The sequence below is a fragment of the Rattus rattus genome, chromosome 6 (assembly GCF_011064425.1).
Source record: "Rattus rattus isolate New Zealand chromosome 6, Rrattus_CSIRO_v1, whole genome shotgun sequence".
Classification (NCBI taxonomy): Eukaryota; Metazoa; Chordata; class Mammalia; order Rodentia; family Muridae; genus Rattus; species Rattus rattus.
This window is the reverse complement of record NC_046159.1, coordinates 131,465,494-131,537,582: the sequence shown is the minus strand read 5'-3', so window position 1 is coordinate 131,537,582 and position 72,089 is coordinate 131,465,494. Positions and strand designations below refer to the sequence as shown.

Here is a 72,089-nt window from a genome sequence, read left to right as displayed (position 1 = left end):
TGCCTGTCATGAACCAGAGAAAACCAGTAAAGCAATAACTAGGATTTCTTATTGCGCAGATGTCTCCATATGGTTTCCAAATTTAAACACTCAAATTATGTGGCTACAGATATATGACCATAGCTTAGGAAGTTTCAACTGAAAAGTGTTACAACTGACTCCTTCTAACATTGTGTCCATGAAAATTCATGGGACTGTATGCCCACCTATTAATTTACTTACATACTCACTTATACACTTTTTAGTTACAATTTACCCCTAATTTCTGCCTAAATGAATAATACATTGTGGTGGTTTGAATATGCTTGGTCCGTAGGAAGCACTATTGTGAGGTGTGGCCTTGTTGGAATAGGTGTAATGAAAATGTGTTAGAGGAAGTGTGTCACTGTGTAGATGGGCTTTGCAGTCTCCTAGTGCTCAAGTTTTGCCCAGTGCAGTGCTCGAGTTCTGCCCGGTGCAGAAGAGAGCTTCCTCCTAGCTATTTGTAGAACAGAGTCTCCTCCTGGCTACCTTCAGATCAAGATGTAGAACTCTCAACTCCTCCAGCAGCACCATGTCTGCCTGCACTCTTCCGTGCTTTCCACCCTGATAATAATTGACTGAACCTTTGAACATGTAAACCAGCCCCAATTTAATGTTGTCCTTATAAGAGCTGCCTTGGTCATGGTGTGTCTTCACAGCAATGAAACCATAATTAAGACATACATTTTTAAGACATGCATAGGACAAATAACTGTTCCCTTCTTAGAATTAAGGTTAATAGAAGTCCATTTTTTTGTGGTTCCAGGAATGCATCCAGAGCCTTGTGCATGTTAAGGAAGTACTCTACCACTGAAGTACATGCCTAGTTCATAACATTGCTTTTGATCACATACATACATACATACATACATACATACATACATACAACTATGATTTGCAAATTTACTATTTAAAATGTAGTAAGAAGCTGTGCATAGGCTCTGTTACAGGCACCCCCTCATTGTGGCCAACCTAGATACCTTTTTGTTGAGTGCCTAATCTATCAATATCAGAGATCACTGATGAGTCTCTGGTATGCCAAAATTCCGTAGGGGAGCAGAGAATACATGATTGAGGTGAGGCAGATCGAGTACATAATTGTTGTCTCTAATTGAATGTAGCAGTCTGATCTCATTGGAATAGACATGTATTTGGGATGTGAACTGACTTTCCCTGCTTATAGTGCTTTGTCAGAAGCACAATCATTGCTTGTTGGGTCAGTGGTTGGATCCATCTCTCTGCTAAGTCAATGGCTATGTATTGCTTCATTCACCACTCTGCTTTTATTAATCAGAGACTCCATTTCAGAAAACACACGCATTGAGCTCATTAGGCTTCTAATTCAAATCACCAAGAAGCCATTAACCTAACAGAAGGGGTGATTGTGCCACTAATCAAACAAATGAAAAAGATGCTAATCAACTGACCTGGGCAATTGATTCTGGTGCCAAGAGGAAAGGGTGTGTGTAGGGGTGTGGGGGTGCTGCCTTAATTTGATGTAGCAAGAACTATGCTTGGAATCTAATGAATACTTGATACCCAGGGATTTGTGCACAAATAAAGCTTCAGAATGTCTCACTGAATACAAACAGTTGTTTACCTGCTGAGAGTACAGCTGACAACAGAGGAAACAGGATCAATAGGAGAGGAAGAAGATTAAAAACTGTTGCCTTGTGAGCACTGTAGCAGTAGTTACAGACATAAGGATGTAAAACAGATATTTTATTCTCTGCCTATTATTTGAATGAGTACACATCTCTGTGTTTGTGTCTGTTTTCCTCATATCATTCTCATTTTATGCAAGTTTTGTTGTCGGTGGCATTTGTAATTTGGCCTTTAGATGACTAAATATTGAGGTGGAACGATGACTAATTTTGATGAATAATTATTATTGCCCAGAAACACTGTGCTTACTTATAAATGTTGGTGTCTTTGTGACTGGGACTTTGGGCATTTCATTTTGAAAGAAAAATGAACATATCTTTATGCATACAGTTTGGAGTTGTACTTCTGGGTGAGGACATGAAGTTGTATGTGCTGTGTTTAGAAGCCATGTGTATAGAAACATGATCACGTAGAGAGCGAGCAAAGGAGAGGGCCTCATCAATGGCTCCATCTCCCTTCTCCACCCTGCTTTTTCATTCTGAGGTATTGCCAAATGGTTTTTGGTGGTTTTATTTTGTTTGATTTGGTTGTTGTACTATTCACCCATGGGAGTGAACCTGGAGCCTCATACATACTTGGCAAGTACTCTAGTCCTGGATATATCAACCCTCACCCTCCCAGTCCTGCCAAATGCTTTTGCTAGGCTATGCCAACAAAGAATGCTGAGGGGAAACTACTGGCTGGAGGGGGAAGAGGCTTGCATTTCCTGATATTCCTGTTCCTTATTCTCAATCAGCACCACCTAGACTCACTTTCTTGTTCTAGAAGAACTAGTGGAAAATTTGAAGTTAACTTTCTATTTCTAGAACTCACAAAAGTGATATTATCAAAGTCTATGGAAGAGATGGTTGGTGAGCTGTGCCTTGCCCTTCTCAGAATCACATGTTTCTGCTATGTTAGGCTTGGCCACTAAAGCTTTGAAACCTTGGTCATTTTAACCTCTTCAGTTTAGCTTTTCTGCCCTTGAACTGATGGCTGCTTCCTATATAGGCTGTCCCTGTACTGTCTCAAGGAACTCTTCTTGTTCTATCAGATCATCAATAGTCAACAATTTTTCATGTTAAACTCTCTTAGTTTTTGTCCCTTGACTGGACTCTACATGATACTAAGCACAGGCTGGATCACGGAGCATTTGCAGTACCAATTAAGGGTTTGTATTTATCCCAAATAAGATAGCATTGAAGGATTTTTTAAAAGAGGAAAGTGACTGTATACAAGTGTAAATTTGAGAAAAATTATTACCATTGCCCCTTAGAGAATAGACTAGAGATTACAGTGGCAATCAGGAGAGTATTGCAAAAATAGGAATGAAATTGTGGCTGGTCTGATGGCTGCTTTTCTTTCAGAGGACCTGGGTTTTGCTTCCAACAGAAAGTAACAGCTACCAACTGTCTTTAACTTCAGTTCCTGGATGTCCAACTTCCTCTTCCAGCAATCCCAGGCATCATATGCACATGATACATATGCATCAATGCAGGAAAAACACTCATATGCATAAATGAAAACATTTAAAAATCTGTATAAAGGGAAATACAAATGAGATAGTGACCTGAACTAAGTAAGTGAAACCGTAGACAGAAATCATGTGAATAATAGTTATTAGAATCCACAGGACTTGAGGCAAGGACTGCATAAAGGTAGAAAGGGAAAAAAACTTGACTAATGTGGAAATGAGAAAACAGTGCTTATCTAAGATGACACTTAGCCTCTGATAATGGCAGAGGCTAAGTCATCCAATGCAGAAACAAAAGGCAAACATGGAAGGAAAATCAGGGTTAGAGCCCTCGGATGAACTGATTATCAAACTGAACTTTGGCGCTTGGGATAGCTTAAGGTAGATGTTCAATGGACAGAAGGATTCATAGATGTGTAGCTTATGGCAAAGACTTTGGACCTAGAGACCGAGATTTGGGGACAGTGAAGACATATCAATCAAAGGAACTTGAGGAGTATCCAAAGGCAATTAAGAAGAGATCTGTGGGCAGAATCTTAAGAACAAAATAGGAGAGAATGGGCATAATTATTTAGAATATGGGTAGATTTCTCTTTTTTGGTCCAGATTTAGGGTCTATTTCTATGATCCTGAGTCCTTAGGGCGTTAGATGTTCTAATATTCTCCTTCTTTGGAAAGGGTTGTTACCATCTCTCATTTGCTTCCTAGCCTGCCATGTCCCAGCACAGCAGACTATGGTAAAGTTTTTTTCTCTCTATGGATATGACTATTTAGATGAACAGGAAGGGGTACTTCATGTAGAACTGAGGCAGAAGTACTTAAGGGAATACCAAGACATCTGTGACCCATGCGAAAACCTCTAAGTGCTATGTGTCTTTGATGCAAATGTCTCAAGAGTCACTTGCTAGATCACAAGCAGTAGGTACCAACCAAGTGGTCATCTTTACCAATCCAGTTGCATTTTCTATTGGGAAAAATATAATAGTGTAATGAGTGTACAGTTGCTGCCCAACATGGAAGAGTGACCGTCTCACATGACCCAGCTGACATGGACAGTGAATACCTAGGGTTTTGTTACCTCCTGCTCATGTCCTGATGTCCTTACCCATCAGCCTTTATTCATGCACCTCATAATAGACTCTGTAAAACTTATTAATGTAGGTGGGGGGAGCATTGATGAATGCTCCATTTGTGGAACAGTCAAAGAACTTGAGAGAGTCAATTCTTTCTCTCTCTCTCCTATGTGGATTCCAGCTACTACACTCAAGTTGTCTGACTTGGCAGTGGGTGCCTTTACCTGCTGAGCCATCTCACCAACTCCATGCTTACTTCTTGTGCCCTCTGAATACAGACAACTTCCACTCCAAACTGCCCATTTTCTGAGGCCCAGTTCTCTTTGGGTCTCCCACCAGCCATAGCCCTGAAGACAGACATTCATACTACATACTGCAGTCTGAGAACTGTCTACCAGAAAGCAGATCTCCAAAGCCCAACTTGCTCTATAACTACACCTGTCAATGCTATTGCACCTGTCAGAGGCCAAGCTCCTGCTTGCTCAGTATCCAGAGAAGGTACACCTGGGACAACATAGCAAACTGTGTGCCAATACTCTCTCCACTAAGATCTTTTCAAGTCTGTTCTTCCTTGGCAACTGTCCTAATTTGCTTTCCATTACTGTGATAAACACCATGACCAAAAGCAACTTTAAGATGAGAGGTTTGTTTGACATATGTATTCCAGTCACAGTTGATCACTGAGAGAAGTCAAGCAGCAGTAGAGGCAGAAACTATTGAGGAAAACTGCCTACTGGCTTGCTCTCTTATATAACTCAGGGCCCCCTGCCCACAAATGGTATCACTCATGGTGAGCTGAGGTTTCCCACATCCGTTGTGAAACAAGAAAATGCCCTATAGGCTTACCTTCAGACAATCCGATCGAGGCAATACCCCAACTAAGGTTCTTTCTTCCCAGATATATTAAGGTTTATGACAGGTTGACAAAATTATCAGGAACAGAACCATTAGCATTAGGATGATATTCTGTATAGTTCTTTTGATATCTCTAGCCACTCCTCTATTCAGGATTCTACATTAAGTTTTTTTTGAATCCTTACCAATATATTATTTTTAGACATTATTTTATTAAACATGTGTCTATTGAGAACCTACAATGTGGTCAGTCAACAAAGCAAACGTCAAAGCCTTAAGGAACATGCTGAGTTCTCTATAAGAAAGATGAGATTGGGCAAAACGTTACGTGACATGGAGTATATCTTTGACTCTACAAGACCCAATGCTAAACTTGGAGATCAAATTCCGAGTTTTTCTGCTTTAAAGAAGTTGGTTTTTGTTTGCTTCAACTTGTTGTGTTGTGTTATTGTTGTTGTTTTATGTGTTTATATATGTGTGCTGAGAGAGAGAGAGAGAGAGAGAGAGAGAGAGAGAGAGAGACCGAGAGAGACAGAGACAGACAGAGACAAAGACACACAGAGAAAGAGAGCACATGAAGTTGAAGTTGAGTGTGTAGGGAGATGGGAAGGATCTGAGGGAAAAACATGATCAAAATATATTGTATGAAAAATTAAATAAAAATAAATGAATAAGGAATTGATGTAAAATATCGATTAATCTAAATCCAACATGAATATTTTTAGTCTGCTGTTTAAATCAAATGGCTTTTGAGTGAGTTTGTCTTACATGTTCATTGTGACATACATTTTACATGTAAAATTATACTGTTCTTACAGCTCTGTCTTGGGTTTTCCAACGTGAGTGGCAGCCTTCACTGGTTATGTGTTACTATTCACTTTAGTATTTTTTCAAGTTGCTTGGAAATCATTATTCAATATTCACCTTCTTTCAGCTTTTGTACTAAGATAATTTGAAACCCTCAAAGGGTATGCAATTTGTGGTATCTGACATTGAACCCTATTTTATTCTTACTAAACTAATACAAGTTAATCTTATAATTTGCTCAACAATAACCCATTTTTTTACAGGCCATAATTATTCCTAGCAGATCTCACAGATTTTTAAATAAGAAATGAAGCAGGATAAGTCATTTTTTTAATTCACTGATGCTGAGAGTCAGGATACATTATTTGAACTGATGCATTCTGAAAAATGAAGGAATGGAGAGTGCGGTGAGAGACCCCACTTCAGCTTCTTCATACAGACAACTCTGTTACAGTATATGAAGCTAATTCAACTATAAAGTCTTCTAGATGTTTTTCTACCAAGTGTCCTACCAAGAGAATAGAGACTAGAAGGAAAGTTCGAAGAAGCAACCACCCAACATTCACTAGAAAAAGCAACTTTTTTCCTTGTATTGAAATTAGATTTTTTTTCTAAAATAATTTCCTGATATCCTCTCCCTCTACTACTTCAAGTTCCTCTCCACCTACCTGTCCACCTCAATCCACCCACATTCTGTCTCTCATTAGAAAGCAAACAAACTTCTAAGGTGTCTTAGTCAGGGTTTGTATTCCTGAACAAAACATCATGACCAAGAAGCAAGTTGGGGAGGAAAGGGTTTATTCAGCTTACACTTCCATGTTGCTATTTTATCACCAGAGGAAGTCAGGACTGGAACTCAAGCAGGTCAGGAAGCAGGAGCTGATGGAAGGATGTTACTGACTGGCTTGCTTCCCCTGGCTTGCTCAGCTTGCTTTCTTATAGAACCCAGGACTACCAGTCCAGGGATGGCACCATTCACAATGGACCTTCCTTCCTTAATCACTAGTTGAGAAAATGCCTTACAGCTGGAAGCATTTCCACAACTGAGGCTCCTTTCTCTGTGATAATGCCAGTTTGTGTCAAGTTGACACACAAAACCAGCCAGTACATTAGGGATAATAATAAATTTAATATACATAATATGATAAAGTAAAACAAAAACTAACACATCAGGATTGGACAAAACAAACAAATAGAAAGAAAATAGCCCAAGAGAAGGCACAAGAAAGAGACCCACAGATTCACATAGTAAGAAATTGCATAAAAACACTAAACTGGAAGACATAGTGTATATGCAAAGGGACTGATGCAGACCTGTGCATACTGTCACAGTCTCGGTGAGTTCATATGTGTTTGGTTATATTGACTTAGAGGGCCTTATTTTCTTGGTGGCCTGTATCCTCTGTCACTCTTATATTATTCCTGCCTCTTCTGCAAGGTTCCCTGAGGCCTGGGGAGAAGGATTTGATAGAAACATCCCTTTAAGGCTGAGTTTTCTTAAGTTTCTTACTTTCTGTATTCATGGCTGTCTATGATTCTCTCTATTTGCTGGTTCAGAAGGAAGCTTCTCACATGATGGCTGAGTAAGGCACTAATCTATGAGTACAGCAGAATGTCATTAAAAGTCATTTTACTGCTGTGTTTGTTTGTTGTGGGGTTGTTTGTTTATTTAGAACAGAGTTAATTTACTTTTACCCAAGATCTCTGAGCTATCTAGTCTCAGGTTTCTAGTCATTGAAACAGTGTTAGGTATGGGTTTTATTTCCTAGAGTGGACCTTAAGTCAAATTAGATATGGATTGGTTACTCCCACAAGATTATGCCACCATTGCCCTAGCATATCTCATGGGCAGGACCCCAGATAGATCAAAGACTTGATGACAGTGTGGGTGTTTACATTTCTCTTTTGGTAGCATACAGAGTACCTTCCTGTACCAAAGAGACTAGCATATAGGGATGAAATCTCTATGTAGGTACCAGGTTGACTTCTCCATGTTCAGTGAGTGGTGTAGCTGTTGTCTTCAACAATAGGACCTTGCCTTCAGTTTGTGGAGAGCAACCTATACTCTAGGTAACAGAATGGGTAGTTTGGGGATTCCTATGGGACTCCTTTGGCCAACAACTCAAGACAACTGATATAACAGCCTTCATCCTATGTGAGTAGCACGGATTACAGATAGATATCAGCAGTAACAAAAATCTTACAGATTCATGAAAACCAAACAACTCACTACTGAACAAGAAAAAAAAATGGGTCAAGGAATAAATTAAAAATAAATAAAAATTTATTTTAGAATTGGATGAAACTGAAAACACAGCATAAGCAAACTTATGAGGTACGATGAAGATGGTACTAAGAGGCCAGATCATGCTTAAAATTATTGCCATTTGATAAAACCCGAGAGGGTCTGTAGTTCGCTAAACCTCTTTTGATGGTGCTCTTTAAGTTAGGGCAAATTTAAGGGAATTTTAAAGGAAAATGTGTGTTCAAGGTATGTTCATATAAATTATTATGCAGTCTAATAATCATAAAACGAGCTATCCAAATGATTCCTACTAAATACTTTTGCTCATCTAAAATATCTAAACTGATAGAAGGTTGAACACCAACACCTTATGGTAAGTAATACAGTCCTTACTTCCCACTGTCTGTACTACTCCCAGAACATGTGCTTTTTCTTTCTTGAAGTCTCCTCTTCTCAGTAAAATTTTTATTTATTGGGGGAAAAAGAGAAGCCAGATCATAGCACTAAGTGGCTACATAAAAAAAAAAAAAAAAAAGGAGAGATCTCATAATAATAACTTAATAGCATACCTGAAAGCTCTGGATGAAGAAGAAGAAATCAGACCCAAAAAGGAATAGATGGAAAGAAAAAAAATAATCAAACTGAAGGCTAATGTAAATAAAATAAAAACAAATAAGAAAAACAACATGAAGAATCAATGAAACAAAAAAATTGGTTCTTTAGGAAAATCAGAAAGATTAATAAACCTTTACAGAAATAATTTTACAAAAATAAGGACCTAAAATGAAGACATAACAAATACTGAGGAAATCATAGAATCAGGATGTGCTTAAAAAACCTTTATTCCACCAAATTGGAAAAGCTAAAAGAAATGTATAATTCTCTCAATAGGTAACACTTACCAAAATTAAAACAAGAACAGGTAAGCAATTGAAATAAATCTATAAGTCATAGTTAAATAGAAGTTATTAATAGTCTCTCCTTGAAATAAAAAAGGCCAGGACCAGATGGTTTCATCTCAGAATTGCACCAGACTTCCAAAGAAGAGTTAACACCAATATTCATCAAATTATTCCACAAAAAAGAAATAGAAGGAACTTTGGCCAATTCATTTTTTGAGGTCATAATTGCCCTGATACCCAAACCATATAAAAAGAAAGAAAAATAATTACAGACAGACCAATTCTCCTTATGAATAGATGCAAAAATTCCCTGTAAATAATTTGCAAAACAAATCCAAGAATACATCAAAAAGATCTTCCCTGATGACCAATTTGACTTCATTCCAGGGATGCAGGGATGGCTGAATATGTGTAAATCAATAGATGTAATCCACCATATAGACTGATTGGAAGACAAAACCGTATGATCATCTCATTAGATGCAGAAAAGTTCTTTGATAAAATTCCAACATCCTTTCTTGATAAAAGTTCTGGAGAGTTTAGGGATACAAGGGAAATACCTAAACATAATGAAGGCAATTTATCTCAAGCCTATAACCAACATCATCAAATTGAGTGGAGAGAAATTTCACTAAAATCAGGAAGCAATTTCACTAAAATCAGGAACAAGACAAGGTTGTCCACTCTCTCCATATATATTCAATAGAGTACTTGAAGTCTAGGCAATAAGACAACTGAGAGAGATAAATGGGATACAAATAGGAAGGGACAAAATAAAATATATTTATTTGCAGATGATACAATAGGATATATAAGTGACTGTAAAACTTTCACTAGGAAATTCCTACTGCCAATAAACACTTTCAGCAAAATGGCAGGATACAGAATTAACACAAAAATATATACAAATGTATATAAAATGGCAAATGGACGTAGAAAAAAATGTTAGAGAAATGACACCTTTCAAAATAACCTAGAAAATTTTAAAATTATTTTGAAGTAACTCTAACCAAGGAGGTGAAAGACTTGTATGACAAACACTTCAAGAAAGGAACTGAAGATATCAGGAAACAGATCTTCCATGCTTGTGGATCAGTAGGATATAGTGATAATAGCCAGACTACTAAAGGCAATGTATAGATTCAATCCAATCCCCATCAAAATTGCAACACAATTCCTCATAGAACTTAATAGGACAATTTTCAGCTTCATATGGGAACACACACACACACACACACACACACACACACACACACACACACTACCAAAAGCAATCCTGAATAATAAAAGAACAGTTGGAGGTATCACCATCCTCAGTTTCAAGTTGTAATACAAAGTATGTAAAAAATGAAAGAAAGGAAAAGGCATAGTATTGGCAAAGAAATAGACATATTGATCAAAGGAATAGAAATGAAGACCCAGAAATAAGTTTCCACACCTATATACAACAAATAGCACACACACACACACACACACACACACACACACACACACACACACACACACACACACACACACACACACACACACACACACACACACACACACACACTGTTTAATAGTGACTTAACAGTTATGGAGAAAAAATCTTCATGTGGGTGTCCCTCTATTGTGGTAATGGGAGATCCCAGCGTGCTAGACTTCTGCAGAATAAACACTCTTTGCATTTACATATATTCAAATCCGGGTTATCATTCTTCGAATCATGGTCCCTTCCACCCTTCCAATACTGTTCTGCTAAAGGGATGTAGCTATAAAATGATGACTACAGACATTTTGCTATATTCATAAGTCAGTGACTTCCTCATCCGTCATCAGAAGAGCTTCCTCTTGCAGTAGATGGGGACAAATACAGAGAGACCTACAGCCAGACAATGTACAGAGAGTAAAAGACCTTGGAACACTCAGCTCTAGGTGGGATGTCTCCATTAACTACCTCCCCTCAGAGCTCAGGGAACCATGCTGAAGAGGATGCAGAAATGTGTAAAAGCTGGAGATGGACAGCCTTGCCTTTCCCTAACATTAAAGAGATGGTTACCAATGATTCATGTTTGCTGCAGACATCTGTAGAAATCCTCTAATTTGACTGAAGTGCCCTTCACACCTAATTTAAAAGGATTTTCATCATGAATAAAAGCGGAATGTTTAACAAATACTTCTGTACCTTTCATCTGATCATGACTAACTCCTTTAGTTTGGTTATGAGGAATATGATCACAATTGATTTTCTCATTTAGGAATGGATTCCTGGCATAAACCTGACCAGGTCATGAACTTATTTGTTAGATTTGTCTCGATAATTCTTCTCCATACACGTTCATAGGTGAAATTGGCCACTAGTTTTTCCCTTCTCATACTTCACGTGGTGCATGATAAAGCTAATGGGGGGAGTCCTCCTCTCTTTCTGCTCAGTTCTGCTCTCTTTCTCCTTTCTTTCAGCTTGAGTTTAGAATTGTTTCTTTCTTGATACTTGGCAGTGCTTAGCCAAAGATTATTTAGGCTTGACCTTTTCTTTCTGGAATCACTATAAACTTTTGACAATATGTCTTTCGTTGCTGTAGCAACATCTTTTTAGTGTATTTTGGTAACCTTAAGTTTTGAAAAGTTTGTCAATTTCTTCTGGATGTTATAAATGTGTTTTTAAGTTGTTTATAATATCCTATCTATTGAATGTTACAACAGAAATAGCTGCATCCTCCTTTGTTCCTGTATGAGTTACTTTTTCTTTCTGTTAATCAACATTCCTACGGATCTACCAATGATACAATCAATGATTGATTGTTTTTTAAAAAAATCATCTTTTAAAATTTATCCTTTTTGGCTTAATCATTATTTCCTTCTTTGGTTTATTTTTCAAAATTACTAATGTAGATATATCCTTTTAGGTTTTGAGACAGGATCTCTCATGTAGCCAAGGCTGACTTCAAACTTACCACATAGTGGAAGATGACCTTGAACTGATGATCTTCTTGTTTCCAACTCTTCCCAGGTGCTGGAATTTTGAGTGTCTGCTACCCTGCCTGGCTAAGATATGTACTTCTCATATAAAACCTCTCTTTGTAGACACATTGGAGTGGATCAATTTACTCCAAGTGTTATATTTTTTGTGTTAGCCCATATATCTTATTGGTCATTTTCATGGCTGATGAGTTTGTTACATTCCTGGTTTCTTTATTGACATGTGAATTACTGGGAATTGTGTTAGCCTTCTAAAGTATGAGGCTGCTTGATCACTTTCTTGCCATGTAAATAAAACTTTGAATTGTCTTCCTAGTAAAGTTATAGCAATGATTTTGCCACTTTTATCATACACATAAGATTTCATCTGGTTTGTATGAAATTCAATATATCATGCTTCAGATGAAATTTTTCCTAACAGCATAAGTCATTTTCTTCTTCAACTACTTAAAATTGCCTTTAACTGGATCACTTTGTCCTTTTTCTTTAATGAAAACAATTAATAACATTTTGGGTTATATCCATCATTATATCCCTTTGTTGTTGTTGTTGTTGTTGTTGTTGTTGACACCACAGTATCAATGCCATTACCTTTAGAAATCTACTTCAGAGTCATGGTCGGAGGTGGAGGGACTGGATCTGGTAATGGTTGGTCTTCTTACTGACAGAATCCAAAGGCTATAGAAGTACCACATGGAGATTAAGGATGCCTTTTGTTTTGTCTCTTTGTCTTCTCTTATAAAGTCACCAGTACTCAGTCACGGGAGGGGGAGGGGGCTCTACCTTGCTGATTCTGTATAGTCCTGAAGCTCTCCCAAAGGCAGATTCTGTCTACCCTTCTAGTGCCTCACAGTGAATATTACCCCAGACATGAGTTTCCAAGAAGATGGTCATTGTCAAACCAAAGCATCTATTTACTTTTATTTTTCAATTAAAATCTTGTTCCTTTATTTTTCTGTTTTCCTCATTTCATAATGTTTTTACCATTTCATTTATTTTTCTCCTACCTTCAAATCTGTATACTAAGTTCTGTGTGGCTACTTAAAATTGCAATGCTATAAATCACTCATACTTAAAATTAACCAATACCAATACTCTTCTTTCAAAGTATCCAAATTTACACCAGCTGTGATTGTTACCCAATGTATTACTCTCCATGTTTATTTTAAATCTCTCATCTTTAACTACATGAAACATCAATATTCCTTCATACAGTAAATATATGCCTTAGACTCACCCATATTGCGATAGACTGAGGGAAGGTGAGGTGTTTTATTTTACTAAGAATTTTCAGGTGACACACTTACCTAATGTCTATATATAGTCTATCATCACTCTTGAAATATATTTGATTGGTACAAAATTTTAAGTTGAAGCCATTTTTCTTCCCACAAATTAACAACAGCCATTCAGGTGGTTTCTGATGTCCATTACTGCTCTTGAGAAGTCAGGGAAATGTTTGACTGCAAACTTTACTGCACAGTGGTCACTATATCTGCCCACTGGATCTTCAATCACAATTTGTACTACCAAGAGTCTGGGCAGACATATTTATAAAGTCTACTATATATGAAATCCATTTACTACTGGTAGTATCAAGGGTCATGAATAGTCTTAAGATTCATAACCACCTAGTCCAAAGCTCAGAAGAGCAGATGAGGGTGCACTTTCTCATTTACACATACCTGGCTTACACTGTATTTAAGGGTCCTCCAGAGGCAGTTCACTGTGAGATTCATATCCTAAGGGTGACCTGATATGTGTTAAGTCACTGTGTTGAAAGAGAGCCTGTTTCACCAGGTATAGAAAGAAGAGGCATGCTGCTCTAAATGGTTGCCTTTTGTTTCAGGATTTGCATGACTAATGGTTTCCAAGTACCTTCTGAGAACTATAAAGGAGGAGGAAAGAGGGCTATGATTGGGCCACCAGGACTGTTCAAGGACTTGGCTTGCACTCCCCGATACTCTTTTGAAGGTTATCTGGACTTTGGCCTGCATTTAAGTCCGTGCTCCACGCATCACTAGAAACCATGTAGAAATCTGTGATCTGTGCTTCTGTCAGCTGTAAAGGGCAAAGAAGCAACCTTTGCTATGGTATCAATGACTGTAGACTCACACACAGTGGAGACACAAGCTTCTGTCACAACTCTTCCCTGTAAACCCCTGAAACAGTAAGAGCCTGGACAGGAAACTATCAAAGAGAACTCTTGTAAATGTGATAAGGACAATGACATATAACTCTCCACAATGGATGACTTCTGGCAGCAGAGCAGGTCGGGAAGAACTGTTTTCCTTAAGGGGCTGGCCACTGGGAGTTTGACCATGGTCCAGTGAATAATATGGGCAAAATGAATTGGACTTCTTTCTTCTTTTCTGGGGCATCTCAAAGGTGGGGATGGACCAAGGAAGACTAGGGGGTGTGATTGGGGTGCATGATATGAAATTCACAAATAATATGCTGGGGGAAAATTATTTTGGGGTTATTTCCTATAGGTATGAATAAGTGAGGCTTTCACATGCTAGACATTGTTTCATGAACTCTGATACTTTCATGCACAACAGTCTCGACATCTGTTGTCCTGAATTTTAATAATTTTTATTTAAGGCCCTCCTAATCTATAAAGCCTATTGAAGGTTTTGTTGTGGTTGTTTTTGTTTTAAATTCCATCTCTATTTCTCTAAGTTCTATTTTGGTCTTTCAAACATGAGTTTTTTTATTTCCTACAGCCATTTTAACTACCTTTTACTTGCAAATGTTTCATTCTATATTGTGCATATGCTAATCCCAACACCGGAGACTCCAGGAGGTCTGTCTCTATTGTCTTATTTATGAGGCTAATTTACCGTGTGGGTTGATTTAAACTTGGACAATTATTTGTGGCTCTGGTATCTTCCCAAATGGTTTACATTTTTCAGGTACTTACTGGACACCACTTTATACAAACTTTATAGAATAAAAGTATTGTTTTAGCCACAGATTGAATTTGTAATGACCAGCAACTCTGCCCAAGTATTCAGAAGGTTTTCTTCTCCCTTACTCTGCTGGTGTACAGTCATAATGGGACTGGCTTCAGGGAAAAACCATCTTCTTGAGCTTTTCCACATCAGACGGGCTCTGGGCTGTGTGTTTGGCACACACTGTGTTCAGGGACAATCAAATCAAACCTGAAACACCCTCAGGCAGAGGCTTCTGCATTTCTACTGGTAGAAGTTGGCTTTCAAGTTCCTTTGTCCCCTTAGGATACCAATAACTTGAGTGTTCCTTTCTATCCCACCTAAAAGTTTGAGCTCCAGTAATAAAGGTGATCAGTTGCATAAAGTCTACCATGTTACTGAAAAGACAATCTATTGCTTTATGAAAAGTCTATTTCAAAGCATCTCTTCTTGGTTACTAATAACACCAGTGATTTTTCCATGTCTCAAAATGCCTTTGTAAACCAACATTGTTGGCAGAGCTGGGTGATTAATCTGCCTCACAGGCTTAGGTCCCCTGGTGAAGCAGCCCATGTGGCAACCAGGAGAGCAAGTTTCTAATGACACTAGTGGAAGTGTGCCAGGCTCTCAAGTCTGGACCATACGTTTGTTCTTTTGAGCAAATCAAGTTCCAAGGCCAGCTAGATGGATGAGGAAGGAGCTACACACTTACAGACAGAAATGGCTGTCAAGAGCGGCAGAGAGCTAGGGCTACTGTGCACTCTACCACGTGGCGTTATCAGAACTCCTGAGGAGGGGGCCTCTAGGGAAATGTAACATCTAAGCTGAACTGCAGACTAACTCATGAATCGGGTATATGTTAATATCATTCGGTTATTGAGAAGGGAGGAAAACTAAGTTTAATTTTTAATATTAGAAAGATCACATATAATATAAAAAGCAAATAAATTTTAGAAATAAGGGTTAGTTCAGTGTAGGAGGTATGAAGATCCTTGTGCTCACAGATAATAGGCAAACATGGAATGTTAAACACACAGGGGTGGTCCTTTAAAGGGCTGCACTGGCTGTTATCTGCCCAGCAGGTTAATAGCCTGTTGACCTAGACCACACAGGATTCTCCCCAAGACCCTTATCCCCAAGACCCTTATCATGAGCTTGTTTTTCTCAATCTAAAGAACCTATCTTTATACAAGTGTCACAGGTAGTCGATCTAAAGAACCCATCTTCCCTCTACTAATCCACTCCTTTTAAGACTAGGTCTCCTACTGAGTCTGACACTTGCTGCTTCAGCTACACTGGCTGGTGGGCTGCAGGGATGTTCCTGTCCCCCTTTCTCATCACTAGGATTAAAGACCTGCATCTCCACACCTGCTTTTCACATGGGTACTAGAATCTGAACTCAGGACTCGTGCTCTTGCAGCAAACACTTTACGAGTTGAGCTTTTTGCCTGGCCCAAATTGTGTCACCTCAGTATCCAATAGGTCGCCCAGCATAATGCAGGTTTTGATAAATTAATTTAAAATGTATGCGTCAACTTAGTATTTTTCATCTCCCCAACCTTTAGACAATAGCTGATATTCTTAATGATTGAATCTTAAAGCTTTTCACTGTGACTCAAAGAGGAAATTCTGAGTGATAGCTAGGTATGGACAATTAAAGGAAAATAGTGGGACTTTCAGAATGAATCACAATGTCTAATAATAAACTTATTGGAATTCCACATCTTCTGTTATTATATGTTTATTTCACTGATGAAGCAAGAGACAAGTCAGGAGGCTAAGGTTTGATGGGAATAGAATTTAAAACAAATTCATATACAAAAAATTTTCAGCATAATTCCAAAATGTACTTTTGAACACCTTTCTTTAGTCTAGAAGCTAAATTCCATAAAACTACATTCCATACAGTAAATAAATGTGTCATTGCACTGATGGCATAGTGCGCCATTTGTGATCTTGATCATGCATTGTTCATACTGTGCAAAAATAAGACAATTCCATGAAGCAGAAAGAGTATACTTTTGGAGTCGATGAATAGAGGAGATGCGTTGTTAAGAATACTGTATCACAAGTGTGGTTTTGTAGACTCGGTGAAACTGAACTGCCGATTCGGTTTAGTAGCTTCCTGCATTAGCTCCTGCAACTGTCCGATTTGCTCATCACGAAAGTCATTGAGTTTTTCTTCTGGGAGAGAAGTGCCAAAGCATGCTTTTCCGCTTGAACTTTGTCTGCTGTCCTTAGCTTGTTGCCACAACACTGCTGCATATGTCTAGTGAAGACACACAGAGAAAGAATGGTTAGAGATGCACACTTCCTGAGCCAGAGTATGGCAATTTCTCATTCCCAAGTCACCAGCTGGGCTCCATCACTAAATTTTCTGCAGTTGATTAAACAGATACAAATAGTCACGGTTTTAGTCTGCAGACATGATTTCAAGTAGATCTTATTTTAGGATTCTAAACCATTTTTTGCAGACATTAGGAAAGTCCTTAATCTGCAAACGATTGGTAGAGGTCTGCCTTAGAAGTCAGATGGTGTACAAAACCACAGACACCTAAGTATATACATGCTTAGAAAGCTTAGAAATGGACCTCAGAACCCAGGAAGAGGGCTATTCCTCTCTCTGCTTTACCTAACATGTTAATCACTACACAAACAAAGTCTTTAAACCTCTTAATATTTAACATTCATCACTGTGAAGATCTCTATGTTTAATAGTGTAATTTAGCTTTTAGTGGTTGGCCTAGTATTCTATTATTCTCTGCAGTCCTCCAAAGGAAAACAAATGCACCAGCAATTTCCAGTTCACAAAGTTAATGATTTGGTATTCATAGTGAGTAAGTAGCTAAAACGGGGGCTACTCAACCTGGACTGGACATTTGATTTGTTCATAACTACTAGACTTGCCAACTGTTGGGGTCTGGGATTAGCCATGCACTGACCACTTAGACCCCAGTCTCAGATATGTTGAAAATGTATTGAATGCTTGATTCAGAGTGATCAATCAGGACCACAGAAAAGCACTTGGGAGCCTAAGTGTGGTACCAATCTTATAGGAATTTTATAGGAAAAAACAGGTGCCAAAGTTTAAAAGGCAGGCAGGGAAGTGGTACAACACGTTTGGGTAACTAGACCTTTAAGCTGATTGGTCTTAGTAAAGTAAGAGGGGTGGTACATGAGCAACATGGAGGTTACATACAAAATGGCTGCAGTTATGTCAGACCATATCATCAACATCACTGAAGGAACTTTGGTTTTAGTTCCATACATCTCCCTACATTAGAAATATTTTCTCAATACTTTACCAAAATTCACCTCATAAAATAGCACATATCATAAGCTTCATCAACTCTGCTTCTAAGTTTAGGCCACTAAACAGGGTTTCTCAATTTGGGCACAAGTGGGGTTTTGGATAATTTGGTTAATGCTTTTGCTATGGGTAAAACCTTTTTTAATGTTGTTGGATATTTAGAACATCTCTGACCTCGAACCACTAAATGCTAGTAGCACCCATCCTCCAGTCAAAGATGTCTCTAAATATTGCCTGTGTCTTCTGGCAGACAGAAAAATTTCATGGTTGAAAACTATTCCCAAGGAAGCTTCTGAACGCGTAAATACATAGCACGCACACACATTTCCACAGAGATATCACTGTTTAAAGGAACAGTCTATTTCTACTTCAAGAAAAGAAAATTTATCCAAACTATGGATGATAAAGAAGTAACAGCAATAAGGTAAGCAAAGAAGTATAGCTATTACAAATACGGCCTGTGTACCAACATGGACTCATCTCTTTATGAAAGGGGGGGTACTCTAAAAAAGCATGCCTAAGGAACTTAATTAAGAAATGGCAAAGTCAAATTAAACTCACATGAATATAAAGGGGCTTTGAACAGGCAAAAGAGCCTAAGCAAAATTTGGAATCCATCAATTTTCAAACTCTTTATGAAACTACAGTAAACAAAATAGTATGGTATTGGCTCTGTGGAAAACTGGGAGGCAAAGGCTGCAAGTTACAGTCCTTGGTTCAGTACTGCTGAGTGGAATCCTAGAATGACTGAGTACACTTTAGGGAGAGGCATTTTATCTAGGTCCAATACTTTTCTTTCTGGTTGAGAATGATAGGAGTACAAATTACCTATCAAAACTATTAAGAAAGTGCTGGTATATTAGCCTTCCAGCAACCCCTGAGAGTGGTAGTACAATCTACACTTGCTTTTTGCCTTTTAAGGAAATGTGAGTACAGAACTCAAAAAAAAAAAAAAAAAATCAGAGCTGACCAACAGCCAAAACCAACACAAACGAAAACTGTGGAGCGGGCTGTGGAGGCGCACACCTTTAACCCAGCACTTGGAAGGCAGAGACAGGCAGATCTCTGTAAACTGGGCTGGCCTGAGACTCACAGAGTAAGTTCCAGGGCAACCAAGGCTACACAGAGAAACCCACGGAGAAGTGATTTAAAGTATCACACCTCCTTGAGAAGCAAAATCAACAGAAACACCTCTCCCCACAAGAACCTGGAAGCTACCAGAATAGTCGAACACCAGGATTTAGAGCTCCTCAGCCAAGCCATTTAGACAGACTAGGTCAGAAGTACTCAGCGGGTCACTGGGACTATGAAAATAAATTTAAGTTTTGGTTCTTTCTGAACAGATTTTCAAGTCACTGACAGAATATCCTTTCTGTTTACAGTGTGTGCTAGCACCAGAAAATAACATATGATATTTCTTCGCTCCTAAATTGCATTGATTACAGAAAACAAGGCCGAGAAACAACACCACTATCATTTTTTTCACATAGCTGTGAAATTGGGGCCCAGGCCCCTCTGTCCTGGTCAGTAACCCTAGTTCCAGACTCATAGCTGAGGAACACAGTGTGCAAGTGTGCAAAGGTCTTTGTTAGGACACGGTAAGGGAATGTTCAAGAAAAAATGGTTCACAAATGCTCTTTCCATTGTCTAATAGGAGTTCTCTATCCTTGGTACTGGACATGTACAGATGAAGACAGCCACAGCATCAGGAATGGTGAGTCAGCACATCGAGGAAGCACACTCTGTGGAGAGCTCAATGACAACACTGCTCTGACAGTAAACCATGTAATACGTGCAAAAGATGCCATGCAACACATACAGTCATAAGACTCATTTTTTTTTCCATCTTTAGGTATTTCTTATTTACATTTCAAATGTTAGGAAACCCTTTCCTGGTTTCCATGCCAACATCTCCCTAACCCCTCTCCCTCCCAATCTATATGGGTGTTCCCCTCCCCACCCTTCCCCCTTTACCGCCCTCCCCCCAACAATCCCATTCACTGGGGTCATTTTAAAACACATTTTCCTGGTTATCTGAAAGAGCCATGGTGCTAAATGTATTATTTGTATACTTGTTTTTATATAGCTACTTTTGCTTTTAGAAAAAAAAATATTGTTACTCATGTTACATCATGGCACTTATTCTTGTAAATCTTATAAAATATCATCTTTAATTTTGTTGATTCTCTATATATGATTATGATATAGTCATGCCTTAACTTATTCTATTGTTTTATGTGTATGGTTTCTTTGCTGCATATATGTGCCTAGCGCATGTGGAGACCAGAGGAAGGCAACAGATCCCCCAAAACTATGGTTACCAACAGTTGTTAACAGCAGAGCCACCTCCCCAGCCCTACAACCTTTGCTCTAATGGTACAATTTCATCAATGAATTTTGTAATACTTTATTATGTTATTATTAAGTCTCTTTACTGTGTGAGTGTATGTGCAAACCAAACAAAACACCAATTATCAAATTATTAATTATCAGCACTAATTATCAAATTATTAGGACATCTTTAATCAGAATTCCCAAACATGTCTATATATGTCTATATATAATGATGACATCTGGACCACCTACCTCATGTGACTGTGGTGAGAATGAAAATGGTAAATAGTTAATACTTTTAACAGACATTTATATCCAGGCTATAAAACTCTGTCTTTGCAGGTAACTCCACTCCCAGCTTCCAGGCTCCTCTTATGGCTGGTGGCTGGGTAAACTGGGTAAACTGGGTAAAACATAAACATCTTCCCCTCTTTAAAAGACTTAGTTATTTATGTGTTTTATGTATGTGGCTGTTTTGTCTAATGCATATTTGCACATTCAAAGAGGGCATCAAATTCCATTATAGATGGTTGTAAGCTACTGTGTAAGTGCTGGGAATGGAACTCAAGACCTCTGTAAAAGCATCCATCTGGCCAACTCCCATAAGTGTCTTCCTTATGTTAATCCTGTTACTCTTCCTCATACTCTATCCACCCTGCTCAGCACTTATCCAGACATAAAACATTCCGTGTCTCCCACTGACAGATTATATGAAAAACAGTAATTGCAGCAGAGACAGGGCTCGGGGTGACCTTTTAATCATAATGAAGCACATATCAAGTCTAGATTTTAACAAGAATCAACAAACTAAAGATGTGGGTCCAGGTGCATTTACAGTGGAGTTGTATCTGAGATTTATAGTCAATACTTCTTTTTTTAAAAATTTTTATTAGATATATTTCTTTATTTACACTTCAAATGGTATTCCCTTTCCCAGTTTCCTGTCCATAAGCCTACATCCCCATTCCCTCCCCCATACTGGTGTTCCCCCCATCCACCTCCCTTACTGTCCCCCCACTCCAACATTCCCCTGCACTGGGGCACCAACCTTGGCAGGACCAAGGGTTTCCCCTTCCCCTGGTGCCCCAACAAGGCTATTCTCTGCTACACATGCAGCTGGAGCCCCGGGTCAGTCCATGTATAGTCTTTCGGTAGTGGTTTAGTCCCTGGAAGCTCTGGTTGGTTGGGATTGTTGTTCTTATGGGGTTGTAAGCCCCTTCAGCTCTTTCAATCCTTCCTCTAATTCCCCCCAGGGGGGTCCTGTTCTCAGTTCAGTGGTTTGCTGCTAACATTGACCTCTGTGTTGGACATGCTCTGGATGTGTCTCTCAGGAGAGATCTATATCCAGTCCCTTTCAGCATGCACTTTTTAGCTTCATCAATCTTAACTAGTTTGGTGGCTGTATATATAAATGGGCCACATGTGGGACAGGCTCTGAATGGCCGTTCCTTCAGTTGCTTCTCTAAACTTTGCTTCCATATCCCCTCCTATGGATACTTTCCCCCTTTTAAGAAGAAGTAGGAGCATCCGCATTTTGGTCATCCTTCTTCTTGAGCTAGTCAATACTTCTTAAGTTACTTTAGAATAGAACACTCCCAAACCCCTTCTATGATTCCAGTACTACTTGTATATCAAAGGCAGATAAACAAACATATACACAAACAAACACAGATCTCCACAAAATACTTGCAAGCCAAATATAAGCACATGCCCGTAATCCCTGCGCTTGAGAGTTGGAGGCAAAACGAGTGAGTCCAACCTGTACTACACCATACTGACTCTCAAAAAACAAAACAGAAACCAAAACACAAAATATCAAAAACCAAAACAAGAGGATAGAGAGATGGTTCTGTGAATAATAGCACTATCTGCTCTTCCAGAGGACTTGGGTTTGATTCCCAGGACCCACATGGTAGCTCACGACTGTCTGTAACACCAGTTCCAAGAGATCCAACATTCTCTTCTGGCTTCTACAGAAACCAGGCACACACATGGTTCACAGACAAACATGCAGGCAAACACTCATACACCTAAAACAATAATTTTGAAAGTTAAAAAACATTGTTGAGTATATTAAAATGGAAATTCAATGTATGTGGTATCTCAGGATGAAAAAATAAACCACTATTTATTATTAGCTTAAGAAAACATTCTGTATGCAATTATGCATTTGCTTATATTTTTATATAACTTTATATTTAGCATAGGAAAGTTTCTAGGAAAGTTATGTGGAATTATATATTTGGTTGTGAATAATTTAACTATAAACAAAAAGCCTAAACTTTATACACATTAAAAAAAAGGCATATTTCCATGATGGTCAATTCCTGACCATTAATAATGCGTGTGCCAACAGAACCCATCAAGCCCACCTGAAAGGCACTGTCGTGTCTCCTGTAAATGTGGTTCCATGCTTAAATACAATCCACTACGGAATACCACACTTGTTATAAAACTGCCATTTCCACTGAGCTCTTACTCTTTTAAAACAGAACAACTTCGTAGAATTAGGAGCATATCAAATGCTCTTTAGTACAATTTAAAACTCCATAAATAGGATGCAAACATTATTAATTTCTACAGATGTCCAGTTATCACAATAAGCATAAATACAGAGTTTATAACCTACTTCACTCAGCTGAACTGAACGTTTGGATCTAGCTGCAAAAGTGCTCTTACCTGCTAGACCCAGGACTTGGGTGGTTTCTGGTTTTTCCTTATTGTTTGTGTATGCATGCAGCACATGAGACCTAAGCACTTCTCTAATAGTGTTATATACTATGGACACAATGAGCTGTAGCTCTCCAGCATGTACCCATGTTGTAAAACGCTTAGCCCTCTAGTTCTCCTTAACCCCCATCCAGACAAGCACCACTCTACACTCCAGTTTTATTAGTTCAATAGTTTTAGATACCTTATGTAAGCAGGCCCAGGCAGTGTGTCCCCTGACTGGTCCTTTTCAGTTAGCACAGTTCCTGCAGAGTCATCTATGTTGCTGTTCATAGCAGGTCCTTCCCTGGAATGCTCAACACTGTGCAATTCTAAGGTTGTCCTTACCTGTTCTTCTGATGTTACTACAATAGGCTATTCTGAATATTGCTGAGGTGCAGAAAACAGAGTGGTAACATCTCATCAAAATCTTGCTATCAGTCATTCTGGATAAATGTTGTATCCAGGTTGCTTGATAGCAAAATATTTTGCTTTTACTATGGAGACACTACCATACTGCGTCCACAGTGGCTACACCTTTTTGCCTTTGAAACCATGTGCAAATGCTCTAACTGCTTCACATGCTCACTGTTATTTGTTACATCTCGCTAGCAATGCCTGTCCGCCCAGGTCTGCAACGAGACCTCACAGTGGCTCAGCTCACATTTCCTAATGGCCCTGACACTGAGCCTCTTCCCTCCTTCCATTTGGTGTTTGTGTATTTTATTTAGAGAAATGTCTATTTAAGTCTTTACCCTGTTTTTTAAATTGAGTTATTTGGCTGTTTGTGTTGTAGGTGTTCTATATATATTTTGAATATAAATCCTTTATGAGAAGCTCAGTTTCCATGTTTTTTTCAATTCCTTGGGTAGTCTAAGAATTTTTGACTATCTTCTTTGGTCTTCAGAAAGAATCTTTGGTCTTATATCACCCCACTTGCTCAACTTCAGATTCATTGTTGTACTTTTGGTGTTCCAGCCAAACACTCTCACTACCTCTGCTTCTAGAAGTTCTACTGTGATGCCCAGGCATGGCAGCACTCAGACTACTGCAGTCTCCTGTCCATGGCAGTGCCTTGCCTATTACAGCGCCTTGTCTTTTACGGTGCCTAGTCTACTGCAATGTCCAGTCAACTGTGGTGCCCAATCTATTACAGTGCCCAGTCCAACTCAAGTCTTTAATCCATTTTGAGTTGATAATTTTTAGATATCCAGTTTCATTCTTTCCTGTGTAGAATCCAGTTTACCCCAACAACTTTCTTCACTCTGTATTCTTAGTGCTTTTAAAAGATAAACTAACTTTATGAACTTACTTTTAGATTCTGTTCTGTTCCACTAGCCTGTCTTTTTGCAGTACCACACTATTTTAATTACTATGTCTTTGTAATGTATTTTAAAATCTGGAACATGTGATATGCCTTGGTCGTTCTCGACTGCTTTTGGCTATTCAGACCATTTGTGATTTATATTGTTCAATATAAAAAATCATTAATGTTTAATTTTTTATTTATGTATATGAACAATTTAGCTGTATGTATACCACATGTGAGCCTAGTACCTACCCTCAGAGGTCAGAAGTCATCAGACTCCTTGGAACTAGACTTACAAATGGTTGTGAACTGTGAAGTCAGTGCTTGGAAGTGAACTTCTACAAGAGCAACTAGTGTTCCTAATCAATAAGCCATGTCTCTAGCCCCATAACTGGTATTTTGATATGGTCAGTATGTAGTTTTGAGTGATAAGAAAGTTTTTAACTATATCAATTATTCTATTTTGTGAGCATAGACTCTTATTGTTTATTTTTGTTTTTGGTTTCTTTCATCACGCTTTTGTTTTCAACACATAACTAGTTCATCTTCTTAGTTTATCTTCAAGTATTTTTCTTCTTAGTTGCTATATAACTGGCTCCATTTCAAACAATTATCATGGAAAGAAACATGTCTGGTTTTTGTATGTCATTTGTATCCTATAACTTTACTAAATTTGTTGATTGGTTCTCATGGCTTTTTGTTACTTACAGGCACAGGACTTCAGTTCCGACCACACAGTACATACTCTCTTTTGTATGGCTTATTTCACTCAGCAAAATAATCTTGTTTTATTCATGCTGTTGTATGCAGCAATAGTTATTATTACCAAACAGGGTGCCAAGATATGTTAATATACTCCTAATGGCAGCTAAATGTTTAAGCTGTTTCAAATTCAAGTTATTACCAACAAAGCCACTGTGACTTTTAAATCATGTCATCCAGAAATCAAAAGAGCCTTCCTTCTTTTGTTCTGACTTTTTTTCCCTTTCTTTCTTCATTGTTCTATCTAGGGTTTCACTCTTTAAAGAGAGTGGTGAGAATGGCATTCTGTTCTCAGAGGAAGCACTGAGTTCTGGCGTTGAGAAGCATTCCCATTTGCAAACATGACCTAATTTATTACAGCAAACTGAAATGAGAAGCATGGCACACACTAAGCCTCAGATTCCTCCATCACCAACCCGATGATGGCACAGGCTGGACTGCACATGCTGCCCCCAGGCCCCCAAGTGCACCCCTTCCTATCTCCTCATTTCACGTCCTGTAAGACAAGAACATTCAGAAAATAGAGCGCTAGAGTAGATAGGGTTCATGCTGATATATCCCTTAGGAAGTTTCTGTTTCATGCAGTTTAATCTACAGTGTGTACAGGTACTGTTTTGTACTATCAGTCCAATGGCATAAGACTATTTTAAATATTATTAAATATCAAATAGTCATAAGTAGAATTCTCTTAAAACCACTATTCTTCATTAGTAGTCAAATTATTAATGTTCTCTAAACCAATGTGCTGGGAAGCATCTTTCCATCTCTTTGCAGTGAATAGTCCACACAGTCCTCCTTTTATTACCATACATACATATATATGTTACTTGGTAAAATACTCTCAGGGATCAATTAAACTACTTTGATCACATGCTTCTTTTTCATATTCAATCGTGGACAGATATTTAAAAGGATAATAATTTACAGATCACTAGATAAACTATTTTCAAATTGCCAAGAGGTCTACATTTTAAAATATAGTTTTGAAATTTTATTTTAAAATACAGTAGGATTTTTTTCAGACTTTCAAATAATGAAAACCTCTAATATGGAAATTAGTGACACACATGAAGTTTAAATACTGCTGTTCTTAGAATGTCTGCAAACTTGGACATACAGTGTTACATATGAGAGGTTGAAGACCAAAGGGAAAGAGGATGAGAAGAGAAAGAGTGACAGAGGGGGTAAGATCAGCTTATTTTAAGGACTAGACAGCAGGAATTTAATATGTATTATAGTTGTTGTTCGTGCTGACTCAGCAAAGATGGAAAACCCTGGTCCTGTGGTGACTGGAGAGTTAAGATAAGGACAAAATAATGGCCATTGAATGGCTCTGAATACAGCCCCTACCTGTAGCTGGTCTTAGCTGTTTGGTGGGCTCTTCTTTTTCCTACCTTTTATCCTTCCCCATTCCACCCACTCCTGGTTTACCAGCTATCACCAGATAGGACAGAAAGGAACATAGAAGAAAAGGAAGAAATTCCACTGCTTTGCTGCAACTCCTTTATCTGGTCTGTCAAGCAATGTATGCAAAGTGTCTTGATTTCTGACTTTCCCTGTTCTGTATTCTAGGCTGCTTTCTGAGGTGATGATAAAACACTGACCAGACTGCAGAATGTCAGATTTAATGGAGCACAAATAACATACCCTTCTTCTAAAGCAGTGCTTCTTAACCTTAACACTGAGACCCTTTAATACAGTTCTTCATGTTGTTGGGACCCCCAACCATAAAATTGTTTGTGCTGCTACTTCATAACTGCAATTTCACTATTATGAATCATAATGTAAATATCTGTGTTTTCCAATGGGCAAGGTGACCTCTATGGAAGAGTCATTCAACATCCCCCCGAAAAAGGGTCACAACCCACAGGTTGAGAGGTTCTGCTCTAAAGGCTCAGAGACCACTGCAGAGGAGGAGGCAGAAAGAGTATCAGAGGCAGTGGTAACTACAAGGAAACAGTGTCTTCAGGGCACAGTTGGACAGCTGCACATATGAAATCACACCAGCTATGACATTGGCACAAGACCTGTACAAGCACAAACCACATTAAATCCCACCATGGAGAGGGGACTGGGACACCAAAGTTCTACTCCTAGCTGAGGACCGACTGACAATTCTTCACTCCTGGGAGAAAAGAGGTCAGCTTTCTCTGAAAGTGTACCCAATAAGTTAACCATGCCCAATTGGAAAGCCACACATCCAATCATATGTGGCAGCATAAAATGGTACTGACTGGGGGAGAGAGGACACAAAGTTGGGTGGAAAGGGAAGTGGGGGTGAATCTAGGAAGATTCTGTGGAGGGAGAATAAATATGATCAAAACACACTGTACAAAAAAGTTAAAGAAACACACACACACACACACACACACACACACACACACACACACACCAGTCTAACCAAAAGCAACTTAGGGGAGGAAAGGGCTTCGTTCATCTTCCCACCCGCAAACATAATTCATCATCAATGGAAGTCTGAAGGCATACTGCTTTGGGCTCGCTCCTTGGCTCATGCTCCGCCATCTTTCTTAAAGCCTAACCCACCTGGATGGTGCTGTAGGAGAGGGGCCAGGTCTCCTCACACATCATCAAGACAACCAGTTCACAGACAGGGCCACACGACAAGCTCATCTGGGCAATACCTCAGATGAGCTTGTCTCTTCCCAGGTGACTCTAACTTGTATAAAGCTGACAAAAATAGGACATTCTTCTACTATGAAAACTTCATGAAGTTAATATCATGTTAGAACATGAAATTTGGGGTAACCCAAGTATTCTCAGGCCATGGTCAACTCATTTTGGCTCGAGAATAAGCTATTAATACACTCTAATAAACTCTATTGGTATTTTGGAGGCGAGAGCTGGGGAGTTTGTTTTGTTCAGTCATTTGTTTAGGGATTGCTTATGGTTTTTGGAGAGTATTTTGTTTCGTTTTGCTTGTTTGAGACAGGGTCTCTCTATGTAGACCAGGATGGCCCTTAACTCACAGAGATCTGCCTGAGTCCGTCTCCCGAGTGCTGGGATTAAAAGCATGTGCCACCAGACCCAGCTTTTATTTTACTTTTTTGTTTGTTTTTACATCATCAGAAGAGAAGGGAGGAAGGAAAGAAAGGATGTGAGGGAAGAAGAGAAGAAAAGAGGGAGGGAGGGCAGGAGGTAAGGAGATGAAAGGAAAGGAAGGCTTAAGGCAAGAAGAAATTAATCTGTAAATCTGCAGTAAGTTACAAACGATTTTATGCTTTTAAAAATAATAAGAAAGGTCCTATTGAGGCAGGAGAATGGAGCAGAAGGTGAGACGCAGAGGACCTGGTGTAAACCCTTACAAAATTAGTACTTAAAACAAAAAAACTCTACTTAAAACAAAACAACAACATAAAACAAACATAGTTGGTTAAAAACTGAAACCAACCCCTCCTCTCTTATTGGTAGCTAGGACAGGTTAAGAGCACTATGCAGACACCCAAAGTCTAAAGATGCCCACTGTCACCTACATAACAACACAAAATACACATCCCTGGGGGAGGGCTTAAGATGCCAATTAATCATATGAAACATGAAGCTGAATGCTGAACTACATGTAACAAATAGACAGACAGACAGACACAGAAAGAGAGAGAGAGAGAGAGAGAGAGAGAACCAAAAGTCCCTCAAGCTCTGTGACGTATAAGCCCAATTTCCCCAATTCAGTGTACAGTACTGAGCTACTAACTCTTTGCTTTGCCTGTTGACTCCTTTGGAAATGTCCCTCCTATCAGTAAACTGTCTCTGCTTGGTCTGAGACACAGGAACCAGACAGTCCTCTGGAAGTGTCCTGTTTGACACTAGCAGATGTCACTGTTTCACAAATGTCTTCGCACACCTTGACTATAATTGTTCTCCTAAGCTCAGTCCCTCCCCACCCCACCCCTTTGCCATCTGCTCTAGGCCAACTACAAATTCAATAGTCTAATTTCAGAGCAGAAGCATCCCCTTTCACTGAAATACCATAGCTACAGTTACCTATAATGACTGTCTGCTGGCTGGTTTCCCATTAGCCAATGTTCAGCCCATCAAGACAGAATAATGCCCTTACAAACCCTTGGCACTAGATACCAGCAAAAATGGCAGAATAGAGGATTTCAATGGACTCTCTCCAAAGGGGAATATAACAAAACACACTTTCTCTGAATTTTAGGAATTAATAGAATGTTTACCAAGTCACATATCTAGTCAAGAGGAAATAGCAGACTCTTGATTCTGGCTTTGTGATGCTCTAAGTTTGACTTTTTCTCGTGATCTGCAGAGATGCAGAGAGCTTCAAAGACATCAGCCCACACTCCAGACACAGTCACCCACTACAGGGGAAATACAACAGACCTTATTCTCAAAGAACTGAAGTTGTGGACTCTGACCAGTTTGGTGGCTACATGGGGGCAGCATAAAAGGACTGCCTTTCTCTTCCTTTCTTGGAACTTCCCCAATGCTGAGGCGAACCACGGGGAAATTCTGTGAAAAACATGTCAGGCATATAAATGTCACTGGTGCCTGGAGCAAGGGATAACTGCTAGGAGCCAACAGCAGCCTGACCATAAATAATAGCACGAAGGGCAGCAGACCAGGAGGCTTACAGCCTGTGGGCTCTGAAGTGAACCTGCGTGTTTCTGAGAATCTAGTGTCATGCCCACATGTCTAAAAGGAGTTAAGTCCAGTGCTGCCGCCTAGAAGAGATTCACAGGAAGACCACCTAAGCAAGAACAACTACACTGCAGTTTATGAGAGGACATTAAGCTTTTTATCACTGTAATCCCAGACACTGGGATTGTTAAAGAAACTGGAATTACGTAAGTAGTGTACAAGAAACTACAGAACTTGAAAGACAGGTGTGTGCTTTTGCTAGGAAGAGAACCTATTTAATGGAAAATAGATGACTTAATCATACTATGTTCTGTTAGTATTTCAGCAAGTAGATTTCATTTCTACTGTTTAAAGACATTAAAACAAAACCATATATATGGACTTCATTTTCAATAAATTATTTTTTAATATGTTGGCCACACCTCACAAATCTTAAATTTCATAATATAAATTAATAGAAAATGGAAGTATACATTCACTTTTAAGTTTCCTAGAATGTTTATTTCACTAAGTCAAAAAGGGTAGTATCGTGTGGGGATTTTCTGGAAAAAATTAACTATGGATAGATTTTTAAGCTAAAAAATAAACATACAAACCAGCCAATAGAAATCTAGGAAAACTATATTCAAGTCTATGCAGTTATTCTTTTGAGTGAAATGCTTCCCCTGGGGACTGTAAGATAAGTGAAGAGCCCGGAACGAGAAAGTGTTAGAGTCTAAAGTACAATGGTGAAAGCCACACCTGCACAGCACTCTCAGTCCATATGCTTCAACAGCGAGACAGCCTCGCACGCAGACACAACAGAGAATTCAGAAGGCAGACCTATCAACAGCTGTCAGACACAGAATACCAACCTCTGTGAACTACTGCCGCCACACCATGCCATACCATATTCCTTCAAGTCCAAGTTGCATACAAATGTCAGTGACTACATTTTGTAATATATTAGCATTAAAGACTTGCCATTTAATAGGATTTACGGTGTTTTCAATTTTCAAAATGTCAAAATATGCAGGGTAAGCCTACAAAGCACCAAAATTAGTAAGCAGACAATGCTAAAATGAAGGCTCAATGCATACAGTGCATATCTTCATTGAAAGATTATACATCTCTACCCTAACGACCACAACAAAATTGGAGCTGAATCCCTATCAGTAGTTACCATACACTTAAGTGTAGTACCACATGAAAGTGTAGACTACCAAATACTGCTTTATAGAAAATCCACTCAGTAGCATAGGAATTGGTCAAAATGCCTAGCAATATGCCTCATTTATAACTATTTTCAGAAAATTCTATGAATCAAATTTCTACAAGTTAAAATAAAACTACAGAAGAAAATGATTTATCCTAAAACTTTGCCAAATTAAAAAACTCTTTGGGAACAGGCAGGGGAAAACCTTTTTGGAAACAAAAATTTAGCCTTAAAGGAGTCCAAATAGTCCAGGATTTAAGCTACAGTCTACACACTTATTTTCCTTACAGAAACAGCCTCATATTGGTAGCTGAACAAGTATCTGTCTTCTGTTATCTTTTATTGATGCACATATTAATTATACCCATAGACATGGCTATGTCACTTCAATAAATTACAACTCATACTTCCTAAGTTAAATGAACTAACAACAAAATGAATAAGATACATTAAAAGATGATTATCATGAACAATCTGCAGCACTGAGGAAGCAAAGGCAGAAGGATTGAAAGTTTGAAAGACAGAGAGAAGAGTTGGGGGGCAGGGAGAAAGAAACCTAAATTTGGAGTCTGGAAAAGTACAGGAACATCTCTGAAGACCACCTCCAGATGGACTCGGCCCAGCCATAGGCATCTGGAAAGTAATCGGGGTAATGGGGTGGGACAGATCAAGGGACAAGTCCACAAGCACCTGAGTTCAGCAGCATCCCCATTCTTCCCGCTGCGCCCTACCCCTCCCAGTCATGTGTTTATTTTCCAACTCAAGGTAACTTTAGATCCTGACACAGTTAAAAGAAATTTTTTTTTTTTACAAATTATAACGTTGAGACGTAAACGTTTGATGTTTAAAATATTTTGTGATGAACAGTTTAATGTGCAGTTTTGCTGTGGTGATGTTGAGAGTGTTCACCATTCATTTTCTTTTATTTTATTTGCTTGGCCTTTTCCCCCCATACCAGGAATGGAACACAAGACTTTGATCAAGTACGCTGAGCAGGTGCTTGACCATGGAGTCACGTATATCCCAACCCTACTTTTTTTTTTTTTTTTATTAACTTGAATATTTCTTATATACATTTTAAAGTGTTATTCCCTTTCCGGTTTCGGACAAACATCCCCTTCCCCCTCCCCTTCCTTATGGTGTTCCCCTCCACCCCCTCCCCCATTGCCGCCCTCCCCACAACAGTCTAGTTCACTGGGGGTTCAGTCTTAGCAGGACCCAGGGCTTCCCCTTCCACTGGTGCTCTTACTAGGATATTCATTGCTACCTATGAGGTCAGAGTCCAGGGTCAGTCCATGTATAGTCTTTAGCTAGTGGCTTAGTCCCTGGAAGCTCTGGTTGGTTGGCATTGTTGTACATATGGGGTCTCGAGCCCCTTCAAGCTCTTCCAGTTCTTTCTCTGATTCCTTCAACGGGGGTCCTATTCTCAGTTCAGTGGTTTGCTGCTGGCATTCACCTCTGTATTTGCTGTATTCTGGCTGTGTCTCTCAGGAGCGATCTACACTTCTGCACTTCTGTGCTTCATCCATCTTGTCTAATTGGGTGGCTGTATATGTATGGGCCACATGTGGGGTAGGCTCTGGATGGGTGTCCCTTCAGTCTCTGTTTTAATCTTTGCCTCTCTCTTCCCTGCCAAGGGTATTCTTGTTCCCCTTTTAAAGAAGGAGTGAAGCATTCACATTTTGATCATCCGTCTTGAGTTTCATTTGTTCTAGGCATCTAGGGTAATTCAGGCATTTGGGCTAATAGCCACTTATCAATGAGTGCATACCATGTATGTCTTTCTTTGATTGGGTTAGCTCACTCAGGATGATATTTTCCAGTTCCAACCATTTGCCTACGAATTTCATAAACTCGTTGTTTTGATAGCTGAGTAATATTCCATTGTGTAGATGTACCACATTTTCTGTATCCATTCCTCTGTTGAAGGGCATCTGGGTTCTTTCAGCTTCTGGCTATTATAAATAAGGCTCACGATGAACATAGTGGAGCACGTGTCTTTTTATATATGTTGGGGCATCTTTTGGGTATATGCCCAAGAGAGGTATAGCTGGATCCTCAGGCAGTTCAATGTCCAATTTTCTGAGGAACCTCCAGACTGATTTCAGAATGCCAACCCTACTTTTTGTTTTAACCCAACTTCATTTGGAATTTAAATCAGAAGCAAAACGAGTTACACCAAATGTATAACAATTGCAATCATTTAACACAGTGCTTTATTTTTTTTTTCAAGATAGTTTCCCAAAAGTGGTCTATATAAGTAATTATCAAATATTCAACACACGTCATTAATTTACATGACTTTATAACTTCCAGGAGATCTGAAGGTCTGACTGAGGTGGGTTATACTGGTTTGTGAGGTAGCACCCATACTATCTCGTTTCCTCCAAAGGAGCCAAAGGAAGGTGGCCTGTTCTCATCTGCATCTTTTGCCATTGTGCTTGTGTCAGAGCCCCTGGCTGTTACCACAACACAGTCAAACTTCTGCCACCCAGATCTAGCCATTATTCTCAATGATATTCTTTTTATCCATTCATCTGTAAATAAACGGTCTGGATAAACTATTGCTGACCTCCTTCCTAGGTCCAATCTATAAACGGCAGGAATAAAGCAGAAGTTATTACAAAAAAAAAAAAAAAAAAAAAAAAAAAGTCATTGCGAGCCAGGTAACTCAGACCAAAAGCACATGCATGGTATGTACTCACTAATAAGTGGATATTAGCCAAAACATACAGAATAGCCATGAAACAGTCCATACGAAGTTTAACAAGAAGGAATGCCCAAGTGAAGATCCTTCAATTCCACTAGAAGGAGAAACAAAATAATCATAGGAGGCAGAGAGAATGAGCAACCTGGGTGGGTCGTTGGAAAGGGGGAATGGAAAGGGGGCAGGATCAAGTATGGGGGGAAACAGGAGAAAAGCCCAGAGGACCAGAAGAATGAATGGAAATAGGCAGCTGTGGGGTGAGGTCGGGATGGGGTACAGGGGGATCTTCAAGAAAGCTCCAGGAACCTGGGATGTACGTGGCTTCTATTCAATGGAGATGACCTTAGCCAAAATGCCCAACAGTGGAGAGAGAAGGAACCTAAAGAGACTACCTCCAGTAGATAGACATGGCCCCCAGTGAAGGTCTACCTTCAAATTTTTTGACTCACTATTGTTCCTGTTTGAAAGAAATGCAGGGACAAAAATGGAGCAAAGACTGAAGGGAAGGCCATTCAGTGACTGACACAACTTGGGATCCATCCCATGGGTAAGCACCAAACCCTGACACTATTATTGATGTCTTGCTGGGCTTGCAGACAGAACCCTAGCATAACTGTCCTCTAAGAGGCTCTACCAGTAGGTGACTGAGACAGATGCAGACATTTACAACCAACTATTAGACTGAGGTTGCGGAGCCCTATGGAAGAGTCAGGGAAAGGGGATGATAACACTATAGAAAGAACAATATCAACAAACTCTGTCCCCTCCGAGCTCCCAGAGACTGAGCCACCAACCAAAGAGCATATATGGCCAAGTCCATGGCCCCCCAGCCTTTATATAGCCTTAGTGGGAGAGGATGTGCCTAATCCTGAAGACTTGATGCCCCAGGGAAAGGTGGGGGTGGGTGGGTAAGCACCCTCTCAGAGCCAAAGGAGAGGGAGAATGGGGTGAAGAACTCTGGGAGGAAGGACCTGGAAGAGGGTGGGGCAACATTTGGAATGTAAATGAAAAACTTTTTTAAAAGGGGGAAAAAACTCAGCCCATTCTGAAGTATTTGGAATGAAAATTTACTTTTATTACTGTTAATAACTTCCCTTGAGAGGATATTGGCCTTTGATATTTCAGAATTTATAAAACAATATATGCTTCAAACACAAATGGTATATGCTTCAAAAGTGTGAAGGTCCTAACTCTGAAAATAATAACAGTCACCATAAAAATAAAGAGAAGGGTGTTGTTGTCCATACATCAACAATTCTTTTCTGTGTGTGCTCTCAATGTCGGAATGAGGGATAAAAAATTATCTCACAACTTCTGGTTCAAAGCAGCTTATATTTTAGTGATGCAGCAGACAAGGGGGAAAGTAATTACCACCAAGGAATAATGAAAAGGAGTGAGTATATAATAATTGCCTTAAATAGAAATGAACACAAAGTTCAATGGGAACACTTCAGCTGAGAGATGAGACACAGCAGAAAAGCTCTCCAGAACAAAGTGCCATCTAACCTAAGTCTAAAGGACACCAAGAGGGGAAGCAAGGGAAGGGGCGAGAGGTGGGTGGAGGGCCCAGACTTGGGTAGATAGACTGGGAGGGAACAAACAATAACAAAGCTAAATGACACATGTGCAGTTTCATAATGAAATACATTGCTGAATGTATGCTAACCTACAAAATTAATTTAAAATTAAGAGGGAAGGAGTTGGTCTAAAAAGAGATCAGTTCATAGAAGTATTACAAGCTCCTTTGTCCAGTGCAGTGCCTATAACCCATGTGACTACTGAGTACTTAACACATGATTACTAAGACAAATTGGGAACTATGATGAATTTTGTTTTCTCTTAATATGACTAATCTCTTTACTAAATTAAAAAAGCAATTTAGTGCAAGAGAAACAGCCCTTTCAACAAGTATGACTTTAGTAACTGCACACTCAGAGAAGCAAAAAGCCTTGAACTTAAACCCTAAACTACACACAAAGTAATTGAAAATGAACTGCATATAATGTAAGCTAAAGAACTATCAGAAAAGTACAGTAGAAAATGTGATAACTTGACACCAAAAGCCGGACCCATGAAAGAAAAACCTGATAAACCAGATCATCAAATGAAACACTTGTTCTAAAGACTCATTTTAAGGGAATGCGGAGAAAACAATACATGCCACATACACAAACAGACTGAAATTCAAAATGTAAAAACTCTGAACAGCAAAAAACAATCTAGAAATGGGGATGAAAACCAGAAGCACACACTTCACCAAAGAAAACATGACGATGGCCAATGTGTATAAAAACATATTGTCATCTTTAATGTTGCACACTAAATAACATCCCTATGTGATTAATCTTGATTTTCAACCTGATGGGATTTGGAACTATTTAGAAGACAGACCTATATATAACAAAGGTACAGCCAACATTGTAATAAACAAACAAAACTCAAAGCATTCCCATGGAAACTAGAAACAAGACAAGGGTGAGCACGTGAGATTGAGATGCCTTGGGTCTGATACCCAGCACCACATTTAAAAAAAAAAAAAAAAAGTAGTTTATTCCTAAAACCATAGCACATATATCTAAGAAAATTATTGTAATCAAGTGTTGAATTATATAGCAATCATATTCTGGTTTATAAAGAATTATTCACATCACACAATATAATTGAGTTTAATAGTGTTAAAATTAAGAAGGAAGCTTCACTTTCCTATACTAACCCCGTATTTTAAAATCAGTTACTGTCTCAAGATAGGCTTCCCTCATCCACCGGCATATTTCCACTCTTGGGATTTCACACACCCTAAGGTCCTGCCAGGGCCATGGCAATTTCAGAACCATTCCTTTGAGACCCTGGAACATTGGTTCTCAACCTTCCTAATGCTGCAACTCTTTAATATAGCTCCTCATGTGTGGTGACCCTCTAACCATAGAACTATTCCGTTGCTACTGTTTTAGGTAAAGTACAGGCTAGGTACATGTAAAACTTGTTTAGCAAATTGAGTATGCAGTCCACAAGCACTTTGTTCCTGGGACAATAATTTTGTCATTTATTATATGATACAAATCTGATAACTATTTACTTACTGTTTGATAATGCTTTTAATTTTGTAGTTCCTTGGGCACCCATAATGTGCTAACAAAAAAAGTTTCTCTTGAAAGAAAAATATAAAATCTCTGCTAATAATTTCATGTAATACATGGTATACTGTAAAGCCACTGGTTGCATACAATGAGTATACACATGCCTACTAAGCATCATATTTATTTTAAAGATAATCTGGAGTTCTTTTAAGGCTGTACCGAGTCATCATGTATAGCTACTGTTTTGTGGCAAACCATTTCCTGGGGTGATACAAGAGTCACAGCTACTCATACCAGATACACAACCTAAGATGGACCCAAAGTACAGATACCAGGAAAGTCCAACTTGGTAAACCAATGACTTTTACAGGAATATGGGTGAGGGATTACTTACAGGAGCAGAAATGACAAAAAGGTAGCTGCATCACCAAAGCCCACCCAAGCATAGGTGCGACAGCTTGAAAAAGCTGGGAACCTGGAGCACACTGCACAGCCTGCAGGTAGATCAACAGGTTGAAGAGTGTTCTCTTTAGGTGCCTCAGGCATCAATCTTTTTTAAGCAGCCTGGCTGGTTTCTGCTTCTTCCAGGCAGCTTTGCTTATCTAGAGACTTCTGTATAGCTTTTCTCCTCTCAACGTCTAATTTGCAACTCAGCTTTACTATGCCTGAGGCAGGGACTCAGAGCTTTTGGCTTTTAAGACAGCAGTAGCCTAGTGAATCTGGTCAGTTTCAGGGACTTCCTGAAGCTATTTTGAGTTGTTTACCTTCCTGCTTAAGGATGGAATGTTTGAATCTCAATTATCACTTAACAACTACACTTCTCACATATTGCACTGGGAACAAATCTTTTAAGAATCAGATCAACTTACAACTTATCATCTAAATTAATTTCATGCATTTTTATCCTAGATTTTTGTGCATATATAAAATATAAATCAACAATTATTAAATTGATAGCAAAAAAAGAACCGGTTGGCAAACATTTAAATGATATATTGTATCAGTGCTACAAAATGCTTTAAATAAAAAACCAATTAATTAGCTCTAATGAGATCTTGATTTGTTTTACCAAATTCATGGAATCACAGTAAGGCAATTACAAAAAATATTCTTAATGATGTTGTAAATTCAGTTTTTACAAGTTCAGCAGTGAAGACAAATTATTTGGTTCTAGTGTTAACACCAATCCACATTTAAAGCAGAATGTCAAAGGAAGTAACAATGTTCCTTCTAAACTGAGAGCCTTAGAGAGGAATGAATTTCATCTGAGTTGCGGCATATGTATAATTTATACTGTGCCCAAACAATCTGTTGTCAATCTGACACTTTCCTAAAAACTCTGCCCTCTATTTCAGCACAAGTAATGTCAAAATGTTGCAATAAAACCACAGTGGGGTGTCAGCTGTTCATCATGGTAGTGGATGCTACAGTGTCTGTACAATTCATGTGTGAATCAACCTACAATGACACTGGGCTTTTTTTGTAATCTAGCACCCTAAATTTTAGTTGCATTTTGTTCAAATAAGTCACCATTGATCAAAGTATTGATCAAATAAAGAAACGAAAGCTGGTGATTTCAACAGTTTAAGAGGTAGCTTGTAAACCGGACACGGAAAGTCACGGCCAAGGAACCATCAGTCATGAAAGCACAGTCTATGAGGCTTCATCTTGAAAAAAATCTGTAAGTGAGTGTCCAGCCTCTGGAGTGGTATTAGGGACACAGGGGTCTCCTGTTTAAAGTGGGACGTACTCATACGTATGCCAAAGTGGGAAATAAGCACATGATTTGGAGCATCTGACTCTGTCAAAGCATTCATAATAATCCGAAACAGCGACAACTGATGGGACAAGTTGTTTCACAAAACTTCCAAAGAAAGCTCATCCAACTGGAGACAAAAAGACAGTGCCTGCAAAACATTCAGGTTTAAATGTTTAAGGCACTTAACCACACCAAACACAGTGACGATGCTGACGGAAGAGCATCTTCCAGTGAGCGGAATTCGCCCTGAGATTCTCTGCCTGTCTCAGCACCCGCATGGAGGTCAATATTCACAGAACGCACCTTCAAAGAGACTTCAGGAAATTTTAAGAAATTTTTAAAAATAAAACCATATGTATATTCTTTAGGGAAAAAAGACAGCTTTGGCGATATAAACAGCTAAAAGTAGAGTGGTATAGCCTATGACTAGTCATTTTATACTCTTTTTACAATGGTCTTGTAATCATATCACCCAGATATGTTTTCATAACATGAAAACTTACTTTCACAGCGACACTCATTCTAAATAATTATATCACAGTTTTAGCGATGAAGCCTGGTTTTCTAAGTCAGTTGATTGGTATTTCAAACGTGTAGGGAGATTGTGCCTTTGTGCTTCTTTCATTCCCTGCATGCTCGGCAACAAATTATGCAGAACCATGATAGAAAGGGAGAAGGGGTGGCAGGAGGGTAGCGGGACAGTTAGGAAAGGAGTTAGGAACTGCTGGGTTTCAATGAGAATGTCGTCCATAGGCTCGTAGATTTGAAAGCTTGGTCACCAGGAAAACTGAAAGGATCAGGAGGTATGGCCTTATTGGAGGAAGTGTGTCACTGGGGCTGGGCTTTGAGGTTTCAAAAGCCCAAGGCAAGCCCAGCGCCTCTCTATCTACAGATCAGCATGTAGCTTTCAGCTTCTACTCCAGAATCATACACACCTACATGTGGCCAGGTTCCCACCATGACGACAATGGGCTAAACCTCGGAACTTTGAGCATGCCCCACTTACAAGCTCTCTTATATAAGTGTTGCATTAGTTGTGATGTTTCTTCAGAGAACACTGGGTCAGAGATGTGAGCTTGTTCAAAATACATCATATAAAATTCTCAAAGAATAAAAATACAAATTCTGTTCTAAAAAAGGGAAAAACATTAAGCTCACTGAAAACTGTCAAAATGTTACTGACTGAAAGTAACCAATGTGTTTTTATAATGGAAGTCATTACCGTCTACTATTCAAGAACGGAGAGAAAAGAGTTTGACTTTTTTTTTAGAAGTTTTCTAAATCTCTAACTTGACATTTTAGGATATCATACCACTCTTATCCCCATACTCCAACAGTCTGTTCTGCCCATGTAAAAGCTGTCTGTATCCTCTTAAAAAGGTCACAGACAGGATCTTTTGTTCTAGAAACATGATCAACACACACTCAGATACATTTCATATTTGGTGAGCACACAGACTACATGACTGGAAAGGCTGAAAGGATTGAGGGCTCTAACTGCTCTCCAGTTTCCAGGACCCCTGCTAGGCAGCTTACAACTTCCTGCTCCTCCAGGGGCAGTACACCTGACTTCCTCTTCTGATCTCCAAAGGTACCTGCACTCATGCACATAGAAACATGCACTCAAATAGATCTGAAACAAACAAAAACCACTATCTTGTTAAGGTTAGATTTTCTTGTATTTTGTTTAGTTAATTTCTTATTAATTAATTAATTGTGTGTGTGTGTGTGTGTGTGTGTGTGTGTGTGTGTGTGTGTGTGTGTTGGGCATGTTAGGTCAAAGAATAACTCTCAGGAACTGGTTCTCTCCTGCCCTCTTGTGGATCCAATATCAAATACGGTCTGACCACTTGGTCCACTGAGCAATCCTGCCAGCCTTTCTTGGTGTTGCTGTGTTTGTTACTACCTGCAGTCATCAGTATGTAGGATGGTAATAATGGGCATTTATGTAACATATACTGAATGAATTTCTTTAGTTAAGAACAGTAAAATATGCAGAAGACTTTGAAAACAGTGCAAGAGAAAGAAGGCAAAAAAATCTAATAACTTAATACAAAAGAGTGTAATGAATCAATTATTAATTTTTCAAATAAAATCATTTTACACATTAGTTTTTACACTGCAGATAACAAGTAAATCTCAATTTCTCCTAACCTAAGAAACACAATTACATAAAATGCTATTCAGAAATACTCAATGAACTCTTTAAAATGGATTAAAATATCATAGAAGACATAGGAAGAACAACTTTATTTTCAACTCAGTATGCACACAGGATATACAGAATCACAACAGCACACCTAACTTAAATAATTCATGAATGTTGGTACTAGGACTAAAACAAAGTTTCTGACTTCCGACTGTAAAGTCTTTCTATACATAAGGATTTTCTGCCACCAAGTGGAAGGTTGTGAAATTACACATAATCTTTAAAACTATGCCTGAGTTTAGCCTCAGGTTCAAATACCAATAGCTAAATCCAGTTGTAAACCACTTCAAAGGAAATGTTAAATTCTGCATATCCTGTGGGCATGTTCCATCTCTCTTCTTTCTGAAGAAATGGTGTTGACTGCAGTATAAGGAAACCATACCTCTAGCACTCAGTTTCAGTTTTCCTCCATATTACTCTTTAAACATTTCTATTTATCCCTGCATCAGGCACTTAAAATACTACATTAAACAAAAGAAAAAGAATAATATACTACTCAAACTTGTTTTGAATAATTAGAAATCTCAGATATCTGCTACCAGGTCTTTTTTTAAATCAGGTTTTTTATTTTATGTGTATGAATGTGTGTGTGTGTGTGTGTGTGTGTGTGTGTGTATCTGTGTGTCTGTGTGTGTATCTGTGTGTGTGTGTGTGTGTGTGTGTGTGTGTGTGTGTGTGTGTGTAAACCATCTGTATTTCTGGTACCCTCAAAGAATCAGAAGCAACGTTAGAACTGGAGTTACAGATGGTTGTGAACCACCATGTGGGTGCTGAGAATCAAACCTGGATCCTTGGAAGAGAAAAAAATGCTCTTAACCACTCAGCCATCTCTGCAGCCCCCATGGTAGCAGTTTTTATAAAGACAAAACATGGATTCATTGCCATATAGCAAGACACTAAACACTGACCAAGTCAGGAATTGAAGAATCCTACATTCTCATATCTATGAAGTAGCATTTAAGAAGTTAAGCCTCGATGTGAGTTCTCAATTTTTATAAACACTATAGTAAATACACTTGACTGGTTAGCTTTTGTGAAACTTGGACATCAGTATAGTCAGTGACTTTTTTCCTAAGGCAGTGATTCTCAACTTGTGGCTCGAGACCCCTTGAAGGTTAAACAACACTTTCACTGGGATTGCATATATCCTGCATATCAGATATTTATATTAGGATTCATAATGGCAGAATTTACAGTTATAAAGTAGCAACAAAATAATTTTATGGTTGGGGTCATCACAACATGAGGAACTGTATTAAAGAGTTGCAACATCCAGAAGGTTGAGGATCACTGCCCGAGGGGAAGAATGCTTTGCTGAGTATGTGTTACAGATGACTTCAAAGCACAGACACGAGCAAAGCACTGTTCCTGTCCTCACAGAACCACAAGATCCTGATGGCAAGGCATACATGCAACTATACTATGACACTGTAAACAGTAAAGACCAAAGAAAAGTAGCACTTTTGGAAATTAGAAGACAAAGACTGTTGGTGGTCATTGGTAGATGTAAGGACAGCATAGGATCATAGGATTGGGGCTATTTTGAAACCATTTTAGATTCTGATTATGTAGAAGACTCTTACTTATCCAATTGAGTAAGTGAGAAACAAAACTACAAGGTCAATTTCAGAGTACGGTTCTCAAATGAATGACCACAGCATAGAAATTACAACAGCAAGCACTAAACCACAGGAGAGAAAATGCATTGGGATAAGACTTTGGATACTTTTCAATTCCAGGGTCTAGAGAGGTCAATGGGAAAACAGAACCAGTTTTCAAAAAGGCAGTAATCTGATCAACACCACACAGGTGAAATACAGTACTACAAGATTCCTCATCAGCTTCCACCAACACAGCAGCTGGGATAAGAACAACAGGTCAGAATTCTGAGACCAAAAAGAAAAGTGAGTCCACAGGATTTTACAACAAATTGGATATGGAAGAGAAAAAAATATGAGTAATAAAATTATATAATTTCAGGACCCTCAAATCTCTTATTAGTAAACCCTATCTTCTTATTAACCTTCCTATTCTTCGTGAGAGCCAAAACCACCATTAAAGTTTGTTATATACTGTGCTCAGGGCACGCAAATACTATCCAACTTAATCTTTAACCTTAGATGCCATATTGCTAGGAACACTGTGGCTTGGGATGATCTAATTATCCAATAACAAACACTAAGTTTACCAATGTCTCCCAAACAAGTCCTACCAAGGCCAGAACCTGCTTAATTTCCAAGATTAGACCCAATCAGGTGCTTTTGGGGTAGTCTGTCCATACACTGTGTCCATACACTACTAACCAATGTCAGTCAATATTAATATCAATCAATGTTAATCACTGACCTTGAGATTCTCCTCTGCCTTGTAAGTGGCTAGTGTAACAGGATACCAACATATACATATAAATTTAAGGCATGTGTTAATGGACATTTATGATATTTTAAGACTTCTAGTCAATAGCAAACCATTGGTAATTTAGTTTGGGAAAATCTAGAAGTTATATGTAGATTTTTACCACAAGAAGGTAGTGCCCCTATAAGATTGCCTTATTCAAGAATTAACTATCTATACTTTAAAGGGGAAGTAAAAGATTACTTTTATTATTGAGTCCAATAAGTCAGAAGTAGTAGGCTCCTAGATAAACCTACAAAAACATAAGACAATAACCAAAACACCACTTAACACACAGCAGTTCAAAATTTACGGTGACAGTTACATTTTCTTTTTTTTTCATTATATATCTATCATACTTATCTACATTACTGAACAGGTGTAGTGGTCCTGGTGGTGCATGCCTTTATTCCCAGCACTGGGGATCCAATGGCATGCTGATCTATCCAAGTTCAAGGCCAGCCAGATTTATACATCAAGTTCCAGGTCAGCCAGGGCTACATAGAGAAATCCTGTCTCAAAAAGAAGGAAGGAAGGAAGGAAGGAAGGAAGGAAGGAAGGAAGGAAGGAAGGAAGGGAGGGAGGGAGGGAGGGAGGGAGGGAGGGAGGAAGGAAGGAAGGAGAAAGGGGGAAGAAACACTTGTGCTGTGTGGTAGTGTGGGAGTGTATGTATATCTTTAGCACCAGCACTCAGGAGCCAGAGACAAGGATGTCTCTTTGAAACTGAGACCAACCGGATCTACACAGGAACTCTCTATGTCCATAGCATAATTAGTGAGTCCCTATCCTAAAAAAATAAATAAATAAAAGGATAGGAGGGAAGAAAGAAAATAGTTTATGACAAAGTATATCTCAGTATTCAAACTAAGAGGATAAATTATCAAAATCTTCCAACTATTAAATCAATAAACTCATGACTACAACCAAACTATTTTAGTAAACCATGCACATATTCAAAAATATCATCTATATCCAATTAAATAACTGCAGACTGAGCTGGAGAGAAGGCTCAGTAATTAAGAGCACTGAGTGCTCTTCCAGAGGTCCTGAGTTCAATTCCCAGGAACTACATAGTAGCTCATAACTATCTGTAATAGGTTTCAATGCCCTCTTCTGGTATGTCTGAAGACAGCTACAGTATACTCATAAATGTAAAAATAAATAAATCTTTTTTAAAAATAACTGCAGACCAAACATAAAATTTTAAAGAAAAAGAAATTATGGACTCCATACCTTGGGCTCCATTTTCTGGCCCACAACTCCTCCTGTTTCCCAGAGGCTATGCCATCATCAGGGATCTTAGACAAAACCCTGTTTTATGTCCTATGCCCACTAACTCCCCTTAAAGCACACTTATAGCACCCCATATCTCCTGGGCTCCATTTTCTGTTCCACAACTACAGCAGAAGGCCTCTGCTTTCCTGGAGCCCATGCAGGTTCTAAGGACCCCAGAGGCAACATTGGCACACAAAACTCCAGAGGTCATGCAGGCCACAAACAATTCAACAGAGACACTCTACTAGACCTCAAGACTTGCTGATCACCAGAATCCCAGGCTACTCAAGCCAGAAGATGGAGAAGAAACAGAAACCAAGGGGGGAAATGCGCCAAAAACATCCATCTAACAAAGATACACTCAGATATCAGCACCTAAACCTCTACAACTTCAAAGCCCACATGGCTAGAGGTCAGTATAAGAACACAATCAACAAAAGTCATGACAACATGGTACCACCAGACTACAGTAAGCCCTGGATAGTCCAACCCAGAGCTGACACACAAGAAAATAACCTTAAATCTAATCTTATGAATGATATAAGCTTTTAAATGGAAAATGAATAAATTCCTTCAAAATAAATAAAGGAAAATACAATTAAACAGGTGAAGGGAATGAATAAAAGCATTCAAGTCGTGAAATAGAAGCAATTTAAAAAACAAAAAAGCACAAACTGAGGCAACACTGGAGACAGAAAACCTAGGTAAGTAAACAGGAACTATAGTCAAGTATCTAACAGAATACAAGAGAGTAAAGAGAGAATCTCAGGCGTAGAAGATATGATACAGAATAAATGATACATCGGTCAAAGAAAATGTTAACATCCAGGGAATCTGAGACTCTAACTATGAAAAAAAAAATACCTAAGAATAATAGAAATAGAAGAAGGAGAAGATTCCCAACTCAAAGGACCAGAAAATATTTTCAACTAAATCATAGGAGGAAATTTCCCTGATCTAAAGAATAGATGCTCTGGCTGCCTGAAGACGACAGCCTCCTGGCTGCAGTCAGAGCAAGGTGAAGAACTCTCTGCTCCTTCTCCAGCACCATGTCTGACTGCACGCTGCCATGCTCCCCACTCACTTCTTGAAGTTTTAGCTAGAACAATAAGACAACTAAGGAAGACCAAGGGGATACAAATTGTAATGGAAGAAGTCAAAGTATCACTGCTCACAGATATAGGTGTGTGTGTGTGTGTGTGTGTGTGTGTGTGTGCGCGCGCGCGCGCGCGCGTGTGTGTGTCCCCAAAAATTCTAACAGTGAACTCCTACAGCTGATAAACATGGTGGTAGTTTGAATGCTTGGACCAGGGAGTGGCACTATATGGAGGTGTAGCCTTGTTGGAGGATATGTGTCACTATAGGCTTAGGCTTTAAGACCCTTGTCTCAGCTGCCTGGAAGCCAGTCTTCTCCTAGCAGCCTTCAGAGGAAGATACATAACTCTCAGCTCCTCCTGCACCATGCCTCCTGGGACACTGCCATCCTCCTGCCTTGATAATAACAAACTGAGCCTCTGAACCTGTAAGCCAGCCCCAATTAAATGTTGTCCTTTTAAGAGTTGCTTTGGTCATGGTGTCTGTTTACAGCAGTAAAACCCTGAGACAGAAGTTGGTAGCAGGGACTGAAGTATTGCTGATAGGTCTGACCATGCTTACTTTTGGAAGATTGTGGATTTGGGAACTTTGGATCTGGAAACCAGTAGAATGCTCTAGGTAGGGCTTCATGAGTTATCCTAGTAGGAGTATGGAAGATTTTGTTGTTGAGGGTGATCTGAACTATGGAAGCCTGTCTTTAAAGGTTTCAGAGTTGAAGAATTTTAATATGTGGTGAGAGACTGTTCTTAAGATATTTTGTTGAAGAATGTAGCTGCTTTTTGCCATTATCCAAAGAGTTAGCCTGAAGGTAAAGTAAGAGATTTTGATTAATTGCATGGACAAAGGAAGTCTCAGAAAAGTCCAGCACAGACTTTGTCCTTTGGATTACTCTCACAAAGAGCTTTATGATAAAGCGTAGCAAGCTTAAAAAGAGAAAATATAAAATGTATGGTTCAAGTAATAAAGGGGCACCAGGAAGTGAAATGGACCTGAATCATGTTTAAGGAGATAAACAGATTAAGAGAGTGGTGACTTTTGGGCAAGACCCCACCCAGCTAAGCTTAAGTCCAAGCTTAGGTCAGGAAACAGAGCTATGCAGATCTCTGAGTTCAAGGTCAATCTACAGGGCAAGTTCCAGGACAGCCAAGTTTAGGTAGTGAAAAAGTCGGAAAACAGAAAGCTGGTGATAATGTAATAGAACAATGGGCCATGTTCCTGCCCCCAGCAAGCAGCAGAACTCGGCACCTTAAAACATGTGACTCTGGCTTTAGAGCCCAGAATAGAAGGGACTACTGGGATAATTGATGCTGGTTAGCTGGAGCAAAGAAATTAGAGGTGTTTAAGAAGAGACCAGCATCACTGAGGTGAAATCTAGAAAGTGTTTTCTGAGAGCACAAAGAAGCTGTGTAAGGGTCACCCAGGAGGCACGAGTTTTGAAGGTATGAAGAAGTGGAGAGGAACTGAGGCTTGGCACTGTGAGAGGTCAGGGGAGGCCGTTGGTGAAGGTACAGCCTCAGATGCATTGACAGTCCAGGACTGAAGGGGTCATGCTAAGTTGAGGCTCAGCACCATGAAGAGAGCCTGTAAGAGGTAAGGTCTAGTTGCAGTAAAAGATCCCAGTGTATCGGACATGTCAGTTACCATAGGATGATGAACAGCAGCAGCGGCAGAGTGGAGTCAACCAGAGCCTAGAGTGCTACAGAGGGCAGAGCTGGAGTTGTGACCTAAGCCCTTTGGAGGAGCCCAGAAGATCATGTGGGGATCCCAGACACTGGAAGAAGAGGCTGTAGAGTTGGCGTTACCTTGGAGACCCAAGATGTTTGAGATGCCAGAACCATGGGCTATCTGCTGAAGAAAGCTGCTAACAGGGAGTGGAACCAGCCCAGGAGAAAGACGTTTGTTGCAATCAACACAGATAAGAAAGGATTGAAGATGTGAAGACCGCTTTGGCATCAGACATGGAGATGCAGAGGTTAAAGTTTGCCCAGCTGGTTCCCCATCTTGCTTTGGGCATTACAGTTAAGGGACTGGATGAATCTCAGGAGAGACTTTAAACTTTGGACTTTCAACATTGTTGAGACTGTGAAAGACTATGGAAACTTTTGAAGTTGGAATAAATGTATTTTGCAATATTTATGTTTAGGGCCCCGTAGACTCATATGTTTGAATAAGCCTATGAGGGGCCAGGGAGTGGAATGTTCTATTTTAAATATGCTTGGCCCAAGGAGTGGTATTATAACGAGTTGTGGCCTTGTTGGAGGATATGTGTCACTATGGATGTGGGCTTTAAGACCCTCATCCTAGCTGCCTGGAAGCCAGTCTTCTAGCAGCCTTCAGAGGAAGACACTATGGATGTGTGCTTTAAGACCCTCATCCTAGCTGCCTGGAAGCCAGTCTTCTTCTAGCAGCCTTCAAAGGAAGATACATAACTCTCAGCTCCTCCTGCACCATGCCTCCCAGGACACTGCCATCCTCCTGCCTTGATGATAATGGACTAAGCCTCTGAACCTGTAAGCCAGACCAAATTAAATGTTGTCCTTATAAGAATTGCCTTGGTCATGGTGTCCGTTCACACTAGTAAAAGCCTAACACCATCAGTGAACTAACAAGACACAAAATTAACTCAAAAAGAAAAAAATCAGTAGCCTTCCTATATAAAAATGATAAAATGGTTGAGAACGAAATTAGGAAAACAACCCTTCTCAATAGCCAGGAATAATATAAAATATCTTGGTATAACTCTAACCAAGCAAGTGAAAGACCTGTATGACAAAAACCTTGAGTCACTGAAGAAAGAAATCGAGGAAGATATCAGAAGATGGAAAGATCTCCCATGCTCAGAGATTGCAAGTAGGATTAATATTGTAAAAATGGCCATCTTCCAAAAGCAATCACACATTCAATGCAATTCCCATCAAAATTCTAACACGATTCTTTATACACCTTGAAAGAATAATTCTCAATTTTATATGGAAAAAAACAAAACAAAATAAAACCCTAGGACAGCTAAAGAAGTCCTGTACAATAAAAGAAATCTGGAGGTATCATCATCCCTGACTTCAAGCTGGACTGCAAAACAATAGCAACTAAAATCAAAACCAAACAAAACAAACAAATAACAACAAAAAATGCATGGTATTGGCATAAAAACAGACAGGTTAATAAATGCAATTGAAGAAATCCACACATATGGACAATTGATTTTTGACAAAGAAGCCAAAACTATATAATGGAAAAATGTTGCTGGTCTAACTTGATGTCTACATGTAGAAGAATGTCAATCTATCATCCTATACAAAACTCAAATTCAGGTGGACCAAAGACTTCCAACATAAAACTAGATACACTAAAACTAATAGAAGAGAAAGTAGAGAATAGCCTTGAATGCACTGACACACGAGGCAACTTCCTGAATTCAATACCAACAGCTCAGGCACTAAGATCAACAATTAATTAAATGGTACCTTACAAAATGGAAAAGCTTCTGTTTGAAAAGCAAAGGATACTGTCAAGTGACAAAACTGCAGCCCACAGAATAGGAAAAGATCTTCACCAACCCTACATCCAACAAAGGGCTAATATCCAAAATATGTAAAGAGCTCAAAATTGGATATCAACAACCCAAATAACTCAATTAAAAACCAGGGTACAGATCTAAACAGAGAATTCTCAACAGAGGATTCTCTACTGGCTGAGAAGCACTTAAAAGAATGTTCAACATCCTTAGTGATCAGGGAAATGCAAATCACAACAACTCTGAGAGCCCATCTTATACCCATCGGAATGGCTAAGATCAAACACTCAAGCTACAGCTCATGCTGGTAAGGATGTGAAGCAAAGCAGCAGTCTTCCATTGCTGGTGGGAGTGCAAACTTGTACAGCCACTTTGGAAATCAATTTGGCAGTTTCTCAGAAAACTGGGAATAATTCTACCTCAAGATCCTGCTATACCACTCCTGGGTATGTACCCAAAAGATGCTCCATCCTACTACAAGGACACTTGCCCAACCATGTTCATAGCAACTTTATTCATAATAGCCACAAACTGGAAACAACCCATATGTCCCTCAACTGAAGAATGGATACAGAAAATATGGTTCATTTATACAATGGAATACTATGCAGCTATTAAAAACAAAGATATGAACTTTGAAAGAAAATGGAACAAGAAAAGATTATTTTAAATAAGGTAACTCAAACCTAGAAAGAGAAGCATGGTGTGTACTCATTTATAAGTGGATAATATCCATAAAGAATAACCATGCTACAATCTACAGATCCAAAGAAATAAGGAGGGCTCAGGGGGAGATGTGTGACTCTCACTGAGAAGGGGAAATAGAATAGACATCATGGGTGGATGGGGGGAACTGAACAGGGGTAGAGGTGGGATTGGGTACAGGAGGAATCAGATGTGGGTAGGATGGAGGGAGAGAGTACTAGGAGAGACAACAGAAATGAGATGGGGCAAGGGGGGAGACATCTCTGGGACAAGCTAGAAATCTAGGGCAAAAGCAAACTCCCAGCAATCTATAAGGGCGACCCTAGCTAAGACTCCTAGCAATGGGGGATGTGGAGCCTAAAGGGGTCATCTCCTGTAACCAAGCAAGACTCCCAATGAAGAGATTGGGACATTAACCTAGTCACAAAACCTTCAAACTACAATTTGTCCTGCCTACAAGATGTGCAGGAGTAAAAATGGATCAGAAATGGAATTAAGGGAATGGCCAACCAATGACTGGTCCAGCTTGAGACTCATGCCATGAGAGGGAGCCCACTCCTGACACTATTAATGATATTCTTCTATCATTAATACTTGTAGACAGCAACTAGCATAACTGTCATCAGAGAGGCTTTACCCAGTGTCTTAGTTACAGTTTTATTTCTGTGAAGCTACACCATGACCAAAACAACTCTTACAAAGGACAACATTTAATTGGGTCTGGCTTACAGGTTCAAAGGTTCAGTCCATTATCATCATGGCAGGAAGCATGGCAGTGTCCAGGCAGGCATGATACTGAAGGAGCTGAGAATTTTATATCTTGATCTGAAGGCTGCTAGGAGAAGACTGACATCCAGACAGTTAGGAGGAAAGTCTCAAAGCCCACCCCCACAGTGACACACTTCCTCCAGCAAGGCCACACCTACTCCAACAAGGTCACACCTCCTAATAGTGCCACTCTCTGGGCCAAGCATATTCAAACCACCACATCCAGCAACTGATGGAAAGAGATGCAGAGACCCACAGCCAAATATTAGGCAGAGCTTGTGGAATCCTATGGAACTGGGTGGAAGAAGGGTCGTAGGAGCCAGAAGGGTCAAGGACACCACAAGAAAACCTATGGAATCAACTAACCTGGATCCATATGGGTCTCACAGAGACTGAACCACCAACCCTCCTCTGCACATATGTAACAGTTGTGCAACTTGGTTCTTATGTGGGACTCCTAACAGCAGGAACTGGGCTGTCTCCCACTCTGTTGCCAATCTTTGGATCCCTTTCTCCTAACTGAGCTGCATCTTCTAGCCTCAATAGGAGATGCGCCTAGTCTTACTGCAACTAAAGTTGGTTAATACCCATGGGAGGCCTCCCGTTTTCTGAAAGAAAAGGAGAAGGAGTGGATGAGGCAAAGGGAGGTGGATGGGAAGGACTGGAAGGAGGGGAAGGAAGGAAACTGGCCTGAATGTAAAGTAAATTAACTAATTAAAATTCAGGTACAAAGGGAGGGAGTTAAAATAATGTGGTGTGTCTCACTTATCAACTGCCAAATCGTAACTTGTTCTTTGCATCAAACACTAAAAGACCATATTTTAAATTCTCTTTTCTCTAGACATACGCATCAACATTTGCAGGGATACCTTCCATTCTGATATATGAAAACAATGACTTTTACACAAAGAAAGGAAGTATGGGTTGATTATTTATTTTAAAAAGGATTCACAAACAATTTGCTTAAACAGTAATTATTCTAGTATACCTACAAGTTGTATTCCTCTCCAAAAATAATTTATAATCAACTTTTCATAAATATGCTCCAGTTTAAGCTATTTAAATGCATAGCAAGCTTCAAAAACTCCTATTAATAGTCTTTGTCTCAATATGGTAAGAAGGGTAGCAGCAGAACTAATAAATTAAATAACATGGCATAGAAATCTATACTTAGGATGGTTTGATCCACACCATGACTATCCTAATAACAATCAACCTACAAAATTTATCTTTAAAAATATAATGGAGGAACATCAAAGAGTGGAGTCAATGTGGAAATTTGACCCCACAGAATCAGGAAATACAGAACAAAGAAATCCAGAGGGTCCCCCATTACTTACTTTTAAGAAAAACTCTTTAAGAGGCAGAAGGCTATGCCTAGAAAAACAATCCAACTATGATGATTTAGAAATGAAATACTGTGGACCAACCAGCTAAAGAGAGACAAGAAGGATCCTGAGCACCCAGATCCCCATGCCTGGCTTCTTCCTGTTCTTTTCAGAGTAACAACCTCAGAACAAATAGACAGTCCCTGCCATCTCTACTACATACTAAAGAGTTAGCTATACGAATGGCAGCAAAGCGCAGCATTACAATATGAGGTGACATTGAAAACAAGTATGACAAGGAAAAAACCACTGCAAGCATAGATGCTGTGAGGACAACAGTGATGACAAGGACCAGCAAATGCCATGGCTGCTATAGCCTGAAGACCATGATGACAAACGCAGAGGAAAAACAGGAAAGGTCTGGGGAAGTAGTTGTGAAGAAATGAAACAATTACCGGTTTCCACATAAATCCATGGAGTGAACCCTCTGAAAAGATGTTTATGCTCACTTTAACTTTGTAATTTAAGTATGATCACATTACAGTTTCTAGAAGTGTTCTAGAAATCAGCAATTTGAATGTACCAGGTGTCACAAACACCCTGAACTACCCTCAAAGGTGAACATCTATCCAAAGATTTTACAGTAAGAAATTCTTCTGGCTTGTGTACATTTCTAAAGGCACTGAAAGACCATTACAAAACTCCTTTAAAAGTGTTAACCACTGTTACTACCTACCAGTTCTAAAGTTACCAATGCACTGTATGTATCTTCAGCAAAGTATGTTAATTGTTGTCACTGCCTGCATGTTCAAAAGTTACCAATTGCATGTGTGTATCTGCAGTTAAAATGGTGTTAAGCATTGTTGTTGACTGTAAGTTCTGAAGTTACCAATGGCATGCATGTATACTTCCCGGGTATCAAATGTCTAAGTGACACAGACAAACTGCAGGCTGTGCTCTAAACAAGACTTTAGAGAGTTCACAGTTCAAACTATACTATGTGAAGCTAAGCAAGGATTCATGACACTCGTGTGACCACTGTGGCTGTTTTTATAAATATGTGCTTGCCATGCCATCTACCACCATTCTGAGTTTTGTATACAAAGGCCTGAAGTCCTGAAACTTCTGATATTTTTTAAAAGTAATGCAAATACAGCATAAACACTTCAGTGCTTTAGAACTTAGAAAACAAAGCATGCCTCAATTACAGTGATTTAGGAGTAAAGAAGAGCACAAACTTGTAAACAAGGCAAACATGATCCTCCCTTGAGAATTGAGCTAATTAAATCTGCACAAAAAGAGAATAAGTTGATACCGCTGAGGCCCAGCAGGGTGAGCTAATTGGCTAAATCTATTAACAGATATAGCAATAATGTGTAGCAAAAGTAGCTGACATTAAAATTCAGGATTGAAAGAAAACATCAGTATGAGTCCAGATCTGCCTAGGGAAACGAGGACACCGAAGCCTCAGGGCCGTTTGCTACTGCGGGTGCAGTGAGGCCTGACAAGAACGCTCTCCAGCCCACTCCACTTCTCTTATTTGAATTTCTTGCCCATTAGGCAACTGTGTAGACACTGATCTGTCTCCCAGGAAGCTTAACAAAGGTCCACAGCCCCTCCTGTACAAGTTTAACATCAACGAAATCCTGAGAAACAAAGATGCTTTTAGATATTCTGACATAGCTGAACATAGTCTTTACTCACTGCACTTAATGCGAATAGTCTTTTTTTTTTTAAATGTATTTGATGACAGGTAACAGCTACAGCCCCAGATCCTTAGGGCTGTTTTGTAACATTCATTGTATACTCCTGGTTAATCTTTACAAAGTCTAAAATCATACTTTGTTTTGAGATGCCCCTGAGAAAGGATCCCCTGGAAGTGAAGGCAAATATTCTGATTCTAGAAAAGGATACACTCTTCGTGAGTCCCCCAGCAGAAAGAGACAATTAGCAATCCTGTTTATATGCCATTATTATGTAAGCTTAATTAGCATGAGTCTGAGACCAGCAATCCAACATCTTTGGGTATCTTGGTAAAGTCCAATCTAGAACACAAGATCATTACTGGGCCTTAATCAGATCTTAGGAATGACCTGTGCTCACCTCAAGTCTCTTCCCTAAGCCTACTACCAGTTTCCAAGCCACAAAGGGAACATGTTCACTCACCTTCACAAGACAAAACAAATATTAATGGATACCCCCCATCCTACTTCACTGATACCCTACAAAACTTTTCAAAAAGTAAAACAACTAAATGTGCTTATTACTAAACTAAGTTATTGGGAGATCCTGGTGAAAAGTTCTCAGGGAGAACTTCCCCTCGGGATGGAGGTCCTCCAACTCAATGACCAGACCGAGACCACCAGATGCAATCAGCAAGAGGATTTGGTTTATTGTCGGGATACACAGGCACAGACACCTGTGGGCGCTTTAGTCACTCGGGGGACTGGCGCGCCCCACGGAACCAAGGATGGGCTTTTTATAGGATTCTGGGGAGCAGAAGCAAGCATACAGAAGCAGATGTATGGTTACAGGGATATAATTGGTGGATTCTAATGTGGCAAGGGTTTAGCCCGGGGGCAAGTTCCCTAGCTACCTTCTTGGAACATAACGACTGACTCCTGGCCCCCCAAGGGTTTAGCCCCGGCAAGTTCCCAGCTACCTTCCTGAAACATAACGGCTGACTCAGCCCCCACCAGGGTGTGGGACCTCTCCTGGGGCTTTTCTCATTGTCAGGCGCTCAACCGCAGTCGTCCTGTTGCCATGCCTTCAACCATACACATCTTGCTTGGCAGCCGCTGTGTACTCAGTGTTCTAACCTTTCCCTGAACCAGTCATCTTAAGTACAGCCTTGCAAAATGGCGTTACTGCTGCTAAGCTGGGGTCTTTCACTGGAATACTTACATTTTACCTCTATATTCTAAATACTTGTTCTAATGATAAGGTGAGTTGTAAAACAGTCTAATTTAAAGATACACATATTTAGAATTCCATTTCATTTCTAAAACCCAGCAAGAAATCAGAAAGCTATATAGCTGGCATCAGTATGTATACAAAATGAAAACTCCAAGATTAGCATATAAAATAAGAGGATAAAGGCAAGAAATATGTCATTGAATGTTGATACTGGGTTCACTGAATGAGTCTGACTCAGGCTGGTTACAAAACTATTGAGAATATTTGACTGCATTTTAAAGTAACACTTTTTCCCCTTGAGACAGGGTTTCTCTGTGTAGCCTTCACTGTCGTGGAACTAGCTCTGCAAACCAGACTGGCCTGGAACTCAGAGATCCACCTGCCCCCACTTCCTGGGTGCTGGGATTAAAGGCGTGCACCACCGCCGCCAACACCTGGCTCAAGAAACACTTTCCTACAATTACCAAAGAAGTGTGCTCTTTGGAGACAATCTAGAAAATCTAAAGTTCAAAGAACAAAATTCAAAGCCTCCTTCATCTTATCAACAGAGATAGACATTGTTTATATCTAATTATACCAAGAGCAGTTCCATGTTATTCATTCTTCAAAAACCTTTTTCTAATAGCTGCCATCCAACTTACCAGCTTATAGCTGTGTTAGAATTCTTTTCATTCCTGTACAGCTGTATGCTTTCCATGTCTTATTGGTACTATATTCAATTTACATATTTGTATGGAAATAAAAATAGTCCGTTAGACTTCTCTTTGCCCATTTTTATTTTTAAATTCAAGAGTTACAAAATTTTATTTAAATTTGATTATATTTTAAAATATATTTTATTATCAATCTATTGGTATAAAACATGTCCTGAAAATTAACAGAAAGTATGAAAGATAAAAAAAACAAGACTGTCTCTGAAGAGTGTGCAGTAAATAGATTAAGCCATTCGATTAAAGAGGCTAAGACATCTCATGATACTATTCTACAAGAAAAAACACACTTTCTGGCTTGCCACTAACTTAAAGCATAAAATATATTGCTTTTCTACTGAGACAACAGAGGTGTAAAAACATTATTTAAAAGTTTACAGAAAAATATACAGTTAATATGACAGTTTAACATTTCTATGCTAGCAATTTCTCTCACTTCATTACTGAAATATATCTTTTAAACTGCCAATGTGAGGCAAAATCAACTCACAATATCCACAGATAAAAATTATTAAAGTATTTAAATATTGGTCATGATACATTATATCAAATGTATAGAAAATAATAATTTTGAAGTTACCTATCCCTCAAGAAAGAGCAAAATAAAAAAAAAGAAAAATTTTGGCTGATAAAGAGTTAAGAAAAAAACTTCATCATTTTATACTGCAAAAATTCATTAAGTTTTGAAAATATTAATTTCCAAAATCTGAGGTAGGCTTTCTTAAGGTAAAAACACAGCTCATCACTATTGTACTTCTATAAGCCATACCATCTTCTTAAATAAAAGCCATACCATCTTCTTAAATAATAGCCATACCATCTTCTTAAATAAAAGCCATACCATCTTCTTAAATAAAGCTTTATCTTCTTCATCATTAAAATGAAGAGTCAAGGTCTCCAGGGGAAAATGGCAGGCTGGAGAAATGACAGGATCTTATTTCTCCTCTCTTTTCCAAAATGACAGGAAACCAGAAGATAGAAAATGTTTTAAGGAAAATACATAGTGACTATGAACAAAAACTCACTCAGCCAAGAGACTTCAGCAGGCTGGAAGGCAGAAGGCAAGAGGGAGTCATGTCTCAGAGACTTCAGGGAAGAATGCAGCTAGGGAAAAGGTCACTATACCATAACCACCTGAACTCAAACACCACACTTGTAACTGAATATGAGGGGGAAAGCCAGCGGAAATGAGGTTCACCAAAACTCTGTAATCCACAAAGTAATGCCCTGGTCAACCATGACTGCGTACATGGAGAGTCCTACAGCAGCTTCTTACTGCTTTACTCAAAAATATGAACAGATTACCAAACCTCACAAGACACTGGACAAACAAAATAACACAAATAATGTCCCCAGAAAAGATGAATTAATGGTCACTGAAAAGGAAATTAATTTTTATTTTGCATGTATGTCTGTCCAGCACCCATGGAGACCAGAAGAGTTATAGATGGTTGTGAGTCACCATCTGGATGCTAGAAACCAAGCCTGGGTCTTCTACAAGAGCAGCAAGTGGTCTTAACCGCCAGGCCTTCTCTCCAGCCCCATACACTGTTTATTATCACAAGTTTTCCTACACTGGTTTTTAACATATGTACAAGGATTCTGTAAAGCTAAATATGTCTTAGGGTTTTATTGCTGTGAACAGACACCATGACCATGGCAATACTTATACAGGAAAACATTTAATTGGGGTTGGCTTACAGTTTCAGAGATTCAGTCCATTATCAACACGGTGGGAAGCAGGGCAGTGTGCAGGCAGACAAAGAGCTGAAGAAGCATCTGAGAGGTCTGTCTTGATCTGCAGGCAGCAGACTGTGGTGCCACATGGGGCATAACTCCAGCATAGAAGACCTCAAAGCCGCCTCCAAAATGGCATATTTCCTCCTAAGAGACTACACTTACTCCAACAAGGCTGTACCTAATAATGTCACTCTCTATGACCAAGTGTTCAAACACAAGAATCTACGCGGGCCATTCCTATTCAAACCACTACAACATATCAAATGAAACAATTTTTTAATCTTTTTTAATTGATTCTTTTTGAATCTCACATCATACACCACAATCCCACTCAACTCTCTGTCCCTCCCTCAGCCCTTGCAACCTCCCAGCTAAAGAAAAAAGTAAAACATAAAAAGACAAAAAAAAAAAAAAACCTCACCCACCATGGAAGCAGCAGTGAGTCAAGCATGTTACAAAGCATCCCCTTTGTCCACACATCTTTACTTAGGAACCTTCATTGCAATGAGTTACTGGTCTGTTTCCGGGCCTCTGGCTTCTGATACACTGTCAATATTGATCCTTACCAGTGCTCCTCTCTCATATCCTGCTGTTGCCCTGTGTCCTGCTTTGGATCTGCAGGACTGACCCCTTCCCATGCTCCAGCAGCTCACAGATGGGGTAGATGTTGGAGATGACTAACTCAAAATTCTAACTACGCCTGGGTAGTAGCTCCCTAAGTCTGCCCAAAAGGCACCTACGTTCCCCAACTCAGGCCATCTCTGCTTTGCTCAGGCCAGGGGTGGGGCCACCACTCCTGCCTGCCTGTGGTGGCTAGCAAGGGGCAGGACTGGCTCTCCTGTGCCCATGCTATGAGGGCCAACTCTCCTGCCCTCATGTCATCTGGGCTGTTCACTCACACCCTCAGCACCAGAGTCAGCTCTACTGTGCTGTCCAGGCACAGTGCTATCCTGAGCGCGGTAGCCAGTGGTAACATGGGCCCTAGACACCGATACAGAACCCTGCTGCAGGGCCACAGACCCAGATAAAGCCTCAGCCTACTCATATCAGACTATCCCTCATCACCCCCGAGTCTCCAGTTCCAGCTTCTCTTCATACTGCACAGTTCTCTTTCTCCCATTTCCCATGGAAAGTAGCTTAAGTTGCGAGTGGATGTGAACTTTTGATATGAGCTTGGCCACATCAAGGACTCCCGATGCCTCAGAACCCTGGGAACAAATAGCAAGACCTTCCCTGTGGTTAGAATACAGATGTAGGCAGTGTGTGTAGAAAGTGCTTCCCTCTGCTGATGACTCAGCCTAAGGCTGTTCTCCTACAGAGATTACGACTGGCCTTCAGGTAAACCTTTTTCTTCAAAAAGACATCCAGCCTCAGATATTTAAAGCATTAATACACATTCTATAACTCAAGGATACCCTGGTGCATACCTTCTCTTTATTCCTTTTATCTGATAAAGATCAAGATTGCCTAAAATAGCTTTTCTTTTCTTTCTTTCTTTCTTTTTCTCTTCCTTCCTTCCTTCCTTCCTTCCTTCCTTCCTTCCTTCCTTCCTTCCTTTTCTCCTCCTCCTCCTCTTTCTTTTTTTTTGAGACAGGGTTTCTTTGTGTAGCTGTGGCTATCTTGGAACTCACTCTATAGATGATGCTAGTCTTGAACTCAAGATATTCAACAGCCTCTGCCTCCCCAGGGCTGGATTTAAAGGTGTGAGCCGCCACCTCCTGGCCCTAAAGCATCTTAAATGATCTAACTTACATGCCATCACTATCACGTAAACCATCACCATTCAATGAACCACCACACACAGCAGCTGCCATGAGTAACATACAAAATAAACCAAGACCCAAGCAACCTGCTGACACTTGGTAGAGCCATCCCACACATGTATAATCCATGTAGTATGGAGCAGTAATTCATTCCTTTTCTCCCAAAACCTAAATAAAACAAACTACAAGTGGTACTCAAAAGCAACCAGCTGAGGTCTTCAAGTTAGATGAGGCATAAAATTATTAAAAATAGCAAAATGCCATTCAACTCCAATTATACTAAGTTAGAGAAACTTCAAACATGCGTGACAGGTTACTTTAGTCATTTCTTTTTATCTGATGATCCACTTAAAAATCACAAATAAAAAATAATGCCTCAGATGTGTTACCGGGGTTACATGAACTCTTGTTAGTTAAAATATGAGGTTTAAATTTCTACTGATTCATCAACTACAAGGCCCCAATTCCATAGAATACTTTTTCTTCACTCCAAGAACTATATTAAACTACTAGACCAGTAGAGAAGATGAGCCATTTCTTCCCTACAAAAACATCTCAACTAATACATTCAGGTGGAATATTGGAAACAGAGTTAGCACTGAGACACAATCACAGCACACAGCCATGAGTGCTGAATCAGGGGAAGTTTAAGGAGAAAAAGTAGTAGCCTCAGAGTTCCTGGCCAAAATATGTAGTAATTTCAAAGGAAAACATATTGACCCAGTTTAGTAGATAGAAGCATTTACTTAGCTAGCAGTTTGGAAACCCAAGACCATGACGCTAGCAACTGCTGGCACTGGTGGAAGTCTTTTGACTGCATCATGGCGGGAGTGTGTGTAAGAAGGAACGATTATATTCACATGGCCCAGCAGGAAGTAAGAGAGGTTGGGGATGAGGGGTGTGTGTGTTTGTGTGTGTGTGTTCGCACATACAAGACAAGTACTCCATCACTAAACTGCCTAACCATTGACCAGTCAGCCACTTGTGTTTTTTTTTGAGATGTGGTCTTGATAAAGTACATAGGCTACCCTTAAACTTTCAAGTCCTTTGCATTTGGCCCTTGCATACATAGGATTACAAGTATGTTCACTGAACTGAGCTCAGGCTGTGGATTTTCTTTGTGTTTATTTTTACTACAACAACCAGCTCCAACAGGAATTTCCAAGATTCCTGAGACTACATCAGTCTCCGCCATCAGTGATGCCCTCAATGACCCGATGGCCTCATACTGGGGCCCACCTCTTAAAGTTTCCACTTACTCTCTCAGTGGGAATCAAACTGTCAGCATGTGAACTTCTGGTTGATAAACTTAACTAAACCATGGCTTTGACTTAACACTAAAGACTCCCAGCAGATATCACCTTAATCAAACTATCATCACATTTATTTTCTTTTCTTTTTTTTTTATTCTTTTTTTTTTTTTCGGAGCTGGGGACTGAACCCAGGCCTTGCACTTCCTAGGCAAGCGCCTACCACTGAGCCAAATCCCCAACCCCTATCATCACATTTATAACATTTACCCAACTGTCTCAAAAAAAAAAAAAAAGAATGAAATGGAATAATAAATACACTAACAATGAGATGCCTATCATAAATACCGCTATTTGCAGACTAGAAAAATTGACTGTTATGACATTTAATAAAGGCTGCAATCTGAATTTAAATCTAGTTTTTATGATTCCAATACCAACTATATATTTAAAGAAAGTGTTTTTCATTCAAATAGATTAAATCTTCATAGCTCCTAACAACCAAATTACATATAAGAAACCAAGACTTTTAAGAAAGTTCTACATTGCATTATTATACAGTCCTCTCTTAAAACTTCAATAATTTGGCCTGCACCTGGAGCTGACAATGCAGACAATCCTGAGAGCACAGGTGAGTCCACCACTTCTGCTCACATTCTTGGCCCAAGAGGAAACCACCTAGAGCCCTCTGGACACAGGAACCTAGAAGCAGTCTGGGACAGGATCCTTCCAGTTTCTGCCTACGCCCAGAGCTAACCCTGAGTCACAGTTCTCTATACCCAGATCCTGATGCAAGAAAGCCAGGCTCCAGAAGTGCTGACACACAGGCTTATAAGAGGGTCAGACCACTGTCAGAGACAGCAAGACCAGCTAACACCAGAGATAAGCAGACAGCAAGAGGCAAGGGCAAAAACCTAAGCAACAAAAACCAAGGCCACTTGGCATCAGCAAGATTTTGATTTAAAATCACAACTTATGATGATGTTAGAGGACTTTAAGAAGGACATAAATGACACCCTTAAAGAAATACAGGACAACACAGGCAAACAGGTAGAAGCCCTTAAAGAAGAAACACAAAATTCCCTTAAAGAATTACAGGAAAACACAACCAAACAGGTGAAGGAATTGAACAAAACCATCTAGGATCTAACTGAAAAAAGAAACAATAAAGAAATCACAAAGGGAGACAACCCTGGAGATAGAAACCTAAGAAAGAGATCAGGAGTCACGGATGCAAGTATCACCAACAGAATACAAGAGAGAGAACAGAGAATCTCAGGGGCAGAAGATGCCATAGAAAACATTGACACAACCAAAGAAAATACAAAACACAAAAAACTCCTAGCCCAAAACATCCAGGAATCCAGGACAGAATGAGAAGATCAAACCTAAGGATAATAGCTATAGAAGAGAGCAAAGATTCCCAACTTAAAGGGCCAGTAAATATCTTCAACAAAATTATAGAAGAAAACTTCCCTAACCTAAGGAAAGAGATGCCCATAAACATACAAGAAGCCTACAACTCCAAATAGATTGGACCAGAAAAGTAATTCCTCCTGTCACATAATAGTCAAAACACCAAAAACACAAAACAAAGAAAGAATATTAAAAGCAGTAAAAGAAAAAGGTCAAGTAACATATAAAGGCAGACCTATCAGAATTACACCAGACTTCTCACCAGAGACTATGAGAGCCAGAAGATCCTGGGCAGATGTCATACAGACCCTAAGAGAACACAAATGCCATCCCAGGTTACTATATCCAGCAAAACTCTCAATTAACATAGATGGAGAAACCAAGATATTCCATGACAAATCAAATTTACACAATATTTGCCCAAAAATCCAGTCTTACAAAATATAATAGATGGAAAACTCCAACACAATGGGGGAAAACTACACCTTAGAAAGACCAAGAGAGCCATACAAACATAATTCCACAGCTAGCAACAAAATTAACAGGAAACAACAATCACAATTCCTTAATATCTCTTAACATCAATAGACTCAATTACCCAATAAAAAGGCATAGACTAACAGACTGGATACGTAAAAAGGACCCAGAATTTTGCTGCATACAGGAAACACAGTTCAGTGACTAAGACTAGCTCAGCATAAAAGACTGGAAAACAATTTTCCAAGCAAATGGTCCCAAGAAACAAGCTGGAGTAGCCATTCTAACATCCAATAAAATTAACTTTCAACCAAAAGTTATCAAAGAAGATAAGAAAGAACACTTTATATTCATCAAAGGAAAAATCCACCAAGATGAACTCTCAATCCTGAATTTCTATGCTCCAAATGCAAGGGCACCTACACTTATAAAAGAAACCTTATTAAAGGTCAAAGTACACATTGCACCTCACACAATAATAGTGGGAGACTTCAACACCCCACTCTCATTGATGGACAGATCATAGAAACAGAAACTAAAAAGAGACACAAGAGAAACTAACAGAAGTTATGAACCAAGTGGATTTAACGGGTGTTTATAGAACATTTCATCCTAAAACAAAAGAATATACCTTCTTCTCAGGACCTCAGAGTAAGTTCTCCAAAATTGACCACATAATCAGCAACAAAACAGGCCTCAACAGATACAAGAAGATTGAAATAATCCAATGCATTCTAGCAGATCACCACAGTTTAAGGCTGGTCTTCAACAAAAACAAAAACGACAGAAAGCCCACATACACATGGAAGCTGAACAACGCTCTACTCAATGATAACTTGGTCAAGGAAGAAATAAAGAACATTTTTCTTTTAAAAATTTTTTTAAAATTTTTAGAGTTTAATGAAAATGAAAGCACAACATACCCAAACTTATGGGACACAATGAAAGCAGTGCTAAGATGAAAACTCATAGCTCCTAGTGCCTCCAAAAAGAAATTGGTGAGAGCATACACTAGCAGCTTGACAGCACACCTAAAATCACTAGAACAAAAAGAAGCAAATGCATCAAAGAGGAGTCCATGGCAGGAAATAATCAAACTCAGGGCTGAAATCAACCAAATAAAAACAAAAAGAATTATACAAAGAGTCAACAAAACCAGGAGCTGGTTCTTTGAGAAAAATCAACAAGCTAGATAAACCCTTAGCCAAACTGATCAGAGGGCACAGACAGTGTATCCAAATTAACAAAATCAGAAATGAAAAGGAGACATAACAACAGAATTTGAGGAAATTCAAGAAAACATCAGATTCTACTACAAAAGCCTATACTCAACAAAACTAGAAAATCTGGATGAAATAGACAATTTTCTAAAGAGATACTAGGTACAAAAGCTAAATTGTGATCAGATAAACCATCTAAACAGTGCCATAACTTCTAAAGAACTAGAAGCAGCCATTAAAAGTCATTAAAAGTCTTCCAAACAAAAAAGAAACCCAGGACCAGATGGGTTTAGTGCAGAATTCTATCAGACCTTCATTGAAGACCTAATACCAATACTGTTCAAACTATTCCACAAAATATAAACAAAAGGAACACTACCCAATTCCTTCTATGAAGCTACAATTACCTTTATACTTAAACCACACAAAGACCAAAACAAAGAAAGAGAACTTCAGACCAATTTCCCTTATGAATATTGACGCAAAAATACTCACTAAAACTCTCACAAACCGAATCCAAGAACACATCAAAACGATCATCCATCATGATCAAGTAGGTTTCATCGCAAGGATGCAGGGATGGTTCAATATATGGAAATCCATCCATATAACCCACTATATAAACAAACTCAGGAAGAAAAAACCACATGATCATCTCATTAGATGCTGAGAAAGCATTTGACAAAATTCAACACCCCTTCATTTAAAAAGTCTTGGAAAGATCAGGAATTCAAGGCCCATACTTAAACATAGTAAAAACAATATACAGCAAACCAGTAGCCAATATCAAACTAGATGAAGAGAAACTTGAAGCAATCCTACTAAACTCAGGGATTAGACAAGGCTGCCCACTCTCTCCCTACCTATTCAATAAATATAGAACTCAAAGTCATGGCCAGAGCAATCAGACTACAAAAGGAAGTCAAAAGTATACAAATTGGAAAGGAAGAAATAAAAATATCACTATTTGCAGATGATATGATTGTTTACTTAAGTGACCCCAAAAGTTCCACCAGAGAACTACTAAGCCTGATAAACAACTTTGGCAAAATGGCTGGGTACAAAATTAACTCAAACAACTTGGTAGCCTTCCTCTACTCAAAGGATAAACAGCCTGAGAAAGAAATTAGGGAAATGACACCCTTTCACAATAGAGCCTGCCCAACCTGGGGATCCAGCCCATATACAAACAGCCACCAAACCTAGACAATATTGCTCATGCCAAGAAGTGCATTCTGACAGGAGCCTGATATAGTTCTCCTGAGAGGCTCTGCCAGAGCATGACAAATACAAAGGCCAATGCTCGCAGCCAACCATTGAACTGAGAATGAGGCCCCATTGGAGGACTTAGAGAAAGGATTGATGGACCTGAATGGGACTGCAACCCCATAAGAGCAACAATACCAACGAACCAGAGCTCTCTGGGACTAAACCACTACCCAAAGAGTACACATGGACAGACCCATGGGTCCAGCTGCATATGTAGCAGAGAATGGCCTTGTTGGGCACCAATGAAAGGAGAAGCCGTTGGTCCTGCCAAGGCTCGACCCTCCAGTGTAAGGGAATGTCAGGGTGGGAAGGTGGGAAGGGGTGGGTGGATGGGTAGGGGAACACCCTCGTAGAAGAAGAGGGAGGGGGGACGGGATAGGGAGTTTATGAATAGGAAACTGGGGAAGGCGATAACATTTGAAATGTAAATAAATAAAAAAAATCCAATTTTTAAAAAAAGAAATATTTTTCAATAACTCTACAATCAAGAAGTATAGAATTCAATGAAACTATTTTTACTGTAGCCTACTCTTTATGTTGTTTTAAAGGTAAAAATCACTTCAACCACTATCAGTATGAAAAATCTTTCTACTTTCTAAGAGCAGTTTCTTTATATCTAGAAGCACTCTAGTAATAATCAATTCCTTTCACCTCCTGATATTTACAAAGAGGGAGGAAATCCTACAAGTCTCTCTCAGCACCATGCAATACTCTTTTTTCCTTCATTCTTAAGGACAAAAAAGTATTCGGCCCGTAGAGAAGGCTCAGTGAGACAAGTGCCTGCTGACAAGCGCACAACCTGAGTTTTGATCCCCGGGACCCACGTGGTGGCAGGAGAGAATTCCCTTGGGTTAGTCCCTGACCTCCAATAGCCCCCGCCTCGTATACACATAAATAAATAAATATGTAGTTAAAATAATGAGAAAAGCGAAAAGTCAAACAACTAAACCCAAATGCACGCATCTGCTTAAGAATTACCCATAGAGCAGTGCATGTTTAAACGTTCCCAGGACTTAAGGACCTGAAGAAAACAACTTTCACCTGACTTAACTCCCGCCAGCATTCCCCTTTACGAAGTGTAATCCTTAAGTCTTTTCTGTGTTATGTAATTTATCTGTCAAGCGGAAAGCTCACTAAGGCCCTACAATTAAAAATTAACAAATGATCGAAACAAACCTCTCCGTCTGGCAGCTAAGTAATGGCATCATGTTAATTACACGGCTGTCACCTACAAAGGCAACGCAAAGGACAAAAGCCGGCGAACTTTCGGAGCACTTAACAGTCAGTGGTGGGGTAACTTCAGACACTCGACCCTCATCTCTCCAACACCTGGCACCTCTGGGCTCTCAGAAAGTTGATCTGAACGTCAGGGAAACTGCTCAAGCAGAGTCTGTGGGGGAAGCTGGGGGACTGACGACGGAGCTTGAAGTGCTGTTTAACCAGCTTTAGGCTGTCTGATGCAGGCGCCCAGTTCGGTCGTGCATGCCCAACCCGGAGCAGCTAGGAAGGTGGTCCCTAAGCCGAAAACCACTGAAGGTCAGGGACAAGGGGGCGGGGAGGGGGCATCACTTGCCTCCCATTCCTTCAAGAAACGCTGGGCCTCGCCAGGACCAACGGTCTTATGTCTCCTAAATTCGTCCTTCACGTACTGGTCACCCAGGGCTTTGAGGTCTGGGGGTAGAGCCCGATGTAGCTGCAAGATTCGCCTATATAAAGAGCGGACTCTTGAAACATGCCTCCCCGGCATCGCGCCGCGCGTGCTCGACTAGCCGCGCCTGCGCAGAAGGTCGGCACGGCTCCGCCCCACCGGGAAGTCGCCTACCGGTGAGCCTCAGAGCGGGCGGAAGAGAGCACACGACCTTCATCCGGTTTGGTCCGTCATAGAATCTTGTCCTTCCGGAATCTCGAATTTTGGGGCTGACAGAAACCTCCGCTCCCTCTCTGCTAAAGGCGCGACTGTGGAGGAGTCGTAGCAATTTCTCGAGTTTCCTAGAAAAATGCTGTATAAGATAAAGTCTTGTCTGAGCAAGTTATTTGTTGCTTTCAAAGGTAACTCGTCGTCGCTTCCATTAGCTTGTTCCTTCTTATTAAACTTTTGAGAAAAACTTCATCAAACTCAGTCTCCTCCCAAAAAAACAAAAAAACCCTTGCTTAGCTAATCCAAAGTGTTAGGACCTCTGAAACAGTGTGGGATTCACAGCTCCCTCCCAACACCCCACGTCCTTTGCCCAGTGCTGTACATGGAGTTTATGCACTACAAGTATAGCTTCCAGATAATTAAACTCAGGTGGGCCCTGACTGGTGGACTCTGTTGTTCCAGGTCAAATTGGCTGTGTAAGAATCTTGGGAGGTATTTTAAGTGTATTTTTTCCCCTAAGGCTATGATCTTGGGGATTTTTATTAAATAATATGTGATAAAAACGAGAAATCTAGAATTTCACAAGTCCAAACTTGCGTAGAGGTGATTAAAAAAAAAAAACTTAACTATTTTCAAGAGCTGATAGCTCCTTGTCCTTACTTTTTCATTCCTATTACATTTTTAATCCTTCAGTAAATCCTAATGACTCTGCCACCAAAACCATGCAGGAATCAAACATTTCCACCGCACCCTGTACCATAATTATCTCTTTCTATTGGCTAGCTACCATATCTGTGTTCTTCCCTGTGGCCATGTTAAACTTCAGTTATGATCTGCCTAGGCTGTAATTAGATAACGTTATCCCTCTACTTGACAAATCCTCAGTAGCATTCTGTTATCGAACAGCTCAAAGTCTCTATACCTCTAGAATTTAAATTTTCTGTTTACTCACTCCCTAGTTAGTCAGTTCCAGTCATATTGGCCTTCTGGTTCTTCATCTCTGAAAAGGCCGGCACACTTCCAACAGAGGCCTTGTTTGGAGCATTTTGGGGGGCCTGGAGGAAGCATCACTTGCCTTCCATTCCTGCAAGAAATACAGGGCCTCACAAGGACCAATGAGTCAGCTCTTTGTTATGTGACCTTTTCTAACAGTCTTGTTTGAAACTGTAACAAAACCAAGCCAAAACTCCCATGCTGCTCCTGCAGTTTATCTTCTCTATAATACTTAGCACACCGTATTTTACTTAGTTACTTATTCTTGCCTCTCACTAGAATACTCAGGGGAAGAAGTTCTTCAGGAGGAAAGAGTGTTTTCCACTGCTATATCTGTGCTCTAGAAATGTAATAACCACATTTCTGTTGCATTGACACATAGAGTTTATTAATGGAGTTGAACGCATCAGGATTTGCATGTTGGTAAAACACAAGAGTGTGAGAACATGTGCTGTTGTCTCACAGACACAGGATTGCTGTCTGTGTAACAACTATGAAATCAAAAAACGACAATAGCCTAAGATATTTTGCTCATTTCCAGGTCTCACTACTGTACCACACAAATAAGAAACACTCCAGTATTGCCTTGAATAGAGTTTTTCCTTTTACTTAACTTTAAAGAAATTATTTGCCTAAATACTATTTTATTGGATTTAATTTGGTATTGTGACAAACCACATTAATGGCAAGGATTGAAGAGCAGTGTGGTTATTTTATTTCAGGACATTTTGGTTACCAAATTTCATCTGTTAATATCCCTGAAAATTGAAAATTATTTTATTCTAGTTTGCTATTTTTCCTGGTTTCTCTTCAGGTTAAATTAGCAAGTATAATAAATTCCTCTTTCAGAGCCAATGCTCTTTATAAAAATGTGGAAAAGACATTCTGCCAAGGAACTAGTAAAAGAATTGATTCAGCCTGAAGGGAACATAAAAGATCTACAAAGCACTATCAAATCAATGATCAGAAATGGAGGTGATGGGCAGAAAGATTCTAAGATATGGTAGCATGGTTAGACCTTGAGGAATGTAGTCAAGCCATGATAGTGAGAGAAATGGCAGATGAGCTGTTTTTTCCCACGATGAGCAGTGCACTATTTGGTGAGTGAAACATTCTGTTTCTCTGACTCCAACTCAGCTGTCCTCTGAGCTTGTCCTCAGTTGATGGTCAAAGTATCCATCAAATGAAAATAAGATTTGAGTTGAATTCATGGCTGTTAATCCAAATTAGTTACACTTTGTTTTGATCACAAGAGGAATATTAGAACTGGAAGGTCATAGAAACAGGAAGGGTTTGTATGGATCCCCTCCACCACAAACAGAGGTGGGAGAAGAGGTAGAAATGGCGTTTGACAGGCAGAGAGATGTTTTGGCTGAAAAGAAATAATAATGAATAAGGAAAACAACAAAAAAACCCACCAAACAAACAAAACACAGATAGGAAGCACCTGTGTATGGCATGCTGAATTGATACTTTACGTTATATTCTAGTATTCATAATGAAATGTAGAAAAAGGTCTTCCTATCAGTATCAACACACTTTCCAGGGGTCGGTAGTTAAGAGCACTTGCTGCTCTTACAGAGAATGTGGATTCAGTCCCCAGCACCCACATAGCAGCTCACAGCTCTCCATTACTGCAGTTCCAGGGGATCCACCTCTCCCTCCTGGCCTCCATTAGCATCAGTCATACACATGGTGCACCGACATACATGCAAACAAACATCCATACACACAAAATAAAAAAATGGCCCAGTATTTTTTTTCTGTACTCAAGCACTCTTCCACTGAGCTACATTTCTTTCCTCCTTTTAAAAATGTCATATTCTGCTTGGCCTGTTAGCAGTGATCAGCAGATCCAGGACTGACCACCTCAGCTACTATCCAGACCAGGAGTTGGTCCACCCAACATCTGCTCCATGTATGATCTGATGCAGTACGTGAAGGAGCCCATCCTGCAGAACTAAAGGCACAAAATCTCCACAATTCTGGGCCACAGCAAAGGCAGTCTCAATGATGGTCCAGTATTTATGATGTGACAGAAGCCAGAGGCCTTGAATCATTGCAATGAACGTTTGCACGTAAAGCTGTTTGGGAAAAAAATATATGGTGAACGAATATATGCTGGAGAGGTGGGAAAGATTGAGAGGAATGGAGCAGAGGAAGAGGCAGAACTAGACATTGTGGCAGGTATGAGAGAAGGCTGCAGCCAATGGAGGAACAGGTTGTTACCTGGTAGGATTGGCAGGATGTTATGCAGCAATCTGAAACTTATGCAGAGTTGCCCCTCACCACCAACAAGCTTCCTGGTCACACAACCACTCTGGCTCTGAGCAACAACAGGATTTTCTAGATGAGAAACAGTTCATTTACTGCATTCAACCTCCTTGAAAGACCTCCATGGTCCATACTTCTCCTAGAGGCTATGCTAGTCCTTGGATGTGCTTTGGCAGAGGACCATGTTGATCTCCAAGGGTTGTATTACCATTTGGAGAAAGAGGAACATAGAAGACTTCTGTAGCAACCCCTACCTCATCCCAACCACCATCTGCCTCCAAAAGAAAAAGCCTAAAAAGGAAGCTATCAAAAAGAACTCTTAAAAATTGGAAATAGACCTACCTGAAGACCCAGCTATACCACTCTTGGGCATATATCCAAAAGACACCCCACCATACCACAAGGATACATGCGCCAGTGTGTTCATAGTGGCTTTATTTGTAATAGACAGAAGTTGGAAACAACCCAAACGTCCCTCAAATGAAGAATGGATACAGAAAACGTGGTTCGTTTACACATGGACTATTATTCAATGATTAAGAATGAGGACATCTCCAGTTCTGCAGGCAAATGGATGGGACTAGTAATTATCATCCTAAGTGAGGTAACCCAGAACCCAAAGGCCACACATGGTATGTACTCACTAATAAGTGGATATTAGCCAAAAAGTACAGAATGCCTAGGATACAACCCACAGAATTTAAGAAGTTTAATGAGCAGAAAGCCCAAGAGATAATGCTTCAACCCCACTTAGCAGCAGAAAGAAAAAAATCATGGAAGGCAGATGGAGGGAGTGACTTGGGTGGGAGAGGGGAGGGGGGAGGGAAAAGGGGAGCAGGATCAAGTATGGGTGGGGGAAAGACAGGAGAGAAGCCCAAGGGGCCAGCAGAATGAATGGAAATATGCAGTCTCAGAAGCTGAGAAGTGGGGAGACCCTCTAGAAAGTAACAGAGACCTGGGAGGTAAGAGACTCTCAGAACTCAACGGGAGGGACCTTAGATAAAATGCCTTACAGTGAAGAGGAAACTTGTAGTCCACCTCTAGTAGATAGACTGGGCCTCAAGAGGAGGAATGGGGTTGCCATAAACCCACAGTCAAAATTTCTGACCCAGAATTGTTCCTGTTTAAAAGAACTTCAGGGACAAAAATGGAGAAGAGACTGAGGGAAAGGTGTCCAGTGACCATCCCAACTTGAAATCAATCTCATGGGGAGGCACCAAGGCCTGACACTATTACTGATGCTATGATGTGCTTACAAACAGGAGCCTAGCACGGCTGTGCTCTGAGAGGTACAACCAGCAGCTGACTGAGACAGATGCAGATACTTACACCTAACCATTGGACTGAAATCAAGAACCCCTATGGTTGAATTAGGAGAATAGAAGAAGCAGAAAAGGAAGGTGACTCCATAGGAAAACCAGCAGTCTCAACTAACCGGGATCCCAGGGAGCTCCAAGAGACTAAGCCACCAACCAGGCAGCATACTCCAGCTGATCTGAGACCCCAAGACATATATAACAGAGGACTGCCTGGTCTGGCCTCAGAGGAAGAAAGATGCACCTAATCCTCAAATGACTTGAGGCTCTCCCAGGCCTGGAGGTGGGAGAGCATCCTCTAGGAGACAGGGTCCAGAATGAATGGAATGAGGAATGGTGGGAAGGGGAACCAGGAGGGGGAACAATGGCTGGATTGTAAATAAATAAATTTAATAATAATAATAATAATAATAATAATAATAATAATAATAATGCAAAACAATGATAAGATGCTGAAGTGTAGCTCTCCACAGTTGACAGCTCTGGTCAGGGTGTGTGGGTGGGGAAGGACTCAATTTGCTTTAAGGGGCTGGCCTCTGGGAGTTTGACCATGCTCCAGTGAATATATGAACAACACAAAATGGACTTCTTTTTTTTCTTGCTTTTTCCTTTTTACTCTCTCTCTCTCTTTTATATTTTGTTTCTTTCTTCCTTTATTGCTGGGGGCGGGGGCATATGTCACAAGAGTGGGGAACAGGAAATGAGTGTGATAGGATTGCATAATGTGAAATTCCCAAATAAAAACAATATTATGTTGAGGAAAAGTGTTATATTCCAAAATGGTGTCTCATTAAGTTGCCCCAGACAGTCCTCCAACCCTCTCTGTGTTCCAGTCTGGCCTTGAATATCTGCCTCTGCCAGATAAGTAGCTGGAATTATGAATGTGTAACTACTGGGAGCTATACCTTTCA

General features: G+C 39.7%; 1 protein-coding gene across 1 annotated transcript; it reads right to left on the bottom strand.

The window, feature by feature from the left end:
• Window positions 1–16,637: 16,637 nt before the first annotated feature.
• Sdhaf3 (succinate dehydrogenase complex assembly factor 3) lies at window positions 16,638–66,524 on the bottom strand. Its single transcript, XM_032906959.1, has 2 exons — window positions 66,311–66,524; window positions 16,638–17,181 (listed from the first exon to the last, which is right to left on the bottom strand). The coding sequence occupies exons 1-2, from the start codon at window positions 66,482–66,484 to the stop codon at window positions 16,978–16,980; spliced, it is 378 nt and encodes a 125-aa protein (XP_032762850.1). The 5' UTR covers window positions 66,485–66,524; the 3' UTR covers window positions 16,638–16,977.
• Between the last annotated feature and the right edge of the window lie 5,565 nt (window positions 66,525–72,089).

Coding starts and splice junctions, on each gene's coding strand:
- Sdhaf3 (XM_032906959.1), bottom strand. CDS start 66,484: ATGCCGGGGAGGCATGTTTCAAGAGTCCGCTCTTTATATAGGCGAATC. Junction 17,182..66,310: donor GTTTCTTGAAGGAATGGGAG/GCAAGTGATGCC, acceptor TGTCTTCACTAG/ACATATGCAGCAGTGTTGTG.